Genomic DNA, 72089 nt, shown 5'->3' on the forward strand with positions numbered 1-72089 from the left:
CTAAATTAATCACTTGCACTTGGTCCTCAATTTGATTTTGAGTTACGCTGTGTCTGTGCCACTTTTCATATCTCTAAATAAGCTCCTCTCACAAAATTTCATTGGCAAATATGCAGTGTTACTATGTTGTGTTAAAATATAGTAAGTAGTAGGAGATTTATGTATAGGCCATTCCAGTACTTTAGTTTCTTTTTAACCTGAATTCTAGACCTGTAATCTAATCTAAAATATTTTGACTAATTAAAGAATTATTCAAATTAAAAAAATCTATTAGTAGCTTATTTGAAGACTGTAAATGTATAAGAATTATTCTAATTGATTTTTTTTTTATTAATTCTCGCTTTTGCAAATATAATAAGGGAAAGAGAAATAAAGTTAAAAGTAATATAATTGTGTGAGAATTGAATTGAATTCAATTCTTTTCTTGCAATGATTTGTTTCAAATAAAGTTTTTTAGATTTTTTTTGGTACCAAGCAAATTTTTAAAGGGGAATGAGACCATAAGATACGTATTTTTGAATACTAAATACGTACTTGATATTAATACTCTAATGGCTACTTTTGAGTATATATATAACCTTATAAAGAATCACAAATTAAGCCCCAATAATGTACTTCTAGCATCATGAATTCCTCAAATTGCTAAAATGCTAATTGAGATCTGCATTAACAAACACAATGACAATAGAAAAGAACAATTAATTAGCTTTGAACTTTAATTAATAGAAGAATAACAACTTGCAAAGTTGATCAAGTCATGAGCATGCAGGTTTTGAACTCTCATAAGGATAGTATAATGGTGATAATAGTAGTGTTGCATTAGACACATTTTTTTTTTTTTATATATATATGGCTCAAACCTTAACGACTCTATTACTATTGAATTAAAGTACAACAGTTTATTTCTTTCTTATTATTCTTGGCAGCCCAATATAGGTAAGCAATGCAAGAAAGGTAAAGCATAGAAAGTATTTCCTTCTTTTACGAATATCCAATGCTTTAAACCAGTCGACAGATTGTCTTTTCTGACACATGGTTTCTGTAAATTATACTGAGCTTGGGAAGCTTCCAGTAAACTTAACAATAAAGGAGCAGAAAATTTGAAAACGGGTGAGAGGGGTTGTGGGGGGGTGTTCCATATATAATTTCATAGTAAAATACTGGCCCTAGCATATTCTGCAAACCAACGAAGAGGAAGCTCCCATTTCTTGATGCAGCTTTAGTACCAATTTATGTTGGTCTTGAAACCTGTAAAAAAAAAAAAAGAAGTAATTAAGTCCAGTATTTTAATGACTTCTTTGAGATATGTTCCATGAACTAATAACCAAGAAAATAATTAATATATATATATATATATATATATCACAAAGGAGACAGAGGGTTGGGAACTGTCAATTCTTAATTAAAGTATTGTAGTCTAAACTGCTAAACTGTGCTTAGAAACCCTAATGACAGTCTCTTACTGATATCTTAGTGGAATTCCTAACTGTAAACAGCACTTTTAAGTCTCAACCTTTTGGAATCTTGAACTGAATAAAGTACAATAAATGATCCCACCATTGGATTTTTCGATTTATGTGAAATATTGAAGTGTGAAATGAAGAGAGAGCTTATAAGGAATTTAAAAATTCCTCATACCCGTATTACGCAAAAAAAAAAAAAAAAAGTTTAGTATTAACTAAATTTGACCATTACTTTTTCTTTTTAATAAGCAATTTGAGCATTACTTGAAAGCAATGATCCAGATAGAAGGAGAAGAAAGAAGAGAAAAAGAAGAAGAAGATAAAAATGAATGATCATTTGAACATGGACAGAATAGCCATTCTTTTGAGTTTCTAGACTTCAAGAGAGAGAGAGAGAGAGAGAGAGAGAGAGAGAGAGAGATTGAATCAGCTTCCAATAATGTTTACCATGAAGTAGCTTTCACCATGCTGCAAGCTTTGCATTAGAAACCCAGATTCATTACAAGGTACAGGAACTCCGGAGGAATGGACCAACACTGCATCTTGACCAAACATTGCTTTCATGTCCAGTGGCCCTCTTGGAACTTCTGTTGCCACCCCATTGATAAAAACTGTGATGAACCCTGCTAAATCAACATCATCTTAATTATTATAACCCACCCTCTTGATTTTTCTTGGTGTAAATTTAAATCCCATAGATTCCTAGTAGCTATGAAAATTTAACTATAATATCACAGCTTGCTGATGTTCTATAATGATAAAAAAAAAAGAGTACAGTGAATGAAATTGAACACGACACTGAATAATTTGGTGTAGTAGAGTTGATGATTTCATGTAGAATTTTTCTAGGTATTGTAACAGGGGGGGGGACCATTGTTTCTCACGGAAATTGAAGTAAAATTTTAATAAAACATTACTGCGGTTTACTTCATTGAAAAGCTTGTAGCTTGTTTATTCTGTAGCTCTCTCACTCTTATGCAAACCTAGACAGGAGCTATATATATATAAACCTAGTTTTCTCTGAAACAGGAGTCATGATCACTTGTGAAAATTTATGATAGACTACAGCTAGAGCTAAAATCCAATATTTATATAATATTTTAAACCAAGGAAATTTATACTAGCAATAAGGAAAAATGACTTGGAGAACCGAAGTTCAGAGCTATATATCTTTAGGGGAAGAAAAATTTTCCAAGAAGAAAGCAATCAGAGATTTAGCAACTTAGCCATGCACACTTGCTTACCAGTTTGGTATTGCAAATTTGAAGTCTCTGATGGGCATAAAATTGAAGATATACCAGAGCCCTGCTCGACTTCTTGAAAACCCATTTGATTAGGGATTGAAAACAGACTCTCAACTACACCAACCTCATGACCAACAACTCCAGAGGAAGAAGAAGAACCCACAAGATATGAAGGAGATACGGCAAAAGAAGGAGAATTTGCAAACCCCAGCAGGGAAGACGTGCTGCCACCACCACCAGAAACACCTTCATATTGAATTGCACCGCCACTAGCTTGAGCTTGTTGATTTCTTTGCTCTTCAGCAAGGGTAGCTTGCATTTGGCGTTGCCGGCGGCGAGATCTTGACCTTCGGTTTTGGAACCAGTAGAAAACATTGGCATCGCCAACAGAACCAAACTTCTCAAGAAGTTTCCTTATTCTCACAGTTTCATCTTTTGGAGGGTTTACCATTCCACTATTAAAGATGGACTCAAGTATCAAGATTTGCTCAGGTTTTGGAGTCCATCTTGACCTCACTGGTTCACTTCTCTCAGTGCCATGGTTGCCCGGACGATTGGGGTCTTGACCTTGATTATCTTCCATTACTGTGAAGAAAAAAAAGAAAAGAAATGTTTTTATGCCAAAACCTAAGTTTAATAAAAAATAAAAGAAAAGGCACATAAGCACAAGCAAGAATGCATCGAATATAAGGATGAAGGCATATGAAAGGGTGGAAAGAATGTTACTTTGACTGAAATTACGAAATTAACCTTTGGGTTGGCCGGAATCTTTGAAATATATATGTATTTGCTGATATTTCATGTCATGTATTAGCTTATCTTGATCTTACAAGTCAACCATCTTACTTACACCTGGACCTGTTTAGTTTATAGTTTGAAAGATTATGATCGGTCAAAGAAACTTCAATTAATCAAACTACTAAAATTACTGGTATTTAAATATCATTAACTAAGATCAAGCTTGTTTCAGCTTGGAATTGTGTGCTAAGAGTATTATATGCTATACACTATAATATATGCATTAGTGAAGATGTAAAAAAATGACAACTAGGGTAAACAGAGTTAATTTTTATTTTTATCTTTTATTTTATGAGAATAGTTATCATTGCTCTGTATGAATCGGATGAATGATTTCACCAGCTGAAAAGCCAATATTTCTTTTTTATTTTTCATGTTTTCCATTAAAAAAATAAGTTCACACAATTGAAAATGGCCAAATTTGAATATAATACATTATATTAGAGTTCTACGTTGGAATTATTATTCTATATCCATTTGGGATACCTTATAAAGTTTTGGAGACTATTTCTCCTTTGAGTTAGTTTTTAGAATTGTGTTAAATCTATTTTAAATTTTATGAGAAGTGTATGTTAATATCTTATATAAATTTGAGATAAAAATAATATATCTTGTGTAAAGCGTTGGACACTCCTATTTTTTTAAATTAATTTTTAGAGATGAGTTAAACTTGATATTTTTAAGATGAATTCTTTATTTTCATTGCAAATAGATAGTTTTCACAACCACTCCAAATTGGAGGCATATTGGAGTTTTATGTATGCCAAGTTTAGGGATGACAATGAATCGTGTATTTATAAATACTCAATTTGATTGAATAATAATAGGACAAGTTTAAGTAATATATTATTGGATTTAGAACGACTTTAGATTTAAGAAATGATATTCATAATAGATTTAAACCATATTCGAATTTTATATGTTGGGTATATCCATTACCTATACCTATTTATATAAATAATTAATTAAATATAATATATATTTTTATAATAATAATTATAAATTTTTATATATTATATTTTAAATAAACAAAATATACATATTTTATTAAACTATTAAATTTTTAAAATATAAATTATTATTAAAATTTTTTTTATGTAAATTATTAATTAAAATTCATAAAATTAAATGGATTCTATCCTTCGAGTAATAATAATTAGATTTGGAACAAATTCGATTAATTAAGAGCAAATTTTAATCAATTTAATATGATTCGAATATTAATAATACTAATTGGATATAAATTTAAACAAGTTGATTTTTATGAGTACCTATTCATTACCATCTTTAATTAAATTTTTACAAAATTCTGAATCTATAAAAATTGCCACGAACGTACATCAGGAAATTCTTGAAAATACTCAGAAGAGAGAAGTGGAAGGGGAGCACGTAAAAGCTGGAAAATTGAATAAATGGTTAGATAAAACTTAAAAGAAGAATAACTTTCGTGGGGAAAAGAAGAAAAGGAATGGTCAAAAATGGTAATGTGAAAATTAAAGAAGGGGGATGAGAATAGGGTTTTCGGCTAGGGAAGTGCATGTGAAGGAATGCATGGAAAGTAGAGTCAAGAAATAAAAAAAAAGGAGGGGGAGGGAACAATATAGAAAGAATCCAAATAGATGGTCAAGAAACCGTGCAATAATTTATTAAGAATGACGTAGGAGGAAACATGGCTTAGAGAGGCTACTCTGCTCTACCTGTTTTCTCCCTCTCCCACAACCTTTTTATATTAAACGAGAGGAGGGAAGCCCCTCCTAAAGGTTGGCTTAAACTTCGAACACTTCTTCTTCACCCATTTTTACTATTTTTTAAATACTGAAACCGACCCTGCTTTTCTTTCAGACACGGTTTTCACCCTCTGCTTCTTGCCTTTACTTTCGTTTTTGATGACTCCCTGTTAGTCTTCGATATATTGTTCTTTATTTTCTTGTGTTCTCTTTGATGAGGTTATAATTTAATATGTTACTATATATCAATATGAAATTAGCGAGCTAGAGTCTTTTCTTGTTAACAGACACACAAGACAATTTGAACTTCAGGGAATTCTTTTTGTGTTTGTTTCCTAGATCAAGAAGTTGTGATAGGCAAGTCATTGCACTATACTAATATCAATCTGCTTTTAAATATTGTTCAGCTGGATACCATTTTGGTATATATTAATTATCTGTGTAGTGGTCATAAGTTACAGTTTGATATGGTGATATTGCAGTTAGTTTTTCCTTTTTTCAATAATTTTTTATTAATAATATAAGTCAGGAAAAATTTAGCATGACCAAGTTTGATTATATCATCAACAGACCAACCCCATACACCCAAACCTAGAACTCAATATGTTAAGTGAAAAAAACCTAACAGAAGGGAATACATCCAAGACCAAAATATGACCAAAATCTACAAGTTCAGCAGCAGTAAAGAAAGTGGCTTTCAATAACAGCACATAAAAAGCTAGAAGCTATCCAAGCTAACACACCAGTGAATGGACACAAGACCAACAAATCCATGGCGTAGGCAAAATCCAATTAGTATCAAAACTGAACATCTTGGCAAGAGGCTATTAAAGCTAACATTAAACACATCAGCGCCCCTCATCAACAGCTCATATGAGGCACCTAAAAATCTGAAGAAAGACCTTTACCCGCAGCATTAACTTGACACCACACCAACAATGACCGCAAATTGTATAGCAAAGAAGCCTTAAAAAATAACGGCTAAAAATAATACAAAGCTCAATTACAGCCAAGCCACAAAATCATTAGATCTAAATAATCCTTGCTTAGCTAAAGAATCGGCCACATTATTGGCTTCTTGCAAAACATGAGTAAAAACAATCCTTGGAAGAGAGCTCAGGCTTTGATCAATTAAATTAAGAGTATCGTTTACCTTCCAGGGAGCATTCTTAGGATCAGAAACCCAAGATAAAGCAAACTTTGAATCTGATTCAATATAAATTATCTCCATAGAAGACCACATCTCATGGGCAGAGCCTTTAGAATCGCTTTAAGCTCTCTGCATTTGAATCAAGAATCCCCGTATTGCAAGAAAACATACCAACAAAAGAGCCCATTGAATTTCTTGAAATGCTTCCTATGGCACTGGGGCCGGGATTGCCAAGTGAAGAGCCGTCGACATTCCACTTCAGACAGCATGAAGGTGGAGGAGACAAGTGGCCTATGAGATGTCTGATTGGTCCAATTTTTAATAGATCTAGCCGAAGAAAGTAGATCCATACCAGTATAGGGGAAAATCTGCATCTAGCGTCCAGTTCATGTTGTTTTACTCTTTTTCTTTCAGGAAAATTCCTGTATAAACTTCTTTTATATATATATATATATATATAAAAGCACCATAAGTAAAATACAAATTTCTTATAAGTGAAAAAATATAAACATGAATAATTAAAACTTTTGTTTAGAGATGATTTCAGTAGAGATTAATAATCTTTTGAGATAATTTTTTTTTGTTTTTATGAGCAAATAAACCTTTGCAATACTGTCATTTTAAAACTTCCTACTTTTGTAGTCTGCAGAAAAGTTTAACCGCCAAATGTCAATGGAATAGGTAGCACAAGCTCCATTGATATAAGATTATCATTCATATTTAAAAATTCAAAATTTTCAATTAAAAAGAGTTGATGATTCATGTTATATTTTGAATTGTTAAAGAGTCCATAAGTAAGAAATTAAAACAAAACCCCACTAAGGAGGAGAAAACATAACTCATTTATTGGGAAGTAAGACCCCTATAATATTTGAGAGAGAATCTTATATATGTTTCCAATGAACACATATATGAGGCTCAAATTTATTCCAAATAAATATAAATATGAAAGTTTGTTAAAAAAATTACAAAAATAATAAAAATAAATTAAAAAAATTGATCTGGCAGTAGTCACCAATAACTGTCCAAAAAGGAAATTTAAAAGAAAAAAGTGAAAAAGAAAAAGAAAAAAAAGATGAAAAAGAAGAAGGAGAAGTAAGTCGCACAATTCTAATTTTGATAGAACTTGATCTATTATATTAAGTCAATATATGAGTGTCAAATGTAAATAAATGTGTAATATTGGACTGTACATTACAATCATTAATTGGCAACATATAAAGCATTCAAGATGTTTAGCATTGATTCTATTTTTGGTGTATGCAAGTCAAATTCTTATATAAGAAAGTAAATTGGAATTCAAATTTAAGAGATTAGACAAATAAGTTGACATGCTATGTTACGACACCTTTAATTTAGATATTTTTTCTGTCTTAACATGTAATGCCTAAATTGGGTGTTTTAGGGGCTGATGGCTAAGTTTAATTATGATGCTCCATGTTAAGTTTTTGCTGAAATTATGTTAATAAAAATTTCTCCTAACACTGCCGTATGACCAACAGAACAAAAAAATTCACAGAATCCCATCAACTTTATATGTTTTTTTCCATTACCCAACGGGTGATTCAGTTTGATAAAAAAAAAAAAAATTACAACTTTACAATATTTTCATTTGATAAATTATTCTATCAACTCAGGTTGTAGGTGTTAGGGATTGTAATTATCTTAATATAGGATCGAATTTATATGTTTTGTTTAGAATTAGATTAACTTTATCTTTAGTTATTATTCTTAATCTTATCTGTATTTACAATGTTTACTGTTTATTATGTAAATTAATATATATGCGTCAAGTATCTCATACATAATTAACAAGAACACTTTATGCAATATATAAAAAATATTTTATTCTCTAGTGTTCTCAACGGTGGAGGTTAATTAGCAAAATTTTGTTTTATAGTCCTCGCTAGAAGCTCAATGAGATTTTTTTTTTTAATTATAAAAATTTTTATGAGAAAGAAGGCTATCGGAATTAACAAGTGATTGGTATAGATATACTGCTGACTTCTATCATTCTATGGCTTTATTTGATTTTGTTGTTAAATTTATTAAGAAAAATATTTTTTAAATAAATTATTTAAAATATATTAAAAATTAAATTTGATATGTTTCACTAAAATAATAAAATATATATATTTTTAAACATGTCTCAATTGACTTTTGACTTACAACCACCTCTTCTTTCATTCATTTTATAATGCCAATTATGTATACCTACTTTTTTCTCTTAACATGTCCATGTCTAGGTTGGGTATATTGGGAGGTCTATTGGCTTGAGTTAGTCGATGGCAATCATGCTAAAATTTTATCAATTTCTCATTAATAAAAATTGCTTATTAAAAAAATCTACCTACACTAAAAAGCACTATAATATAGCTAGATCTTGGACTATAAATGAACAATAACCTCAATGAAACTTTAGTCACATGAAATTTATTTGTTGTGCTTGTCAATTTTTTTTTATATTAATCACATAATTTTCTTATAATTATATTCTATGAATTAAGGAAAAATTTTGTTAATTCTAACAATTTATCCAATTATTTTGCCTATGTCGAGTCCTCAAGATAACAATAAATCTTTATCTTTATATAAACTAAAATTTGTTAAGTGGATTGATCGGCTAAAGAAGTGCCATCAGTTGGAGATGAATTCATGATCAACAAGAAATAAATTAGTTGGTAAGTTCTGATATCACATAAAGAATTGAAATTGAAGAGAATTTTTCATTTTTATTTATTTCTATAAAGATACAAGAGTATGCTTAATATACATGAGTTATACAAGATAAATGTGAATAATACACTTAACAAATTTTAGTTTACAAAGAGAAAAGATAAAGATCATGGCTATTGTAACACTTAAGGCTACATTTAAAAGTTTATTATTGAACTAATAATTTAATAGTGGAATATGCCAATCTTATATTACAATAAGTGATTTAAGTTTCTATTTTCATTTTAACCCCTTATTCAATAATTATAAAGATCCTTAATTAAGGTAAACGGAAAAATATATATAAATCAATTTATATTTGCCATATAGATTTGGAGTGTTTTCTCAACTTAATTAATTAAAGTATAATTTCAGACTAATTGGGTAGATTATATAAATATTATTATAAAAGTCATTGGGGAGAGAACAACATGATTTTCATTAGAATAATGAAATTGTATTTAACTTGTATACAGACTTAGCTTATATACAGACAAGAAACAAGAAAAAAGAAGGTGAAAATAGTTACAATTAAAAATATTGACTTTCATCTAATTAGTAGGGCTGAAACTAATTAACTCATTCCAAAATTAGCTTTTAAAAATTAAACTTGATTCAACTACAGCTGCTTAGCTTTTCTATATATATATAAGTTCCCCAAATTGCAATTTAATTGTTCCAATGCAACCATGATAGGAATGAGAAATTTTTTATCAAATAATTTAACCAAAACCTCTCTGTAATAGTGATTTATACTATTTGCCACTAGAAAGACCAAAATTTAAACAGGTTTATTAATTATTAGCTGTTAATTATTAAGCATCTAGTTAATAGCATTGTATGCCTAAGTAAGATTGGTCAGATTGGTAACTTATTATTTTACTAGGATAAAAAATTAGGCTATCTAATATAATAATTTGACTTGATTTCACTTTACCAAACATTTCTACTTGTTATCCACTAATTCCTTGAAAAGATTGAAGCAATAAACAACAATAATAAAAACCAAAGGCCATGCTTGATGTTGGTTAAGGAAAAACAGTAATTATTCCCATTTTCCTCCAAAGAAATGTTCTTTTAAGTCAAAGTAGCTACCATATATTATGTCTACTGGTGGTAGAAAAATATCAGAAAGAAGTTGGTGAAACACACATGTTAAGAAGCAGGAGCAAATTAAACCGAAATTGCTCACTCCATGTGCCCTAAAGCAGAACCAGATGTTGGTCGGTGTCCCCAATCCATATTTTATATATATATATATATCTTCAAATTCTGCCCAAGAAAAACTCCAAACACGAAAATAATAATAATAATTACAATGAAAATGAAAAAATAATGTATCATGTTCATGGGTTTGGTAGGTTACCACTTCTGTCAACTTTACAAGGTTTTCTAGGCCTTTGGACTGTAGCTACAAATGGAAAACTGCCTACTTAGGGTTTACAGTGAAAGGAATCTCCACTGTGGTTACACTTTTTGCTAGCGTTGGTGACAGCTTTTGATTTTAATTTTTTTTTCTGGGTTTTTATTATTTTTACGTCTACTGCAATGCAACAGTGATTGTCACTTTCACTTCCTGTGGTGATTGATTTTGATTGATTTGATACGTAGCCCATGGACTTTAACTGTGCCTTTACCTTTTGTCCTCATTAAAAGTTATTGGAATTCTTCATCAGTTCTTCTCTCTCTTCTGCTTTTGCTGCCGTCCGATTTGCCAATCATCTAAACTACTATTCTCCGGAATCAAGGGCATCAATTCTTTTATATATGGCTTATCATAGCTCTAGCTAGGCAAAGTTTACACATAATTGTTAGCCATTGACCCATTGGACATATAATCACTAATCACTATTATATATAGTTACCGCCTAATGTTACAAAAGTTTGCCTATAAAACCTTTTTAAGCATTTGCTAATCATGTCTTTCTCAATAATTGTCATTGTTTAATGTGCTGCAAAGTGATCTACCCACATAGTATAGACTAGTGTTGATATGAATGAAATTCACATTCATAATAAATGGGCTATCATTTTTATAGGTGTTGTGCATGATTGGGATGATCATTTGTGGTTAATGTGAGAGGTTGGCAATAGGCAGAATATGTTTAGGAATCCCACTTGTCTATTTTTTTAATAAAATTAAGTTTAATTGAGTTTTGAATTCGAAATCTTATAGTCCTAAAACATTGGCTAAATTATTGTCTTATATTTTTTTCTCTGCCTCTAATACTCTCTTCTTGTATTATTTAAAATTGATTAGAGAGTACGCAAGCAGATGCATGGATATGCAAGGATATGCAATAATATATATATAGTTGAAGAAATTCTTCAGAGTGTGGAACTGAATTTGCTGGATGTCAAGTAAAAAAGATAGAGATGACATGAAAACTGGTGCCATTCACTTTAAATCATTGATATAGCAAAAGGCCAAAAAGCAAAAAATTGATTGGTAAATAGTAAACAATTGCACTTTGCATTGCAGGGGTGCAGGCACTCGTCCAGAGAGAAGCAGAGATCTCTTGCAATATAAATTAGAACTGATAATGTCCTGGGCCAGAATTTTTAAGGCCTTTTTGGTCCAAGTCCACCTCTCTAGTAGTCAGTTTGTTACTCTTGGAAGTTGCAACTCCCAACTCATGGAGTCTTGCACTTTCTTGATATTCCTTCTCTTCTTCTTCTTCTTCATTTTTTTTTTAAACTTATGTCAGAATATTTTTAATCAGGCTAGGAACAACAGGTTAAAATCTTATTTCTAAATAATTTTAAAAATATATGACTCTTTCACATTAATTTACTGTATACATTGAAAATTTTTAAAAATTCTCAACAAAATTAAATGCTAATAAATAAGATTTTTTTTTTCTTTTTAATATGGTTAGCTTTATCTGATACTCGAATTCGAAATCTAATAAAAGATCCCAAAATTATTAATTAAAGTTCATTAATAAATTTTATTTTATTTTTATGTTTCTTGTTTTCTTTTTGGTTCATGAAACTGGAAATGGTGTAGAGCCTTCTGTTTTCAATCTATTTTGCTTGTCTCGTCTTTTGTTTTCAACTCTTAAGCATGCACCTTTCGTCTACTTAATTTATATATTTAATTTAAAAAGTATATTATTATTTAAATATTTAATCTATTAATTATTGGATTATTCGATTACTAATTTTTAATAATTCTAATTAATTTATACGCCTCTTTTTGTCTTCGAGATATGGAGGCATACATCAAATCTTTATTGTGATAATATAAAATCCATTTCTTAATAAGTCTAGCATTTAATTTGATCTCCAAAAATTTTTAAGAATTAAAAGCTAAATTTGGGTATTAGTTATTATAGGCTAGTTATATTTATGCAATTTCAGTTATAGAATGCTAAATAAAAGTTTGAAGTTTATTAATTAAATTGATTATTAATAAATTCTAAAATTTCAGTTATTTAAAATTGTACATATATGAGAAGTTAGGGAATTGAAATCCAAACGATGATATTAATTATTAAGAACAAAAATAGGCGCACAAAGAAATAAAGTAATTTAATGTTATAATATACTTTCTTAATTTATGAACAAAACGAACAAATGAGAAACACCACCAATTTCCTCCAACAAGAAATTGAAAATTAATAATAAATGCAAAAAAAAAAAATATTGCACTAAAGAAATTAGAAATACGCTGATATGGACATAATTCAGTGGGCATGATATCCTTATAACCACATGAGAGTTTTGGTTGATTACTCCGCAAGTATACGGGTCGTTCAAGTAGTAAAGAAAAGATATCGTCCCACAGATATTTGTTATTTGAGTACCAAACTATAAAAATCACGATTATTTGGGCTATCGATAATTTGTGCCAAAAATAGAGTAAGAGATACAGCAAATTAAATTGAAAAAATAAGAAAATTATAATAAATTAAGCAATTAAAATTCTAAGCATTATACTAATTTACTAAAATTTTAGCAAGTGACAAAAGATTTAATTAATTAATGGTAAAAATTGATTCCAGAGTTGAGGTTCATGAAGTAAATTTCATTGGGATTTGGATAGGCAAAGCTAAGATTAAAGGAAATACAAGTTTGAAGGAAGTTGATTCTGATTTCCTTTAATTTCTCTTCTAAGCAAACTAAAGAGTATTTTAAAGGAAACTAAACCCCATTCTCATCCGATGTTTAATTACCCAAAACCCTTTAAGCATTTTAATCAACTTGAAATTCCTTTTAACCCACTAGTTTATTTCTAACACTATGTGATTAAGTTCATTATTTTAATTATCTATTATAGATTTTCACCTCTTGGTCCTTCAATCTAGAACAAAATCCAAAGGGTACCAACAATGGGTATGTAAATAAGTACAAAAGATAAGAATCAAAGCTTATATATATTAAAATTTGGTTAAAACCAGTCCAAATCCACAAATAAAACTTAAATCATTACACCCAATTTTGAAATCTTAAGTATCTACTAACTCATGCTTGTATTTACAAGTAGAAAATATGAAATAGAGAAAGAAAACATGAAAATAAAACTAAAAATAAAAAAACCCAGAAGAAGAAGATCCAAATCTCTGAAAATGGAAGCTGAAAAACGTCACTCTGCAGGTGTTCTTCTTCCAAAAATGGAGTGATTCTCTCTTTCTCTTCTCTTTTGATTTTTCTCTCTCTTTCTCTTTATGATAAAAATGAGAATATAATGCTTATATATCCCCTCAAGGTTTGCCCTAAAAATAGTCTCTAAAGGGATAAAGACAAAAGGTGTAAAAGGTGTGAAAAGAGAAAGTTTTTCTATGTCAGCAAATCTGTCAGCGCCATCCCACATGCCTCATGTTGATTCAAGTTATTTTCAATATGTCTCATGTTGATTCAGAGGAGGAGCCTTTAGATTCTGCACAACCAGCTACACGGGGCATGTGGGGGTCCCTAAAACTTTCAGCGTATTTTGCTCTAAAATCTCTGTTTACACGACTCACCACACGGGGCATGTTAAAGTCTATGAAACTTTCGACGTGTTTTTTTTTTCTGAAATCTCTATTTACACGACCCAGTGTGAATTTACATGCCTCATGTGGATTCCTGCTGATTAACTCTTATCTTCACATGACCCTCAACACGGGGCTTGTTGAGGCCCTTGAAAGTCTCTGCTGGTCTTCTCCTTTAAGAGAATTTTCTTCACTTTTCACACTACTTTAAGCTTCCAAATCACTTTGAATTTCTTCTATATGGACCTTTTTGCCTTTAAACCTTATTAAAACCTATCAAAAACATTAAAATTCCAAAAATCAAATATAATAAAACTAAAATTAACAAATTAACTAAAATAAGCATTAAAAGCATAAAATTATTAAACTAAAAAGGTAAAATGGATGCAAAACTACCCTAAAACATCTATATAAAATGGGTTTATCAAATTCCTTCAAACTCAAATCTTTGCTTTTCCTCAAGCAAATTAAAAATAATTATATGCAATTGCGGTACATTTTCTTAAATTCATGAGAATCACTCATTCAAGTTTTCAAACTTACCTCTAGCCACCAACAAACCATATACCCACCTTCAAGGTCTAAGGAATTCAATTCTCACCATAATTATCACCGCTTAGCCTTAAGTCAATTATTCATTCCATCAAACCCAAAACAATTAATTACATAGAGAAATCATGCTAAAATAGACTCTAAAACAATCCATAAACTAATGTGTCTCAAATGAAGATGGAAATAGTTTAAATGGATGAATAATGTGACAATCCCATAGGCAAACTAACTATTCCAATCTCCATTAATAGAGCAAAATACAATCAAGAGATCAAAAGAACTTTTAATGGTTGTAATGGGGCTAAGGGGTAATAATGTGGCTAACAAAGAAAAGGAAAAAGGGAAGCAAAACATGAGAATAATTAAATTGTTAAAAAGATCAAGATACACTTTTCTTTTATTATTATTATTATTATTATTATTATTATTATTATTATTATTTAAGAATCAAATGGGAGAAAGAACTTTACAATAAATCACCAATGCTAGCATACAATTTTTGCAACTCTTTTAGGGACTACATAAATAACATTGAATTTTATATTGCAATTGTCCCTTTTTAATCTATCCCCAAACTCATTTCTTTGTATACTTGGGTGGTAAATAATTTGTTTTTCGTAACATGATATGATTACTAGCCAATTTTACGTTAGTACTTCTCCCATTTAATTATTATACTTTTTTTTAACGTATCTATCACTTACAAAAATTATTCTCACGAAGAGTAGGTAAGTATTTAGGTTTATGGCTAGGTAAATTATAGTTGCCAAGGAAATAAGGGGTATAAATGAAGGCTCAAATTGGTTTCAAAGGGAAAATTTAAAGTGAGGTTGCTTAAGGTTAAAAATGTGGGTTTAAAATTCAAAGAATGCCTTAATCATCTCTCTTTTCAAGTGAATGCTAAGATTTCACCTCGAAAGGTTTAGAACGCTTGTTCTAGGATTGGTGAGACACAATTAGTTATTTCTTACTCTAGAGTTTTCTTTAAGCACTCAAAACTCAATGTAATTAATTGGGTGACCCTTGGCTAAGAAGATATAAAACTAGATAAGAATCTCATAACCTCATACCAATCTAGAACTTTCAATGCATCAAACCCATCTAGAGGTAAGCTCAATTGCTTTTCAAAATGATTCTCAATCTTCTAAGAATTAGGTAAAAATTTATTTATTTATTTTTTATGTATGCATGATTCCTAAAATGAATGCAAAAATTAAATAAAATAATAAAAAAAATTAACTATACATGATCTATATGATATCTATATGCAAGTGTATATATTTACATGGTGTAGGTGTATAGTGTATGTGGACTAAGTAACTAAATATAAATGAAATGCAATTTAAGTAATGTAAATAAAAAGGATTAAAAATTTTACAAAAATTTTGCCCTCCCCCAAACTCAAATTAGACAATGTCCTCATTGGCTTAATCGAAGTGGCAGAAATATCAATAAAATCAATAAATGATAACTTTGAGAGATATAAACTAAGAAAGAGTGGAACGGAGTTACATTGTAGAACGTATATGCCTAGTGGTGAATGATCAGAATATGTACATGAGGCATGTGAATTATAAGTATTGGGAGCAAGAGGCATATTAATAAAAAAGCACGAGGCATGTTGAAGTAAAGGTAAATTAGCATGCCATGTGCCAACTGCTAAGGAACTGATATGGGGTATCAACATGGGGCATGTCATGCTCTGTGAAAATTTTGGTGAGTTTTCAAAAATTTTGAAAATTTGAAGGAATGCAAATAGCTCATTGGAGAACATAACCCTTAGCATGAGGCATGTTAAAGGGAAGAAGTGTTAACATGTGGCAGATGAATGTCGAGAAGTTACCTTAGAGGCTGAATTGTTAAGGCTAAGAGAAGAGCAGCTGTTGTATTGTCAATAATTCAGTTATATGACTATTAAAAAGCAATATCATTAATGCTATTACAATAGCCAATACAAACTGAAATTAAGGAAAATGATCAATTCAATAGAAATCTGGGTAACAAAGATAGTGCAAGAATCACAACAAAAGAAACCAAGGCAACCAGCAACAATGAACAAGCCAACGTAAGATTCATGAAACAAATAGAATTAAAAGAAACAAAAATTAAATCATTTACAAATAGATAAAACATATAAAAGTTCTAATAACCAGGAAATTAACAGTTGAAAAATAAAGCAAACTGACCAATGTGCACAATTAAAAGCTAAAGTTTCAGAAACTAACTGAAATTAACAAAAACAAAATTCTAAAACTATACAGTTGGTTGGTCTTCTTCATTGGTGGATGGCACTGGCTCATTGCTGCTGCGGGTACTTGCTCATTGGATTTCTCAGAAGCAGTATCCAGGTTTTCTACCATAACCTTCATCTCTTTAAAAATGTCTTAGCCCCATTTGTACAGCTTGTTAAAAAGAGGCTGCCAGCTTGTTGTAAATGTCAATCATTTCTTTGTCATGAATTTTCTGCTTTTTCTTAAATGAAGAAAACTTCTTTTTAATCTTTTTCTCAAGCTTGGCTTGCTTCTGACCAAGAGTATCAACCTTTGCTTCTAAAGCTTTTAAAGTAACCACAATATCAAAATTAGCATTAGAAATAGGCTGCTGTGCTGCACTCATTATGTCAATTTTTGCCTCCAAATCTTTAAGAAAAATAAGTAAGTCTGATTGTCCAGCAGTAGGTATGTGTGAGCTAGAAGGACCAGCATCAGTATGCTGTCCTATACCCTGTGATTGCTGCTGCTCTGTACCCTCATGTCTCCCATTTACCAACACATAAACATCACCCCTCTTTGCACAAATTTTCATTTGAGTCATAATAATTCTATCTAAAAAAGACTGGCCAACCATAGACACCATAACATATTGGTCAGGGTTAAAATTAAATGATTTGGCAATTACAGTCACCATCCCTCTAATAACTATACTGCCAGCTGAATGCTTAGAGACTATATGTTCCATATGAGAGCAAAGAAAATAAGCATCATTTATTTTTTTTCTTCTCTTTCATGCACCATAAAAAGAATAAATCATTCTTTCCTACAACCCCATTACTGTGCCCTCTACCTAGTATAGTGTAAGACATGAATCTTTGCAAGTATCTCAGAACAGGATCTTGAATAGCTGAGGCCTTAGCAGAACTAGGGTTGTAGTATTTCCCATATGGTGCAATGGACTTCCAAAATGTAGGGGGGTTATAAATAGTCCTTTACCACTCTATCACTTTTGCTCCATCATTACAAAAACCAAATAAGGCATTCACTTGAACAGTGTCAAGTTCTCTGTCCTGACCCAAACACCTAAAGGAAATGGTGTCCCTATGGTTACTTTGCATAGGCTGGAAGTCCAATTGCAATGAGCTTAAAAACTCAATTGTCAATTCCCTAGAAGCAGGTTCTTGAATCCTAGCAATATAACTCCAACCTATATTTTCCAAATATTCACTAACAGATTCATAAAGCCCTATCTCCCTGAGACTGTGTTCATCAATGTACTTGGTAGCTAAAATTTTCTTTTTAGCAAGGGCCTCATAATTTTTCCTCATTTCAAAGTCCCTAAAAGTCCATGGGTAAGATGAGTTTACCTGATTTCCAGATTGAGGGATAACTAGAGCAATTTGAGACACTATTGGTGAATGATGCAGGGGTGATTGGACCCTAATTGGAGCAGAAGAAACCTGCGGTGAGATAGGATTTTGGGTAGCAAAGCGGGTTCTGGCACTAACGGGTCCTGGAGAAACAACTCTAGGCTGTTTCGGTGAAGGAGAGGAGTGGAGAACTGGTTTCTTTCTTTTTCGTATCTCATATGCAGCTGAAGGGGCGGATTTGGTGTGTTTTTGGGTGGGAGGTGCAGTGTCTTAGGTGGCATTGTCGGGATTAGGGGTGGAATGAGAGGATTGGTGAGGTGGAGAACTAGGATTCTTATCGGGAATTTAGGGATTTGGCGATGAAATGGGTGTTTCGGGTTGAGCATTGGGTGGTATAGGGTTTGGTGTTGGGGTTGAAGAATTACTATTAGTAGCCATTTTTATGGCCCGCAGCTTGGGTATGTGGGTTGAAAGCTGTTTAGTGCGCACCATGGAAGGAACAATGAAAGCTTAGGTCATGTGGCTGATGAGATGAGATAGGATAAAATGGCTAGGGTAAAGATTTAAGTGGTGATATACCTAGTGTATAACATGAGGCATTTTGAGAATAGTAAGGGGTGACATGCACTGTGTGATTTGGTGTAAGATGAATAACATGAGGCATATTGGAATAAAAGGGAAAAATGACATGCCTCGTGTTATTATACATGAAGTGCTACATGAGTCATGTGAGACCCCTTGAAACTCTCGGCAGGTTTTACATTTTTAGCAATTTAAAGTGCCAAGAACAAGTTTTGGTGGCAATATTACCCCCAGCATACATCATGTTGAACATAGTGTTAAATGACTTGATATAAATCCTAGAAATGTGATCCTAAACACACTAAAACCAAACCCAAAACACAATTTGCACAGAAATTTTACTCAAAATTCAATTGAAACCCAATTAATCGCTAAGAATAATTAAAATCTATCAATCCATCAAATACAAACTAAAACATTATTTAAGTAATATTCACATTAACAATCACACCACAAGGAATAACACCCAAATTCAACCCTAAACTCATCATTAAAAATTCATGAACAAGGAATAAAATTCTGCTGCAGACACTGTTCACATGATTAAATTTCTACAGAATTGTATTATAAAATTTCACAACATATACAATGGTAAATATGTCGATCTCAGTGCACTATATCAAAATTAATTACCCAAAAAGTAAAATCAAAAGCAAGTTGCTATTGATTACCATGAAAGTTCCTATATTTCTCACCAATTTCCTCAAAATGCTACTACAATGGCCTTTCACTCCACCATGTTGCTGCAATCAGACATAAAGCTTAAATTAGTTCAGATTTGACTTTGTTAAAAAACAATATGCATCATGGAAGACAAATATAAGGTTCAGCAACTTCCCAGGCATTAATTCTTTCAATTCAACATACACATTTGCTTGAAAATCTCCACCAATCTACAGAAAGAAATTTTAATGTCAAATTTGAGTTCAATGGGATATAAGATGAAACAAAATAAAAGAAAATTAAGTATAAGGAAAATTTTTTGGGGTGCCTCCCAAAGAGCGCTAATTTTAAGTCATTAGCTTGACCCTATTTAATTTAGTGAATTGGTGGATCATCAAGGAAACAACTTGTTCCCTTCTCAATGGGCTAGCCTATGATATAAATCTTGAGCCTTTGACCATTAACTTTAAAAAGACCAGAATTTTCACTCCAAATATCCACAGCTCCATGTGAATAAACTTTGACGACCTTGAAAGGACTAGACCATCTTGATTTCAGCTTTCCAGGAAAGAGTCTAAGTCTAGAATTATATAATAAAACCAGATCACCCTCTTTAAACTCCTTTCTTTTAATATACTTATCATGCCAAAATCTAGTCATTTCCTTAAAAATCCTGGCATTCTCATATGCATCCAACCTTATCTCTTCAAGTTCATTTAATTGAAGTAACCTTTTCTCTCCAGCACTATTTAAGTCAAAATTCAAAGTTCGTATTGCTCAATATGGTTTGTGCTCTAACTCAACTGGCAAATGACATAATTTCCTATAGACTAGCTTAAAAGGTGTAGTTCCAATGGGTGTCTTATAAGCTGTCCTGTACGCCCATAATGCATCATCTAGCCTCAATGACCAATCCTTTCTTGAATGATTAACAATTTTTTTCAGAATTCTCTTCAAACTGTTTATTGCAGAAATGAGATCCACCATCACTGATTATAGCTCTTGGAGCTCCAAAAATAGTGAAAATAAACTTTTTCAAAAATTTCACTACTATCCTTGCATCATTTGTAGGGGAAGTAATGGCCTTAACCCATTTAGACACATAATCCACACCCACCAAAATGTACTTATTCCCAAAAGATGATGGGAATGGTCCCATGAAATCTATGCCCCAAACATCAAATAACTCAACTCCAAAATTCATTGTTGTGGCATTTCATTTTTCCTTGAAATATTCCCCACTCTTTGACATCTACCACATCTCAAAATAAATTCTCTCACAATTTTAAACATGTGTGGCTAATAAAATCGAGCTTTAAGTATTTTACCCACTGTTTTATCCACACTAAAATGACCTCCATAATCAGAAGAATGACAGTGCTCTAGAATGTTTCCTATTTCCTCTTCAGGCACGCACCTTCTAACTAGGCGATCATTACATCTCTTGAATAACAATGAATCCTACCATGTATAAAATTTCACATCATGAAAAAATTTCTTTTTCTGTTGATAGCTCAAATCTGGTGGGAGAACTCCACATGACAGGTAATTAACAAAATCTGCAAACCATGGCAATGCAGCAACGACAACTAGCAATTGCTCATTTGAGAAAAACTCATTAATTTTGCAATTCCTCTTCTTTTCCATCCTTACTCTCATACTTAATCCTTGATAGATGGTCCGCCACAATATTTTCAGCTCCCTTTTTATCTTTAATTTGTAAGTCAAACTCCTGTAGCAATAGAACCCAAATTAACCAAAAAATCAATTGTCTAATGCCAAACAAAACAAATCCCTGGCAATGGCATCAAAAACTTGGTTGAGTACTCCGCAAGTATACGGGTCGTTCAAGTAGTAAAAAAAAGATATCGTCCCACAGAGATTTGTTGTTTGAGTACCAAACTATAAGAGTCACGATTATTTGGGCTGTCGATAATTTGTGCCAAAAATAGAGTAAGAGATGCAGCAAATTAAATTGGAAAAATAAGAAAATTATAATGAATTAAGTAATTAAAATTCTAAGCATTATACTAATTTACTAAAATTTCAGCAAGTGACAAAAGATTTAATTAATCAATGGTAAAAATTGATTCTAGAGTTGAGGTTCATGAAGTAAATTTCATTGGGATTTGGATAGGCAAAGCCAAGATTAAGGAAAATATAAGTTTGAAGGAAGTTGATTCTGATTTCCTTTAATTTCTCTTTCAAATAAACTAAAGAGTGTTTTAAAGGAAATTAAACCCCATTCACATGTGATGTTTAATTACCCAAAACCCTTTAAGCATTTTAATCAACTTGAAATTCCTCTTAACCCACTAGTTTATTTCTAACACTATGTGATTAAGTTTATTATCCTGATTATCTATCATAGATTTTTACCTCTCGGTCCTTCAATCTAAGATTAAGAACAAAACCCAAAGGGTACCAACAATAGGTATGTAAATAAGCACACAAGATAAGAATCAACTTATATATACTAAAATCTGGTTAAAACCAGTCTAAATCCACAAATAAAACTTAAATCATTACACCAAACTCTAAAATCTTAAGTATCTACTCACTCATGCTTGTATTTACAAGTAGAAAATATGAAATAGAGCAAGAAAACATGAAAATAAAACTAAAAATAAAAGAACCCAGAAGAAGAAGATCCAAATCTCTGAAAATGGAAGCTGGAAAACGTCACTCTGCAGGTGTTCTTCCTCTAAAAATGGCGTGATTCCCTCTTTCCTTTCTCTTTTGATTTTTCTCTCTCTTTCTCCTTATGGTAAAAATGAGAATATGATGCTTATATATCCTCTCAGGGTTTGTCCTAAAAATGGTCTCTAAAGGGATAAAGGCAAAAGGTGTAAAAGGTGTGAAAAGAGAAAGTTTTCCCATATCAGCAAATCTGCTAACGCCATCCCACATGCGTCATGTTGATTCAAGTTATTTTCAACAAGCCTCATGTTGATTCAGAAGAGGAGCCTTTAGATTTTGCACGACCAGCTACACGAGGCATGTGGGAGTCCCTGAAACTTTCTGCGTGTTTTGTTTCAAAATCTTTGTTTACACGACCCGCCACACGAGGCATATTAAAGTCCATGAAACTTTCGACGTGTTTTGTTTCGAAATCTCTGTTTACACGACCCAGTGTGAATTTACATGCCTCATGTGGATTCCTGTTGGTTAACTCTTATCTTCACATGACCCTCAACATGGGGCATGTTGAGGCCCTTGAAAGTATCGGCTGGTCTTCTCTTTTAAGCAAATTTTCTTCACTTTTCACACTATTTTAAGCTTCCAAATCACTTTGAATTTCTTTTATATGGACCTTTTTGCCTTTAAACCTTATTAAAACCTATCAAAAACATTAAAATTTCAAAAATCAAATATAATGAAACTAAAATTAACAAATTAATTAAAATAAGCATTAAAAGTATAAAATTACTAAACTAAAAAGGCAAAATGGATGCAAAACTATCCTAAAATACCTATGTAAAATGTATTTATCAATAGTTTAAGTTTCTGAATGTTCTTATTATGTGAAAGAAAAATAGCAAATAACTAAAATCACTTAATTACAATGCCCTTGGTTGAATTTTCTTGGCTCCTGGATTTGCTTTGCTTGTTGGCATTGAAAACTCTACAGTTGGTCCTAACTTCTCCACTAATTCCAACAAGGACCTGAGTACTTGCCAACTTCACCGTTGCTTTTGCAAAACTCTGCTTAAATCCAATCCCATTCCTCGCAAAACTCGAAACAATCCCAACACTTGATCTATCACTCGCAAGTTCCTGATCAATTTGCATTATCCCTCTCTTCAAAAGGAGCTGCTTGTAGTACTCATTGTCAAACACAAACCCTGTGGTTTGATCCAAAAACACAGTTGGATCAGTATTAGGATTAGAAGCACAAATCTTGCTGTGATTGGCAGCTAAATTACGATCAATTGTAGGATCAGGACGCCCAGTGCCATGAAAATTTGAAACCCTGTCCTCAAAGAAACTACAATGAGCAACACCCACCGTGTGGGCTCCTAAAATGGTTACCATATCACCAAGGGTTAGCCCTTTGGACCTGAAAACCTGGAATCCTTCGGATACTGTAAATGTTGGTCCTGGTAAGGTCACATCTTTCATGTTCGATACTAGCCCGTCGCGTCTTCCTGTAGGCACTGTGTAGTTGGGGCCTCCTCCTAGAGCCACTGCATCTCTGGTTGCTAGTGTTATGGTGTCTGCACATGAGACCATTGAAGGGCAGGCAGCCTCTAGGGCTTTCTTGATCTCATGAATTAGCTCGTACCCTCAAACCGTCAGGTTCTGTCCTGCATCTTTCTCTGATTGTTTCTGCTTGTTTGAGTCTATAAGAATCGACGCATCACAACACTATAACAAAGTTATTTCAGACCACAACATCACTACGTGCAATGTAATTAGTGAGTTCAATGTTTAGAAATGAAAATGTTACTCTAACAAAGCAATCATGAAAATGCATGCAAAGCAAGGCTGCAGTTATGGATCGATTAGTTCAGCAAATACAAGTGGAAGAATCATGAGAAAGAATAGAAACGAAATTTTCATTCCCATTTCTGCCTCTTTAGTTTGAACTATATTAATTTTGGGTTTGAGGATTATCTATGCGAAGGTGAGGGAGCTTGGAGATATATGTATAGAGAGAGAGAGAGAGAGAGAGAGAGAGAGAGAGAGGGAGGGGTAAAGATTACATAGAAGATAGCTTTTGAAGCAAAGATTTTTCCATATGGCAAGATACTTGCATACAACAAAATTATCAGTGTTTTATTATATAAGAAAAAGATTACAAATTTAGATTAGTATTCGAAGTGGGTTTCTGATTAGAAATTTAATGGTGAGACTAGACCAATATAATAATTGGTGAAGCAATTGGTAAATCAAACCTTTTCATTTTTATAACATGCAAGAAATTGCAAGATGACCAATGAATTTCAGAATGGTAATAAATTTTAAAATTGATAACCGGATAGAGAACTTCTTACTTTTTATTATATTTGAAATTAATAATAAAATTTAATTTTTATTTTTATTTACTAGAGGGGAAAACCGTTGAGTGACAATTTGCCATGCCAAAACAAAAAAAAAAATAATGAATGCTTTTGATATAAATAGCTTGGATAAAGAGTGAAGGTTGGTGATTATAAAAAATCATTTTAACCATACTCCTTTTCACCCAAAATTTCAAGAGCCCATTTCGCCGGTGGCACATTCTGTTGAGATATGCCACAGTGATGAAGCCATACAGTGATTTTAAAATTCTCGTGCAAGTTTCATATTTGATGGTGATACAAATTAATATGTTATTATTTTAAAAACAAAATCCATTGATTTGTTTTTATTTAATAATTATTCTTCTTTATTTTCATAAACTATACTCTTAGAATAATTGATTGATTTTAATGCACTTTTCTCTTTAATAAAAACTTGGTAGGTTTCCAGTTATCTTCAACTGATTCTCTTGTCTGTAATGGCCAAAAAAAACTAATGGTTCACAAGGGAAGAGTTCAAAACCACTGTAAAATGCCTAATGGTCAAACAAAGAAATAAAATTGTTAAAAATTTAACCTCTCCACTAAACTATTAATCATCACGAGACAAACATATATGTGATTTTGTATTTATATATAGTGATGGAACAAATAATAGTCCATTCAATTAAACAATCAAATATCCTTAATTTCTTTAATAATTTGCAGTAAAATAAAATAAAATAAAATCATTTCAAGATTTCACCCAAGTCGGAACGTGAAGGTGTTAACCATACCTCATTCCTTGAAGACCATGAGTGTGGTTTTATGATGTTTAAATTTATAAATTTTAAAAAAAATTAAAATTCTTAAAAGTATATTAAAAATAATTTTAGATTTTAATAATTAAAATAAGATTTTAATAATTTAAATTTAAAAATATTTAAATAAAAATTAATATTTAATATGATAAGTTAATTTTTATAGATGAACTTAAAAATAAAAATAAAAAGAGATGCCAATGACAATTTTTTTTTTATGCATGTTTATTAATTTGTGTTACACCCTCATGAAGTTTTTTTTTTAAGATTTAGTTTTAATATATATATAATCATCGTGGACAAAGTCGAATATTTGGAGATATCCTGCTACTGCCATCTCTAATTACAAAGGGCAAATCAATTAGTAAAAAATAAAATAAAATAATTACCTGAAAGAAGGCAAACGAATACATTCAAGCAACACATACAAAAGCTGAGAATCACATTCCAATTCCATGGCTTTTATGATCATCGGTATCCCTTATAACAAAAATATCCCTATTCACAAAATGGAGTTTCCCTTCGGGTATGTGCAATATTTCAAGGTTTTGTTTTCTGGTAGAAGCATTATATGCCAATTTTCTACTAGAGCCCGCCACCGTAGGGCACTCCTGTGTGATCCAACTACAAATCACCTTGAATAAAGTCATATGGAGTATATTGAAGTGCCTCTAATTTGCTCTTAAGGACCTTAAACCCTTCCCATTTGACCCTTTTGGCAGTGTTAGCTCCAGGTCCATTATTTTCATACTCAGCATACTGAACGTTTTTTTCATTGGTCCTGCTAAAACCCATTGTCCAGCCCTCAGGACTAATTATATTTCCGATATAAGACTGCAGGATGATGATTCTTGAATATTTTCCCAGTGGACGGCCCAAGAACGTTGGGACCTTGAAATTGTTCTTGATTTTTTCTTCTTTAATTATAGTGCAGTCCTGTAACACAAAGCCTGTGGTCTCTCTTCTCTCTGTCCTGCCTTGTGCAGTTATTGCTGTAAAATTTTCAGGTGTGTGGGGTTGCCTTACCATAATCAGGGATTTTTGGATGATAATTGATGAGTCACCGAATATGATATCTTGGAAGCCCACGATGATGCATTCCCGGTAGAATTGCCGGTGGGCCACTGCATATAATGTGCGTTCAGCTCCTTCTATCTTGCAGTTGAAAATGGCTGCTTTATCACCTTGAATTCTGAGAGCTACAGCTTCTCTCCCTGTTGTCGCCCTGTTTTGTATAGTCATCAACTTGCATACAAATCCATTTCCAAGCACGGCTGCAATTAGAAAGATGGGTATTTTAATTTAATTGGATAATGATGGGTATTTTAATTTAATTGGATAATGATAATTACAAGATGGGTATTAATAGATTTGCTGATAAACCTACCAACCACAGCAGTTCGATAGGCTGGAAACTCATCAGTGCTATGTTTTGATCCGTAAACAATAGTTTTGTCAATCCCATCACCATAAATATACACATTGATTTGATCCTTGGAGATGAATATATTCTCTTTATAGACCCCAGCTTTCACGTAGATAACATACCATCCTTTGCTATTTAATTTATACGCTTTGAGAGCTTCTGCAATGTTTCTGAATTCCCCTGTTCCATCAGCAGCCACTAATGCATCAGGCCGCAACTCACCATTATCATAATCACCAAGAAGCTTGTGCTTCGCAGCTGAAAACCACGAGGGATAGTGCTCCTGGTCCTGGCTAAGCAGTCTCCGAGATATATTCTTGGATGGGGATTGGGTATTGAAATTTGAATCAACTATAGCCAAGGCATTGCTGGTTGTTTGCTTAGGATTCTGAATGGCATTGTAAATGGCCTCTCTGCTCTTGAAGTTCTTAAGCCCCTCAAGGCAAGCTTCTTGGTATGCAAGAACAGCGCTCAGCCAGTTCTTGACATCCCAGGATTGTTTAGAAGACAAGTTGGAGCTATTTGACACTAGTGACAGAGCAGCCTGAAGATCATAAAGTCCCAATGAGACCAATTCAATGCAGTCATTGAGAGCCTGATAATCTTTTCTGATTCTGCCATTTTTAACAAGACGGTTTGCTAATTCCTTAACTCCAACCATTTGTCGAATTGTCACCTGCATTGTAGTTTTGGCAAAATCCTGCACTGTTCCATTCTTTTGGTTGAAAGCAGAAGCCATAGAACTCCTGCAAGTAGAGACATAATCTGTCTGCAAACAAATGGAGTCAAGGGATGTCAAGTTTAGTGTGTGACTTGGTACTAATGATTTTTGCATTGATTTTGGTGGTGATGGTGGTAATTCACGTGTTGAGATCGCCGAATCGCCTGGAGGAGTTTTGATAGAGGAAGCAAAGCCAACAATTACAACTGCAATGACCACGAAAGAGAATGCCATAACAATAAGATTAGTAACCTTGCCGTCTCCATAATCAACATCCATGCTTGTTTATTTTCCTGAAGGGTCTGAATCTGAAATGAGCAACTTGATGTCCTAGATCAAGTTCTGATTTCTCCGAAGAGACCAGCAGCTAAAATGGATTAGCCTCCTCCTTATAGAGGGTAATGTGCAGTTACAAATGCATATTTTTGCTGTGGAGCCTGTTTGTTTAGTCCTTGGAAACAAATAAATTTCAGTTAGATATTAAATTTCATCTGGAACTCATTGCAGTACCATTAATTGTTTACCATTTTTTGGTGAAACATAACCTTAGTTGGTTGCTTAAAACTTAATTTGCTGGTTCGGTTGTCAAGTCAAAAACAATATTTAGTTACTTTATAGGTTTGTGCTTAAGATAATTGCTTCTGTTTTTATGAAAAAAAACAGTATTTTGTTATTTCTTATTATTACATTTTTGGAGTCTATTCTCTGTAGGGAAGTCATTTCAACAACTAGACCTATTTTTGAGCAAGCCAACTATTAAATTTTATAGACAATTGAACTGTTGAAGGAGGAAAAAAAAATAAAAGGAAAAAAAAACTCTTTCTTCCACTAGGTACTAATGATCGCAATAACAATAATAATAATAATAATTGGCTAATTATATAGAGGGTTCAACCAAGCCAACCTCTTAGTTCTTATCAATTTGTTTCTGATTGCAATCTGAACAGTTATCGGAAGAATACAAAGTTCCTTTCAAGGGGACCCCATAAAATACACAGCAGCTGCTCGCCTCCACAACTATTCCGACTTAAGGCTTTCGTATTCTGAAGAATATATTTGATGAGATATTCTGGAAAGGTCATAAACACTGTGTCCTTTACAATAATTTTCTTTAGGCTTCAAAGCAAGAATTTGAGCCTTGCTTTTCAGTGATAATGAGAATGATTTCACTTTCTTGGAGACTCTTGAAGCCTTTCTTTTAAAGGAGATCACCCAAAAGAGACATATTCCTTTGGAGTGGTGAATCATTCCTGCAAACCTTCTCCAGGAAAAAAAGAAAAGGAACATAAGCAATGTTTTAAAGATAGGCTTTATTTGGTTGGACAAAACTTGTACTTGGCGGTTGGATTAGCTTAAAAAGAGAATACCATAAAGAAGATAAGAGGGGGAGGGGGAGCAAAAAGTGTACTTACCACGCTTTAAAAGGTTCCATATTGGAAATTCTGCCCCCCACCCACAAGAAAATCAACTTCTGTAGACCCAAAAGCGCGCTATTACTGATATTAAAGAACCCAATACTATCACCAGGTGGCACAATATGATTGACGATACATGTAACATATCTTAACTGAAACTGCAAGTGCCAATTTTGCTGCCTGATAGGTGGCATCTCCAGGGCAGAAACCTTAAGTACAAAGATTTCGCTAGAGATGAGCTCTGAAATTGCCACCTGGAAATCAGTTTCACGCAGAACTCAAAATTAATTAAAGCCAAAATACTCTCGAAATGGACAATCAAAAAATTTATGTAAAAAGCCCTGTTAACTTCTGCATGGAGAGCAGAAGTTCTGAGGGTTGGATAACTTTTCGTGTCTCGTCTCCTAATTGAATCAAGGCTGACCAAGAAGGCATTTCTTACTTGTGAAACAGCTGAACAGTATTCCAATATTTACAGCAAGCAATTTTCTGGTCGTACTTCACTTAACATCTCATCAGAAGCGCTAAATCATTGATTCATGGTAAATTCACCCACCAAGGAATTGAGGAAACAAATATGAAAGGCAAGAAATTCAGAAGAAAAAAAAATCCAAACTTTTTTATTGAAGTATAGCAATCAAGTACTGAAAATTCAGAACAGTGCAAAACATGGGTTAGCCTTGTAAGTTGTAATTGAACATGGTTTTAAATTGTACATACAACGTTCAGCAGAATTCTCTTATTTTTCTGCCAACTCAAAGCAGAAGAGATGCATGTGTATGAACTGAAACCTACAACAGGCCGCGGACCACAAAAACTCACTAAAGATACTCATATATTTACAATGTGAACTCCTTTGAAGAAAGAAGTCGACAACACTGTTGGTTATAAGGCAACTTGTGATTTCCCAAGAACTTGTTTTTCTGAGACTTCAAAGAATCAGAATTTAGCGTAGAAGCTGCTACTACATTCTTTGCACAGAAAACAAGTTCTGCAATATCAATCGGAAAAGATTGCTTGACAGAAGTTCATCAAAAAAATTTTCAGCAGGGCCCCCTTTAGCTGCTCCCCTGGAATGTATGAGAGCGAGAAAGAGCTGCTGGGTTTGCTTCTAGTATACAAGTGGCATCTACATGGCCCCCTTTTCCTTCTGCTTTGGTTTCAAAAGTTTTGACGATGGTACCTTTCTCTTCTGGTCAATTTTAAGACCTAATGTGGCCCATAAAGGACTTTTTGAAGCTTCATTTGGATCATCAATTCTCAGTGTTTTTGGAACCAATATACAATTCTCTGCTTTTTCTTCATCCATAAGATTTGAATCTCTAGAATGCTTGCCTAGGTTTGTTGAGCCATTTCCAGAGCAGCAACTGGTGCTAGTAGAGGATGATGGGGAAGAACAACCATTAGATCCACTCACTGACTTGTTTCCCGTTCCAGCAGCCCACACAGGCATGCAACCCCAATATGAAGCTGGTACAAATTGTAAAGGAACATTTGGTGGACAAAAGCCTGGAACTGCCAATGTTGGTGTAGGGAACCATTGAACTTGATTGCAATCATTGCTATTTGGCATGCAAGGATGCCCAACAGAATGATGAGCTGCAACTGTGGAAGTAGCATTATTCCAACCTGCGTTCCAGGGGTATACCCATGGAGAAACAGGGTAACAGTGCAGAGGCTGTGGCAAACTGAGCTCATTAGGAGATCCTGGCAAGCCAACTAGCTCCTTTTGCTTGACAGTTTCTGGTAATTCATTTACCCGACAACCGGATGCTGTCATGGAGGATCCACAGGAGGATGGCTCCTCTATATTATCTTGACAATTGACTGAATTCATCTCGGCACATTTCGTTTGGTCTCCAAGATTAAGCACTGTCTCCATGGATTCACAAAGTGGTGCTTCAGGGCCAAATTTTAGAACCATCCCATTTCTTGTTGTTGAAGGCCTCACAGTGGTTGCAGATTCAACAGATGATACAAGTTGGTGATTGGCTGAGTCTGAGTTTTCAATTCTGGTAATAGGCACCCCTTCTACTAATATTTGACGGTACTGAGAAGCTAAGTGCTTATTCTTCCGCCGTCCAGCACCAATAGGGACATTTCTCATTGTTCCACCAGCTGTCCAATATCTCTGGCAATTCTTGCAGAAATGTCTCGGTTGGTTGACATTGTAGTTGTTGAAGTAACAAAATTTTGTATCTAAACTGTTACATCTCGGGCATGGTACGATCTTATCTGGCTTCTTGAAAACTTTTTCTTGGTCTACACTATTAGACTCTACCTGGTCTTCCTTTGGGTTCGAAGTTTTTTCTGCTTCATCCACTAGCATTGGGGTTTGGTTTTCTTCCTTACATTGTCCTGAAGAAGTGCACTTATCAGGCTCCCCGGCGTTGTCTTCATTGAGACCATCAGTCTCTCCTTTTATAATTTCACTGCAGCTGTTCTGCAATTCAAAACAAAATGGTTATGGTCCATTTAGAATGGGAAACTTTAAATGAAATAATAGGACCACATACCTTCAAAATATTATGAATTAAACTGGCCTTATTTTAGAAGAATTTTATAAGAAATTACTTCCACAATATTTCTATCATAAATTACATGGTGATCATGTTCAGGTATCAGACATGAATCAACCGCAATGAAACATGATTCACAAAAACATACTTTAAATATGAGAAAGCAACTTTTTGATAGGGTGAAATCTGACCAGCTTTTAACTTTGCAAGAAATTAAAAAAAAAAAAAAAAAAAAAGCCTAAGCACTTGGGAATATGATCACCATGACAAAATTGCAAAGCTACTAGTAAAAAATAAGTTACAATCTAACAGAAAATTAAATTGACAGATTTCATTTTTGCCATGAATAAATAAAATGCTAAAATTGCATGACTCAATCTGGTCATAAAATCAAGTATTTGATTGTCTTCATTCAAAATTCTAAATTTTCCAATGAAAATGGCAACAAAAAGATCATTAGAAAAAATAAAAAAGGAAAGACATACACGCATTTTGCAAAGACTTTCTTTGAAAAAAAAGAAAAGTGGGAATTTTTTTTTTCCAAAATAACGACAGAAATCAAAGAGTACCAATTTGAAATGGGATGTTCACCATATAGCAAATATAACACAAACAAACCAATTTTCAAATAAATAAAATCATTTAAACACGATTTTTAAGCATGCTTTCTCCCAGAATATTCAAAATTAAAGTTACCACAAACACCATTGTCCAAAAACCTCAAGGTATTTGAAAAATAAACAAAGAAGGATAAAACGAACTGATAAAAAGAAAAAACAAAGAAAGAGAACTCACGTTTCTGCTGCACAGGGAAACAGAACAGAGCACCCTTTGAACGACAAAGTAACCTTCTTTTTTCTCTTTTTTTCCAAATAGTATATATGCCCTATTTTTAACCAAGATTTTTCAGGTTTTCAGGTCTGTTTAAAGAATCAAAAGAAACCAGGAAACAAGAAACAGCATATTCTCATTGCATTAGTTTTCAAGATTAAAGTTAAGTTGAATGGACACTTATTGTTGTTCATTGCAAGCAAACCAAAATATAATCGCAAAATCAAATAGGAAACCTATAACCCAGAAATTTCAAGATCGATAATCTTCAAGATTCAGCTAAAACACTGCTTCAAAACATAAAAATGTTGTGTTTAAGATGACCCAGAGAAATTTTAACAACCCCATGAAACTTGATACTTGAAATATGGGCATTCCATTTGGGAAAAAACAAGCATATAGATAAATTTGCAAGATAGCGTTTACATACAATATATAAATATATATAGATATGTACCTGGGGTGGTGGTTTGGCCGGAATCTGGGTATCGGGTACCGGAATCTTTCGACCAAACAGCTTGAAAGCTGGATCTTTGGACAGAGGCATATCTGAACCGTTCATTTTTTATCAAAATAATTGCAGCAAAGTGTGAAGAATAAAAGGTATGGGAAGAGCCATAGAAATAGCAAAAAGAACGTAAAAAAGATTGAAAGAAAAGAGAGAGACAGAGAGAGGAAAGACTACAGAGAGGCCTTTTGGTGACTTAGAGAAGCTTTATAAAGCAACCGTTTTTCTCTCTTTCCTTGTCTCTCCCTCTATCTCTCTCCTCTTCTCTTCTTCTTCGCTAAAAACCCATAAAAGCCTCTCAAGTAAAGCTCCCCCAGGAAAAAGTCCCGAGTGATGAAGTATACAAAGAACGTGAAGGATCAGAGTCTTTTTGTCCTTTTATTTTTTTAATTATTCAATTTAACTCTTTTTTAATTACTTTATAACTCTTGAATTTTGAACATAATTATTAATATGTTTATAAACGTAATTCAAATTATATTATTTATTTATTTATAAAATATATGAATTAATTATAATTAAAATTCAATTATAAAAGTAAATAATTTAAAAAAAAATTAGCTTATAAATAGAAAGCTATCATAATGTGGATGTGTAATCCTAAATTTCATCATATGTCAATCTCTTTTTTATTATTTGGTTTTTTTTTGGGTTAAAAAAACTTAGGGGTATGTCCTTTTTTGGGTGTCTTTAATAAAATCTAAACAATAAAATAATGCAAGTTGACCCACATGATATTTGCTACCAGCTCTCCAATTTTATGACACCTAGGCATCTGTTTTTGTATTTATTTTATATATTTAAGTTAGCATAATCCTTGTTTACAAAATTAATTTACATGATAGAAAGGTAGATAATATAATTTAATTATTAATCTAAAATTATTATTTTCTTAAGTTTCTCTATAAATTTGAGAATTCTTAAAAAAAAATATTAAATAAAAAATATATTTATGGTATATGGCGGGAAAAAGAAAAGAGAGATTTAGGTGGCAGGTGGTAACCAAGTCAGCAAAAGTTGTAAAATTGAAGACCAAGACCAAGAGAATTGTAGTGGCTAAGGATGAAGGTGACATAAGAAAGAGAAACAAAAAGTAAAAGCAAAGTGAAAAGGCGGACAGAGAACATGTCTAAAGTGGGGTCTATCTCAAAAAGGAAAATTTTGATAAATTCAATATAATTAATTCATTTAATAATTATTAAATTAAATATTTATATTTAAATTTATATAAAATTATTAAAAGTATATACAATAAATATTCAAATTTGGATGTAAATATTTAATTTAATACATTTTATTCATTGTGTGGATTATATAAAAAAAAATTATGGTATTTCAATAAATTATGGTATTTTTACTTAATTATTATTATTATTTTATTTGCTTTTAATGAGGGTTTTATCTTTTTTCTATAATTTTTTTTAATTCAAGAATTTTGTTTATCTTTATTGTGGAAGATTTTGATCATTGAAAAATGAATCAATGTTGGTATTTCTTTAAATAAAGCACTTGGATACAATTTTTTAAGATAAATTCTCAAAATATTATAACACCAATAATAATGGAGATTTTTAATAAAAAAAAAACATGCAATGTCATTCAAATATTCTTGTAGTTGTAATTTTAAAGTTAAATTAAAATATATTTATCAATAAAAACTATAATCATGTAATACATGTGGAAAGTCTGTGACTGAATTCTCACACATTGTTTGGTTAATTTATTAAAACTGCTTTTGTTGTTACAAGATACATAACAAAAGTGAAAATAAAAAAAGCGCTTTTGAATCAGAGACTAGCTGTAGCCAAACAATGTGTAAGCGCTTAGCTTATATTAGGTGGCCAGCAAAAGCATGATATCGGTGTAAGGTAAGTCGAATTTTGTGTACGAAAACAATGTGTTGACCTCATACTTAACTAAATTATGTATTTTAATTAATTGGTGATTAATTTAATTTAATTTAATTTTTTATTCATATTTGAAAAAGTAATTATTAATAAAAGTAAATTATATTTTGATTTTAATAAAATAATAGAATTCTGTAATTAAAAAAATACCATCTTTAGTTTAATATTTTTTTTATATTTTATGATGATATCCATAAGATGATTTTTATATATATTATTATTTAAAAAAAACAAATTAATTAAGAGATATATAAATGTATTTAATATATCAAAAAGTTATTTTACTAACGCTAACCAATCAAAGGCTTAGAGAAGATTTGTCCACATAATAAGTGGGGCCACAGTATTTGGGAAGGGGGGCTTGGGTTGGCAAGCAACAATGAAAAGAGATGCATGAGTGGGGAATGTATGAGCAAATCTCATCCTCACTCTTGAACCCAATTTGGAAAATAATAGGTGCCCTCCCAATAAACACTCATCTTGGCCCCACCATTTGCCTTTCTAAGCAAATTTTTATTTTTTCATAAACTTAATATATTTAAAATAAATAATTTTAAAGTATTCATACAATAATCAAATTTTAACTTTAAGATTAACTCTATTAGATTATGTTTTGTAATCTTAACTCATTGAATTTAGATTTAATAGTATTAAAATTATTTTTAAAATTAAAATTTTAAAATTATATTTTAATAAAATTAAATTAATTTAGTCTTAGGACTAGTTGTATAGGGTTAGATTTTTTAGTCTTAAGCTCACTCTCTTGTTGATTTTTATCCTCACTTGTCTTTCTATTTAATAATATTAATCTCCCTATTTACAAAAATAAAATTTTATTTTATGATAGAAATTTTGATAATTCCCTTTTAAAGAATTTTAAAAATATGAAATTATTTTCATTTTCACTTTTATTAATTCATTTAACTTCAAATTACATAATAATTAATTTGTTGAAAGTTTAATTGGAGAGAGATTTAAGATCCGTTTAGGATTATTATTTTAATTATTATTAAAAGAATGTTATTTCAATTATATTAATTAAATATCATTAAAATTTTATTTTAAATTAAATTAAAATTATTTTAATTGTAAAAAACTTTAAAATAATTAAATTTTTTAATAGTATCTAAAATACATTTTTTAAGTAAATTGAAATTTTAATTCTAAATAAGTATTGCATTGGAGAAATTATTATTTAAATTCAGTTTATCGTGTATCGAAAACACAATATATATAATAAAACTCACATGTAAAATAGATAAAATCTATACATTTATATTTTGAGTTTATAAAAACTCAAATTTAAATAAAATTTTCCCTTTGAATCGAGCAAAAAAGACTTCAAAATTTTTGTATTTAACCGTTTTTCCTTTCATCAAATTCGATTTTCACTCATTTTATTTTTTAAATTAAAAAATTTAATATGAATATACACAAAAAATGAAAATTTATGAAATTTTTACAAATAAAATCATAAAATATACATACAAATTAAGGTAAATAAATAAATGAGCTTTAATTTAATGATATTAAAATCATTTTTAAATTATGAAATCATGAGTTTAAATCATCTGAAGTTAATTCTACCAAAAAAAAATTCTAAATAAAGATGTTTTTATGTGTGAAAGCTTATGCTAGCATGAAAATAAATTAAGATTGCAAATTATAAAGGGAAATGAAAAGAAAAGAAAAAGAAAATGTTGAGGAGGGCAAAGGCCTCACATGCAATTAGCAATTTGAATCAAAAGACCAATTGGGCCAAAGTTTCAGTCACATTCTCGGCCTTAGACCACAGCACAATGCCTCTATTGGGTTTGGGTCTTAGAACTCAGCCAGTGGTATGTGCACATATATGTATACTGCAACAGAATTTACTATAAAAGAATTTTAAAATAAAATTTTTATAATAATAAATTTATTCATATCAATAAAAAAAAACTGTTAGTATATTAAAATTTATATAATAATAAATAGATATAAAAAATAAAAAAAGTTGGTGCTTCTTAATTGAAATTGACCCATCTCAAACAAATCCCAAAACAAAAATTAAAGAAGAAAATTTTGCTGCACAAATTCATGCTAGGAACTGTAGATTCACAGCAACACTTGAACAATTCACATGAATTTAATCAAAAGCAAATCTCATGGCTTATAATATATTACAATTTTTTTTTTGCTTATAATAATTGTAGAATATATATAAAACGAAATGGATAAATTTTGATAATATATAATATAAAATATGTATTTAATTTGGACCGACTTTCACAATTGGATATTACTATTATTCTAATTAAGTCCGATCTATCACTTAAATTTTAATCAACCTATACATGATATTCCAAATATAATCCAGGTAATCTAAAAACTTATAATTTAAAAAATTTATATCAAATTAAAAGAATAAATTTGAAAAACACATGTAAAATTCAGGATTATATTATTACTATTATAATAATTTTATATTTTAATTTTTCTAAATAAATTATTTTATCTGACTTAATTTAATAGTTAAAGACATATCACTCACAAGACAGCAGTATCTCCACTACTCTAATAAAGAACTATTGAGGTTTACTTTTTAAGCAACATTATTTTTGGCAGACTAGCATTCAACTAGGGCAGCAAATTTAAGTGGCCATGGTATGATCCATTAATATAAGTTTTTAGATTGATTGGAAAAACGGAGTAGGCACTCCAATTAATCATTCTTGATTTGGTGGTGTGTTATATATTATATATACACGTGGAGATCGTGTGTGTATATATATATATATATATATAGTTATTTTGATTCTCATAGTTCATGGGAAAAAATTATTATTATTATTATTATGTTGTCAAAACTCAAAAGCACTTTTTGGAGCATATCTGCTTTTAATTCTAATGTTTGGAGTTCAAATCCAATAGGTTTTTTAGGCCACAAATAAATTCCCACTTTCATAAGGAAACAGAAATCATCATCATCATTAACTTCATATTTTATTTTATCAAAAAAAAAAAAAAAACTTCATATTTTATAGGTACATGCAAATTACAATTTTGCACCCCACCCCACCACTTTTTTATAACATTAATTCCTTCATTCCTTGTACCAATGGAACCCCTTCTTCTAATCTCAATTAAAATTAGATAATTAATTAATTAATACACTTCAAACAGACAGATAGATAAACAAACATCCCCCTCTTAATTAATTAAGATAATGGATAAACAGTGGCAAGCAAATATCCTTCACAAAAGCAAACCCAAACTCACAACTTCTTCTTCCTCCTTTTTTGAAGCCTGATCTGCACATAGATAAATTCTTGGGATTTTTCCTTTTATGATTTAAGCTTTTCCTGGGGTTTTTGGATCATGGTGATTGTTTGCTCCAGTTCCTGGATAGTCTGTGCTTTCCAAATCCACCCTTCCATTAATATAACCTTCTCCCAAATCAAGAGCTTGTTCTTCTCCAATATTCAAGTCCACAGCATCCTGCAATTAGTTAATTAATACTAAAATAACTCAGTAAATTTGTGTTTGCAGAGAAAGAAAACGTGTGAAGAAATACATGAATTTGAAAAGAAAATACAAAGAAGAAAGAAATTATATATTATAGGGCCAGGCATGCATGCTATGATAGTGATTAAATGCCAGCCTAATCTCCTCTAGTGGGTAGGTGAAAGTGATCACAAGAACAAGATAAAGAAAGATATATAAACAAAACAGGGCCTTGATCTTGTTAATTTAGACCAGGAATTCAAATTATTAACATTCGTGCACAAGCATGTAGGTTTGAGTGTAATTTGTGTCAATTAATCACTTGATAACTAAAATAAAACTACGCACAAAGAAAAGAGAGAAAGAAGGAAAGAGAGATGACCTGAGTCAGAAAATCTTGAACTGATGATGGGTTTCCTTCACTTGACTTGAGGCTTCCTGTAAACAATAATAATAAAGATCAATAATTTGACGACAATAATAATCTGATAAATCAAAGAAAGGTTGACATTGAAACCATATTAATTTAAGACTCACTAGTTGAAGGAACTGCAAGAGAAGAGAGCACAAAAGAGAAACCCAGAAAGAGCAGCAGAAGTGTGACTGTAAGAGAAGGAAAACCCTTGTGCACCATGCTTGGATTGATCAAAGAAGACAAGAATAATAGATAAAATTAGATTAATGGATATGAAAGCAAATCTGTGATGGCTAGAGAAAGCATGTAGTTATGGTGTTTATATAGAGCACACACTCACCTACATGACTTTTAGACAGCTTTTGAATATGCAAAAGAATGAAAGCTATTACTCCACATAAAGTCAACTTACCACATTTTTTTTTTTTTTAACTGAATGAAAAGGTTGGTGTATTCCCACTTGCTTAACTTTATTTCTCTTGTTGTCATGTTTATATCATCAACTTATTGAAAATTCTTACTTAAAATTAGTTTATCATTAACTCAAAATATAAATATATAACACTTACATATACTATATAATAAGTGAATTGAATACATCATTTCACATTTGAACTTAAAAAAAAAAAAATCTAATGGTACCTTGGGTTTTTTAAATGTCCCATAACACAACTCAATTCCTGTAAAGTGAAATTAAAATATTATTAAAACTGAGTATGAACTCTATTTGTACTGACATGGCGATTTATTAACTAGGATACGAAGAGTATCTTAATTCTACTTTTATAGGAGTTGAGATGTGTCACGAGACTTTTTCAAACTTCTGGTTACCATAAGAATTATTTGATAAATTTCAGGGGTGAACTTATATATTCAAGCTTAATAAATGAGTCTTACCATACACATCATGTATTTTGAAACCATGGCGAACCGGGTTTATACAAGAAAACTCCGAATTTATTTATGTCAAAAAAATTAATTAACTTTATCTTTTGTCGAAAAAAAAAATTCAATGTATATATGTTGATTGTTAGCATAATTACAGCAATTAGCTTGATTATAGGAGATTTGTGTAGCATAATTACAGCAATTAGCATGATTATAGGAGATTTGTGTAGCATAATTAGAACAATTATTATTCTTGTCTAAATTAGCTCATATTCTCATGTATAAATAGATGTAATATCTCTGTAAATCAAACACAGACAAATACACAATCTTTTCCTTCATTACTTGTATTCTTTCTTCTAACATGGTATCAGAGCCGTAAAGCTTTTATTTCTAGTTTCTAGGGTCTCTCTTCTCTCTTTATAACCTGTTCTGGTTCATTCTTTCATTCCTGTTATTATACCTTTTTTTTTTTCTCCTCATCTTGTTATCAATGGAGAAATCTAATATTTCAAAACCTATTGCAACAATTCTGACTGGTTCCAACTATAATCTTTGGGTTCAAGGAATGAAAAGTTTTTTTATAGGTCGCAAGCTTTGGCGTATTGTTACCGAAGATATCACTACGCCGACAAGAGAGAACGATGAAACTGATATAAAATTTGCTGATCATCTTGAGGATTAGGATAGTAAAAATCATCAGATCATCACCTGGTTTCGCAATACCTCTGTCTCGTCCATCCACATCCAATTTGCTAATTATGACTCTGCAAAAGAAATCTGGGATTTTTTGGCTAATCGATATCAGACCACTGGACTTGCCCACTATTATCAGTTGTGGACTACTCTTCATAATCTGAAATAAGAAGCAGGTCAATCTATGAATGATTTTCTTGCCCAGGTCCAACCCATTTGGAATCAAATATCTCAGGCCAAAATCAGTGAAGATCATGTTCATCTCATTCAAGTTCTAGTGGCTCTTCGATCAGAATACGAGGCCGTTCGAGCGTCCCTGCTACATCGAAATCCACTCCCATCATTGGATACTGCTATTCAAGAGATTATTTTTTAAGAGACTCGTCTCAATTTGGATAAAACTCCTCAATTTGAAACTGCTCTTGCAACTACTCGATCCTCACATCAGAAATTTGGCAATCAACTCTGTAAGAATTGTAATCAAATTAGTCATGCTTTTGCATATTGTCCTACTATAGAATGCAGATATTGTCATGGTTACGGTCATATTCTTGAATATTGTCCCACACGTCCTCCAAGACCAAAAGGAGGGCATTCTAAATTCAGAATGTCTCAAAGCTTGGATCTTCCTCTGTCACTGCTGTTGCTGCTACTGAGGGTTCTACTGCCATCACCATGAGTGATCTTGAGGCACTATTCAAATAGGTTATCTCTTCTAATTCTTTTGCTGCCATATCTGCCACTCTGGGTAATTCTTATTGACTTTTTGACTCTACATGTTGTAATCATATGACCACTAATATTAAATTCTTGTCTTCTGCAAAATCTGTATATTCCTTATCACCAATCCATACTGCAAATGGTACTAAAATGAACATCACACACACTGGTCCTGTGTCTACCTCAAATCTTCATCTCCTTGACACCTATTATATCCCTAATTTGGCACTTAATCTTATTTTTGTTGGTCAGTTGTGTGAAAAAGGACTAAATGTTATTTTTTCTCCCCATGGTGTCTAGGTACAGGATCCATAAACAGGACAGATTCTTGGGGAGGGTCGCAGAGTGGGTCGATTATTTGAGCTTGCATCTTTACATCTTCCTCAGAGATTTGTGTCTGCAGCTACAATCCCTAATTCCTCCATTCACCAATGGCATCTTCATCTTGGTCATGCTTCTGCCAGTAAAATTCAACATTTAATTTCTCGTGGATTATTAGGATCTACTAAGTTTGAGTCATTTAATTATTTAAATTATCAGCTTGTAAAACAACCTGCATTATCTTTTTCTCATAATAATACTACTTCAGACACTCCTTTTGGTTTAATTCATTCTGACATTTGGGGCCCTTCTTCTATTTCTTCAATAAATAGTTTTCGTTATTTTGTGATATTTATTGATGATTATTCTCGGTTTACTTGGATATATTTTTTGAAACATCGATCTGAGTTATCACAAATTTACATCACATTTGCAAAAATGATTAAAAGTCAGTTCTCTTGTGACATTAAAATTCTCTGAACAGACAATGCCATGGAATATTGGGATTCTTCTTTACTTCAGTTTCTTAGTCAACAAGGCACCGTTGTTCAACGTTCTTGTCCTCACACCTCTCAACAGAAGGGTGAGCTGAATGTAAGCATCGCCATATTCTTAATTCTGTCTGTACTCTTCTTCTTTCTACCTCATGTCCAGAAAAATGTTGGAGAGAAGTAGCTCTTCATGCTGTTTATATTATTAACCGTCTTCCTACCTTGGTTCTTCATAATTTATCTCCTTTTAAAAAGTTGTTTGGACAGCCTCCTGACTATTCCATCCTTAAACCTTTTGGATGTGTTTCTTTTGTTCTTTTACAACCTCATGAACATACCAAATTATAACCTCGTGCTCGTCTATGTTGTTTTCTTGGTTATGGCATTGAACACAAAGGGTATCGTTGTTGGGATCCTGTTTCTAATAAGTTACGCGTCTCTCATCATGTTACCTTTTGGGACAATACTATATTCTCTTCTCTTTTCAAATTTCATCACTCTGTCAATACTGACTCTCTATTTTTCACTGACTTCTCCAAAGAGTTATTTCTAAGTCCTGATCCAAGTGAATGTGATGTGCTCAATATTAGCCCAACTTGTAACAACCCTGAAAAAAAAAAATAAAAAAGGGGTGATTTGAGTTTGGCGTGTGACAGTGGGTTTCCACTGTCATTTCCAAACATAAAAAAAAAAAAAAAAAAGAAGAGAAAGCAAAAAACGTAGCAGACCCCCCCCCCCCCATTTTCACCTCCCTCACTCTATTTCTCTCACCTCTCCCTACCTCTTCCCTTCTTTTTCCGGCGAACCACCATTGCCGGCGACACCCACCAACACGGCACAACTCCGGCGACCCTCCAGTGGTGGCCAGAACTACCAGAAACGGCGGCAAGAGAGGGAGAAGAGAGAGAAAACGCGCGCACAGTGGGCAGCGGCTTTCCGGGCTGATTCCGGTTTCGTCCGACGTCCGATCGAGGCGATTCAGGTGGCGTTGGAAAGCTTGTTCCGAGAGCTTTCTTTTGATACCAATTTTGCAACAAATGGAGGTCGGATGAGTGAGATATGGAGGAGAGAAGTTTTGGGTTTTTCAAGCTTTTTCGTCAGATCTACGACGATCCGACCGTTGGATCGACGATCCGAGACCACTTATGGACTGAGGAAGAGGAGAGGAACATGGTGGTATGATCAAATCCGGCAAATGTCGCCGGCGACCGGCAGCCGGCCACCGTGCGCGGTGGTTCCAGCGGTGGCTCCGGTGGACTATGGAGATGATTCAACTTCCAGAGGCTTCCTCATAAATTTTTGGAATTTTTGAGACACAGATAAACTTCAGGTAAGACAATTTCTATTATTTCTCTGTCTGTGGAGCATAAATACAGTGTTTCTTAAACAGGAAAAATTGGAGAAAAATTCTAAGAAAAATATATGATGAAAGTAAAATTATTTGGAGATATTCTATGGTGTTTGTTGAATTTTTGAGTGATTGTAGAATATTTTTGAAAAATATAGATGGATTTTAGTTAGATTTTTAGCATATGGGCATATAAGATTATTTGAAATTTAGATAATTAAATTTTATATAATTGGTTGAAGCTTGAGGATGGAGGTTTAAATATGTGAATATTTAATTGGGTTGAATTAAGAATATATGATGAAAGTAAAATTATTTGGAGATATTCTATGGTGTTTGTTGAATTTTTGAGTGATTGTAGAATATTTTTGAAAAATATAGATGGATTTTAGTTAGATTTTTAGCATATGGGCATATAAGATTATTTGAAATTTAGATAATTAAATTTTATATAATTGGTTGAAGCTTGAGGATGGAGGTTTAAATATGTGAATATTTAATTGGGTTGAATTAAGAATATGTTAGATGTTGGAAACTTATGGAATCGAGTAAAATTCTTGAATAAAATATTCATGGGTGATTAGAAAATTACAATTCATTTTGCAATAGCCTTATAATATTATTAAGGATCCCGGGGCAAAATTTTAGAATTTTTAGAGCTTATTTGAGTGGATTTTTGAAAAATGTCAATTATAGGGACTAAAATGTAATTTTTAAGATTTTGAGTATTGTCTGATTTGGAGGGCCCAGGAGCGGCCATGTGATATTGATGAGATGTGATTGTGGAAATTAAGAATTTAGAAGTGTTATTTGAGCCTTTTTGCAGGTTGAGTAAGTCCTAGGTATAGGGGAAACTCTGCCGGATTTCCGGCATGAATTAGGCTGTCTATTGCCTCTTTAGAGTTTTATCTTAACTTAGTACTAATAAATTTATAATTTAATTATTAGGTGATCGAGGTCAGCTATTTTTCTACATCCAGCAGCCACAATAGTCATCGGTGTACTGTGAGTAAAATATTAATTTTAATTGTAATTTCACTATTATTATATGTTCAAGCATGCCCATGCATCACTTATATGCATATATCTATGTAAATAAACTTTAGGCACGCTTTATGTTGCATTCATAACTGTGAAAGTGCCATGTATGTTGTTGTGGTAATTTGGAGCAGTGTGTGTGCATTGGCATACATGTGATGTGGTATGGACTATGGATAAGACGGGTAGACACGGCTTGAGATCTTCGCTGGGACCCGGTCCTTCGGGGTAGACACGGCTTGAGTTCTTCGCTGGGACCCCAATTTGGTTTATTAAGCGAAAGTCCGGCTTGAGTTCTTCGCTGGCACAGGTTGGATTTAAGAGAGCTGTATAGGGGATCAGCTCCCATATATTATGATTGATATTACTGGGTGTGTGAGTGCTCCAAATTACCTTTTTGATATTATGATGTGAAATTATTGATGGTGTTGCATTTCACTCCACAAGATGCATTAGTTTTAGATAGTTATAGAGATTATGGTTAAAATTGATATTTTACTCTCTGAGTCGAACGCTCACTCCTGTTTAATATTTTTTCAGGCCACAGGAGGAGTTATTTTACAGAGCAACCTGTTTTCTTCCTCACAGGTTTAACGTCGATTATTTAATTGTTTTACTATCTTTTCTAAATTTAAAATCTAGAACTCCGCATGTGTTAGTAATAGTGTGGGCCTTGTTAGAAATTGTGTTAATTTAAAATTTTGAGACTAATAAATGAAGATTTATATGGTATTTAAACGGTTTGTAAATGAGGTAACAGGGTTGAGCGAGGCTCCCCTTATTTCAGTTTTTGATGGCTATCGGGTTGGGTTGACCCGAATAAAAATATTTTATTTTATTTAATTTTATTTACATGTTGGGCCTAAGTTTTGGGCCTTGGTTATGGATTTGAGAACAGTAAGGCTTACTACGGGCCTCGGGGGCTTTATGCGCCAGTCCTAGTGTTGGTCCTACCATAGGTTGGGTCGTGACAAAGTTGGTATCAGAGCTTAGGCTCTAGATTCATGGGAAATAATATAATTGGGAGTGTAAAAGGAGTCTTGTTAGGATGTTACATGCGGAGTATAGGATTCTGTTTCGTCTTTTTCTGTAATTCCTTGTTTCTAGATTCTGCGTTATACCTCAGGAACTATAAAAGTGCCTCAGTTAGTGTCTTGATTTTCGTGGAGTACATAGAAAGGTGAAATAGAGTTAGCAGACATGTTGAGGTCTATCATGAGGATATGTACTCCAATAAATACTATATTTTTATCAGTATGAGTTTAAATGGTGTGCCCATTTCGTGCAAGGCACGAGTACATAAAAGTGAGTCTTGAAAGTACAGTTGGCCTAGATAAGGATGAGGATACCACTGCTGGCAATCATCAGTAGATGACCCAGTCAGAATAAGTTTTTGATAATAGAAGATTCAAGAGAGATAAGAAATTGGGAGACCTAGTCTGTCGGGACGTATCGTAGTAACTATACAATGTTCTCGATGTCTGCTCTGTAAGCTGCAGATTACAGTACCGACATGAGATTATTGTGTAGAGCTACGTGCATCCCCGTGGTGCTCCCTAATGAGGGTGTTTGCGGATGGCTTCTGTTTTGGTACAGTTATGCCAGAACAGAGTTCTATATCTGCAGAGGAGTTGGGAACTCCTAGTTAGGGTCCTAGAGTTAGAATATTGAAAGGTCACAGTTGGGTGATAACTAGAGTCAATGACTCAGTTACCCTAGCATGAGCTAGAGTTACATCAAGAGTTGCCATCAGACCAGAGGTTTCGGATTAGTTGCAAAGTAAACGTGACACTTATAGAGTGAGATCATCTAGTCTTCAGTGTGGAATTTTGGATCATTTTTGTAGTACGACAGATGTTTTTGCTTAGAGTTTAGTGAGAATAGTATACCTTGTGTGTGTCAGTAAGGTGTAAAGTACAACTCTACTACCTAGAGAAGGTCGAAACTATGAATTGATGATTTACAGAGCTATGATATGATAAGAGAGACATTAATTTGACATGGTTTTGGGCAAGGTGGTAAATGTAGTACCTTTGTTGCAGCAAGTTAGGGTATAGTCCTATCTTTTCAGAAGGGATCGAAAGTTATTATTAACAATGGGGACCAACAAAATAGTGCCCCAGATGGGACTGTAGAGTGTGGTAGAGAGTAGTTGGCCCGGGTATCCTGCAGAGGATATAAGTTCATTATAGGAATCATATATAATCAGATCATGATGGATGTAAATCCTTTGAATTGGATGACAGGTTTGGGTGCCCGGAATCTTAAGTTTTGGCGAATTGAGTAAACATAGAAAAATAATAATAATAATAATAATATAAATAAAATTAAAAACAATTCCTTTAGGGGTAGTAAAGGGTATTATAAGCTAAAGGATAAAGAAAGAAAATCATCAAATAAAGGTATGACTGCAATTTCCGAGTTCCTTTCTAACTTCATATTGTTCAAAACAATAGTATAATCTAATTATAATAGTATTAAGAGAAATAAATTAGGGAAGATAAATTACAGAAGGCCAATGGATAGAGAAAGTGCAGAATGAAGGTTTGGACAATTGATTGCAGATGCAATATAATCTAAATACCAGTGGAAGTACTAACTAGAGTGGTCAAAGGACCAAATCTGAGTAGCAAAGATATATGATAACGTGGTAGAGACTCTGAAAGATATAGTTAGCAGGTACAGCTGTCATGTTAGGAAGAAGAATGGAACCAGGGATAGAATAGTCAATTTCTATTTTGGGTAAGACAAAGGAAATAAACGGAAGGACAACTTGAAGAGCGCATAATAAAAGGAACAAAGTTAAGATATAGGGTAGGCTAAGTGTTATTCTTGGCAAGGTGAATGACAAGGACGGAGAACCCAAAATGGGACCACATTCGTGAGAACAATGATGGAGGTATGGAATACAATAATAATGAGTAAATGCTAGAAGGTGTGCGATGGTATTGCGGACTACCTAATTAGGTAGAGAAAGAGAAGTTAGTAAGCAGTAAGTTGAATAAAAATTAATCTAAGGGATCGAATAGGTATGATGAGTGGAAAGAATGATAGATAATGACACATAGGCTTTAGGTTAGACCTTTGAGATAGTGAGAAGGTAGTTAGGGGTTCGTTATGAATGATAAGCAAACATTTTTAATGTGACCAACAGAATCACTTTGCAGTGAAGCAATAACGACAGAATAACAGTAGCAGTAGAACGAGAAATGACAAGTCTGGGTGGTTATATATCACTAGAAAGTTCAAGCATCAAATTAATGACCATAGATAAGGGTGGAATTAGTGTTGGAAGAATCTATTAGTAAGAGAAATCTTTCAGGAATCAACAAAAGTTAAGGGAACAATATAAATGATAATAGATATGAATCATAGGTCGAGTATAAGTAAAGTTAATAAATTATAAAATATTATGTCAGGAAGGACAATGGTACGGTAAAGGGTTCATGCAGATGATACCTTATAGGTAGAGCACAATTGTGCTAGGAGATAATGAAATTTGGAGAGAAAAACCAAGAAACATAGGTTAAACATTATTATATGGACAATCGAGCGTAGTTGAATATAAGAGAATATTTTTCTTTCTTTTCAAGTTTAGCTCGTGTTTTTTATTCTAGAGCGTTATATAAGGAGCAGAGACTGAGGCAAGGAGACCTAGTTATTTGAGATTTTGATAGGCACCAATTCATATACAATTTCCTGATATGAGAATGACAGTAAGTGCATACCTAGTGTTAAGTATGAAAGGACGATCAGAGTAATGACAGGAGTTAAATTGAGTTAGCTACTAAGGCTTGCGACTGTTTTAAACTATGAGCTAGATGAAGTACTATTTATGGATGAGTTTCAATAGATGAAATTGTTGCTGATGGGTAATTTGAGGTTGAAGTTTAGAAAGCTATGGGCAGTATATGTGATTATATTAAGGAGAATGAACACGTGAAGTATCTTGTTTGGAATTAAGGCATGACACATATTTCCCACAGCCGTGTTAGTTCAGATGGAACTTATAGTTTATGGGGCTCCTATTCATCCAGGATAAGCAATTTCCTACTAAGGCTGGTAGGGAATGATAATGTTTTGATAGTTAAGTTGGAAAAATGGGATACAAGAAAAATTTTCTATGGTTAATTATAAGTGTTACAAAAGGTGAAGAATGTGCTGGTAGGAGAAAATTGTAAGGTTAGAATTCCTGAAGTAATAGAACTAATAATCAAGATAAGACTAAGAAATAAAATGAAAGTTAAAGTTGATGATGGGATGGACATTCTTGAAGGAAAAGGTGTAAGGATGAGATAGGATTAAAATTAAGGAATAAGTACAGCAGGTCGAAAAAGATATCAATTATAGCAGAAATAGGAAAAGGGAGTGGATAAGATCCAAATGACAGGAAGAAAGCTCGGTGAAGCTAGTTATAATAATGAGGATAAGGAGTGTCTAACCACTGCCCCTGTGTTAACACTACCTATGAGCGGTGAAGGATACACCGTGTACTGTGACGTGTCCAGAGTTGGCCTAGGGTGTGTTTTGATGCGGAATGGAAAAGTAGTGGCTTATGCTTCAAGGCAGCTGAAGAGGCATGAGCAGAACTATCCCACCCATGATTTGGAAATGGCGGCTGTAGTCTTTGCACTAAAAATCTGGAGACACTACCTGTATGGTGAAGTGTGCGAGATATACACCGACCATAAGAGTTTGAAGTACATCTTCCAACAGAGGGATTTAAACTTGAGACAGAGGAGATGGATGGAGCTTACGAAGACTATGATTGCACCATCCAAGTACCACCACAGGAAGGCCAATGTAGTAGCAGATGCTTTAAGCAGAAAATCTTCTGGCAGTTTGGCGCACATTTCAGCAGAGAAGAGACCGTTGATTCAGGAAGTACATGAGTTGATGGATCAAGGTTTAATCCTAGATCTTTCAGATGAGGGGGTCTTGTTGGCTCATTTTTCAGTGAGGCCAGACTTGCGAGATAGAGTTAGAGTTTCCCAACACAGAGACTAACAATTAATGAAGATCATAGAAAGAGTACAGCAAGGTGAAGTTTGAACACCAGAGACCGTCAGGGAAGTTGCAAGAGCTCCCTATCCCAGAATGGAGGTGGGAAATGATTTCTATGGATTTTGTGACTGGGTTGCCTCGTACCACGCGAGGATATGATTCGATATGGGTAATTGTAGACCGCCTAACCAATCAGCTCATTTCTTGCCTGTGAAGACTACATATTCTGTTGCACAGTACGCCCGACTCTATATTCAAGAAATCGTCAGGTTGCATGGAGTTCCGGCTTCCATAATATCTGACAGAGGGCCCCAGTTCACTTCTCGGTTTTGGAGAAAGTTGCAGGAGGCACTTGGCACACAGTTAAACTTTAGTACGGCTTTCCACCCTCAGACAGACGGACATTCTGAAAGGACAATCCAAACACTGGAAGACATGCTTCGCATGAGTGTTTTGGATTTTGGAGGTCAATGGGATGATCAGCTAGCTTTGGTGGAATTTGCCTACAATAACAGTTACCATTCCAGCATAGGAGTAGCACCCTATGAGGCACTATATGGAAGAAAATGTAGGTCTCCTCTGTGTTGGACAGAAATGGGGGAAGCGAAGGTGCATGATGTAGACCTAGTGCAGTACACTTCAGACATAGTTCCTTTAATCAGGGAACGATTGAAAACAGCTTTCAGTAGGCAGAAGAGTTATGCAGACCCCAGACGGAGGGATGTGGAGTTTGCAGTGGGTGACTATGTATTCCTGAAGGTTTCTCCAATGAAGGGAGTCACGAGATTTGAAAAGAAAGGCAAGTTGGCACCTCGGTATTGTAATAGCCCAATCCTTCTCCAGTTAGTATTGTCCGCTTTGGCCCATGGGCCTCACGGATTTGTCCCTTGGGAGGTTTCATTCCCAAAAGCGCGCTGACCAGGTGAGGAAGGCTCCCACATATATGGCCCAAAACTTTTCTTCCCGTTTCCGATGTGGGACATGAAGTTTCCACCCGGTCGTAGTTGGTTGAACAAGCATGTCCCAACCCCATCCCCGGGTCATGACAAGCCCACCACCCGCAGTGCGTCCTCGCACCACACACCGTACTAGAGGAGTCCACTCGATACCAAATTGTAATGACCAATCCTTCTCCGATTAGTATTGTCCGCATAGGCCCATGGTCCTCACTGATTTGTCCCTTGGGAGGTTTCATTCCCAAAAGCGCCACCGACTGTGTGAAGAAGGCTCCCACATATATGGCCCAAATCTTTTCTTCCCGTTTCCGATGTGGGACACGAAGTTTCCACCCCAGTGCGTAGCTGGTTGAACAAGCATGTCCCAACCCCATCCCTGGGTCATGACAGGTATATCGGACCTTTTGAGGTTACGGATAAAGTTGGAGCAGTTGCCTACCGGTTGGAGCTACCACCCAATCTTTCTCATGTTCATCCCGTGTTTCACATCTCCATGCTCAGGAAATACATTCCAGATCCTTCTCATGTACTACAGCCGGATGTAATAGAGCTAAAAGAGAACTTGACGTTTGAGGAGCAACTTGTAGCCATAGTGGACTACCAAGTGAGACAGTTGAGATCAAAACAGATCCCTATGGTTAAGGTTTTGTGGAGGAGTCAGTCAGTGGAAGAGTGCACCTGGGAGTCAGAACGGGACATGCGTAGCAAGTACCCTTATCTGTTCAATGTGTGATCATGTACTTTATTCTGCCTTGTGTAAAATTCGAGGATGAATTTTCTGTAAGGGGGAAAGAATGTAACACCCCTGATTTTTTTATATATTATTATTGGGCTTCGTGTAGGTATCCTCAATTCGCGGAAATTCGATAGTTGTCCGGATCTATGAATTTTCGGCCAGACAGACCAGCTACCGGAAAAGTCTCCGAATTGGATCGAGGTTTTGGCTACCCCACCATTATCAGGCATCCCGAGCTCGTTCCCGAAGTCGAAATCGGCAAAGGTAAACCCGAACCTTGCTTTTTCGTAATTTTCTAGTGCTTAAATAGGATTAAAAATCCATAAAATATTCGTGGTAGCTCAGAAAATTATGATTCTTTTTGCAATAGCCTAGTAATATTGCTAAGGACCGCGGGGCAAAGTTTTATAATTTTTAGAGTTTATTTGGGTAGTTTTTGCAAAAATGATCAATTATAAGGACCAAATTGAAATTTTACATATTGTGATGGATGATTGATTTGATGGGCCCAGGAGGGGCTGTGTGATGTGATTGAGTTGTGGATATATGGATTGTGAATATAGAAGTATGTTTTGAGCCTTTTTTTCAGGTTGGGTAGGTCCTAGGTATAGGGGAGACTCTGCCAGATTTTCGGCACGACTTAGGACGTAATTGGTCTTTTCTTGATATGTATTGAGTCATTTGTATTAAATAAATGTAATGTAATTGTCAGGTGAGCCGGGACAGCCTTCTTCCTCCGCCCAGCCGCCACAGTGACCATTGTCAAGTCTGTGAGTAAAATATTAATTTTAATTGTAATTTCACTATTATTATATGTTCAAGCATGCCCATGCATCACTTATATACATATATCTATGTAGATAAACTCTAGGCACGATTTATGTTGCATTCATAACTGTGAAAGTGCCATGTATGTTGTTGTGGTAATCTGGAGCAGCATGCGTTTGTTGGCGTGCGTGTGATGTGGTGTGGACTATGGATAGGACGGGTAGACACGGCTTGAGATCTTCGCTGGGACCCTATCCTTTGGGGTAGACACGGCTTGAGTTCTTCGCTGGGACCCCGATTTGGTTATTAAGTGGAAGTCCGAGCTGAGTTCTTCGCTGGCACAGTTGGAATTAAGAGAGCTGTATAGGGGATCAGCTCCCATATATATATGATTGATATTGCTGGGTGCGTGAGTGCTCCAAATTACCTTTTTGATGTTATGATGTGAAAATGTTGTTGATGTTGCATTTCACTCTACAGGGTGCATTAGTTTTAGATAGTTATAGAGATTATGGTTAAAATTGATATTTTACTCTCTGAGTCGAACGCTCACTCCTGTTCAATATTTTTTCAGGCTACAGGAGGATTTTATTGTGGTTAACCTACTTTTCTCCTTCGCAGGTTGTTTATCAATAGTTTTGTAATTTTATTTACTCCTAGAATTTCCGCATGTGTTAGAAATATTTAAATGATTCGGGTCTGTAATATAAATTGTCATGTGGACCTGTAAAATTATTATATGCATGTTTTGATGGATTGGATGAGGGAGCTGAGCTCCCATTTATTTTTATGTTGATATGAGTATGTGGAGGGTGAGCTGAGCTCCCCAATTGATGATATATTTTGTTTACAGGTCGGGTGAGTCAAAAACTCCCCGTTGAAAGGTCCACTTTATGGCCGGACTCTGTCCGGTTGGTTTCTTGAAATTGGGCCCAAATGGGCCTTAGAGTTGGGTTAAGGAATAGTTAGGCTTACTACGGGTCTCGAGGGCTTTAGGCTGGCCCAAGTCCTAGTGCCGGTCCGGCCCATAGGTTGGGTCGTGACACCCAGGGCCTGGTTTGCCAAATTTAGTTCCACTCTTGCTCAACTTGGTTTTCTTTCTAGTCCACATGATTCTGCATTATTCACTCACCGAACTGATAGTGGTATTATTCTTCTGTTGCTTTATGTTGATGATATGATAATAACAGGAGATGATTCATCTGGTATTTCAGAGTTACAACATTATCTCAATCAGCATTTTGAAATAAAAGACCTGGGTTCTCTCAGCTATTTTTTGGGACTTGAAGTTTCTCAAAATTCTGATGGCTATTATCTATCTCAAGCCAAGTATGCATCTGACTTACTTTCTCGAGCAGGCATCACTGATAGCAAAACAGTATCAACCCCATTGGAGCTCAATTGCAAACTTACACCTCTTGATGACACTCCTCTTGATGATCCTACTTTATATCGACAGCTTGTCGGGAGTCTTGTTTATCTCACAGTTATTCGACCTGATATTTTATATGTTGTTAATCTGGTCAACCAGTTTATGCCTGCTCCTCGCTCAACTCATTTCTCTGCAGTACTTCGAATCCTTTGTTATATCAAAGGCACTCTTTTTTATGATTTACACTTTTTCGCTACCTCTTCCCTAGTATTATCTGGTTACTCTGATGCTGATTGGGCTGGTGATCTGACAGATCGTCGCTTTACAATTGGTTATTGTTTCTTCTTGGGTAATTCTCTTATCTCTTGGCGTAGCAAAAAGCAAACTGTTGTTGCACATTCTAGCACAGAATCTGAATATCGTGCTCTTGCTGATGCTACATCTGAATTACTTTGGTTACGGTGGTTATTAACTGATTTGGGTATCACTCATTCTTCTGCCACAATGCTTCATTGCGATAATAGAAGTGCCATACAGATTTCTCATAATGATGTATTTCATGAGCGTACCAAACACATCGAAATTGATTGTCATTTTGTACGTCATCATGTTGCTCATGGCACCATATGTTTGATCCCTGTCTTCTCTGTCAGCCAAACCGCTGATATATTCACCAAAGCGTATCCTCCCGCTCGCTTTCAGGATCTCTTAAGCAAACTCAAGTTGGCACCTGTGCTACCACCTTGAGTTTGAGGAGGGGTGTTAGCATAATTACAGCAATTAGCTTGATTATAGGAGATTTGTGTAGCATAATTACAGCAATTAACATGATTATAGGAGATTTGTGTAGCATAATTAGAGCAATTATTATTCTTGTCTAAATTAGCTCATATTCTCATGTATAAATAGATGTAATATCTCTGTAAATCAAACACAGACAAATATACAATCCTTTCCTTCATTACTTATATTCTTTCTTCTAACATTGATGAAAAATCTACGTTGATAAAATTTAAAATTTTCTTTAAAAATTAAATGCATCATATTATTAATAATGTGATATTCTAATTTAATTATGAAGATTTTAGATTGTTAGAATTCAAATTTGATTTATTATCATTTTTATATTTGATATTAGAAAATAAATACCAAAATAATAATTTGATTACCTGAGAAAATTTTAAAGGAAGAATAGTATTAGATGCTAAACAAATTATATCAAATAAAAAAATTATTAAAACAACAAAATATTTAGCAATAATTTTAATTTAATAATATTAGAATTATTTTCAAAACTCTAAAATCTTGAATTGAATAAAACATTCATCATGATGAAGTTGTCAATATCACCTTCAGCTAGTTTTGAATCTTACTTTATGCTTGGATGAAAAATTTAAAATGTAATTTTTAAATTTGATAAATTTTAATTTAAAAATGTGAGATAATTTATTTATTATTTATTTTATATATAAATTTAAAAATTAATTATATATGATTGTTTAATTAGAAATGGTATTCACAGTTGCCAGCTGTAGCTCATACTAAAGTCCACTATAGAGGTGCAAATCAAATCGAATTCTTGATTTTGTTTGTTTATTAATATCATGATTAAGATTCGTTCACACTAATCACTTGTATTAATTTTAATTACATTATATAAAACTTGAGATTTGCCAATGTACCTTTCAACAAACCCGACTTAATTTTGTATTAATTTTAAAAAGTATTTGATTTAATTTATAAGTCGATTAAATATACTTGTAAATAAAAAATTATAAGTAAATTATTGTTTAATTTAATTTATAAATTAAAAAAATTACTTAAAATAAGTTATAAATTATAAGTAATGTATTTTTTACTTATAACTTATTTTCAAATTATTTTTTATTATATTTTTTTAATAATTTAAAAAAAAATTAGTAAAAGATTATATATAACCTAAAGATATTTTGTTTGTCATTAAAAAATGATAATGATCATTTTTATTTTTATTTATATAATACTTCAAAATCAATTAATAATATTATTTTTTAAAAAATAGAAATTAGTATATGCCCAAATATTCATTATTCCTTTTAATGTTAATTAATAAAAAATATAACTTTCATTTTTATAAATTATATAATTTTATTAGATATATTGATTTAGTGGATTCCATGTTTAATGGAGAAAAAACATAAAATAATAAAAAAAAGGAAAATTAAGAAGGAATCTAGGGAAGAGCTGGCTACAATTGAAGGAGGACCTTCCAAAGATGGTGGCACACAAAAGAGTTTGGGCAGTGGACAAACAATTGACATTGTAATTTGTCATGTAATGTGATTTTTTGTCTCTTTGGTTACATCCCACCCATTGGGTGGCTAATGGCTTTCGCCAATGGCCCATTTCTTCACATATATCTACACACATTCATTGGCTACCACTTCTAGAGGAAATTAAGACACCCATATATCTTATCATTTCTATTTGATTTTGATTACACCTTCCCAAAAAAACAACAATTTTGCAAACTTTAATAATTATCTTTTCTAACCTTATCCATTCAGTTTGAAATTCATACTCGATATCTCATAATTTAAAATTAATTTTAATATCAATAAAATAAATCTCATTTTTTTTTATATTTCACATATATCCTCAATTCAATTGATTATGATTAATTTTGTTTGCATCAGATCGATTCACAAAAGTGTAAAATTATTTTTAATGGGTATCTTTTCCACTTGCAATAATCAAACACTTAACCTTATTTAAGAGATAAATCCCATTTTCAATCTTATTATGTTACATCAAATTTATTAATTAGCTTCATATATTAATCCTTATTATTACCCTTCAATTATTTCATTAAAAGTATATGAATAAACTTTAATTTAGGGACACTAAGTTTTCATAATTATTTAATTGAAATTAAAAAATAAATAAAAAGCTCACTATATATATATATAGATAAAATTTCATATTTAAATATAAGCTCTCTATATTATTATACTAATTATATATTAAACTAAAATGAAAATTTAAAATCAAATATAGTAAAAATGTCACATCATGTTATCTATAGTTTAAGTTAATAATATCATGTTATATTATAATATAATCATGAATAAATTTATCATTTATTTATAATTATTCTAGAATTTTAAATGATATATATAAAAAAATATTATTGACTTAATCTACAACTCGATTGGTAGATTAAATATATAGAAATATTTATCGAAAGATTACATATATAATATTATGCAGTGATAAGATTAGAAGGGGAACACACCTTCCTCCACCATTTGGTATTTGCTTGTGCGTTATAATCTTTATCCAGAGCTCAAGGGCTTCAGGACAAAGGTATCATTAGCATACCCTATCTATAATAACGATTGAAGATAATAATAATAATAATAATAATATATATTTTTATTTTTAATTTTATTGTATGAGTTTCGAGTTGTTCCATGGTTGACTGTTAGCTAGGTTTTGAGCAGGTTTTGTGTTAGCCTCGTATCAAAGCAAGCTAGCTATTATCATATATCATTTCTTTTTTTTTTTTTTTACTTTAAAAAATATATATAATATTAATTATTAACCACTTGAATCGGTTTGTAAGCAAGTTGGGTAACATTTTCAGAACAATACGTCGAAAAGGGAAAAGTTTCAAAAAACAAGACCTTAATTATAATTGATTAAAAGTCTATTTAGTATTACGGTTGAAATCAAATTGTAATTGAAAAAATTAATTTTTTAAATATATTAATTAAAAAATATTAAAAATAATTTAAAATTAAATTTAATAAATTTTAATTATAAAAATACTAAAATAATAAAATTATTTTTTTCAAATAATTTTTTTAAAAAAATAATTAAATATTTTTATTCAGAAAAAAAGTTTGAGTCTTACAAACTCAAAACTGTCACGACCCAACCTATGGGCCGGACCGGCACTAGGATCTGGGCCAGCCTAAAGCCCCCGAGGCCCGTAGTAAGCCTAACTGTTCATTAACCCAACTCTAAGGCCCATTTGGGCCCAATATCAAGAAAACAAATGGACAGAGTCCGGCCATAAAATGGACTTACCAACGGGGAGTTTTCGACTCACCCGACCTGTAAACACAATATATAGTCAATTGGGGAGCTCAGCTCACCCTCCACATACTCATCAACATAATAATAAATGGGAGCTCAGCTCCCTCATCCAATCCATCAAACATGCATATCATTATACGTTTACAGGTCCAACTTGATAATAATATTACAGACCATAATCAAATAAATACTTCTAACACATGCGAAAATTCTACGAGTTAATAAAATTACACAAACATTGATAAACAACCTGCGAGGAAAGGGAGTAGGTTAACCTCAAAAATATCCTCATGTGGCCTGGAAAAATATTGAACAGGAGTGAGCGTTCGACTCAGAGAGTAAAATATCAATTTTAACCATAATCTCTATAACTATCTAAATCTAATGCACCCTGTAGAGTGAAATGCAACATCCACATCATTTTCACATCATAACATCAAAAAAGTAATTTGGAGCACTCACACACCCTGTAGTATCAATCATAACATATGGGAGCTGATCCCCTATACAGCTCTCTTAAATCCAACCCGTGCCGAATTACTCAAGCTCGGACTTCCACTTAATAACCAAATCGAGGGTCCCAGCGAATTACTCAAGCCGTGACTACCCCTCGAAGGATCGGGTCCCAGCGAATTACTCAAGCCATGACTGCCCCGTCCTATCCATAGTCCACACCACCTCACACGCACGCCAACGCACGCACACTGCTCGAAATTACCACAACAACATCCATGGCACATCAACAGTTATGAATGCAACATAAATCGTGCCTAGAGTTTAACTACATAAATATATGCATATAAGTGATGCATGGGCATGCTGAACATATAATAATATCGAAATTACAATTAAAATTAATATTTTACTCACGACTTGACGATGGTCACCGAGGCGGCGGAGGAAAAAGGCATCGCTCACCTGACAATTTTTATTACAATCATTTAATAAATTTGACTCAATACAAACAAAGAAAAAGACCAATACGTCCTAAGTCGTGCCGAAAATCCGGCAGAGTCTCCCCTATATCTAGGACCTACCCAACCTGCAAAAGGGTTCAAAATACACTTCTATACTCACAATCCCTATATCCACAGTTCAATCATATCACACAGCCCCTCCTGGGCCCATCAAATCAATCATCCATCACAATACGCAAAATTTCAATTTAGTCCTTATTATTGATCATTTTTGCAAAAACTACCCAAACAAGCTCTAAAAATTATAAAACTTTGCCCCGCTGTCCTTAGTAATATTACTAAGCTATTGCAAAAAGAATCGTAATTTTCTAAGCTACCACGAATATTTTATGGATTTTTAATCCTATTTAAGCACTAGAAAATTACGAAAAAGCAAGGTTCGGGTTTACCTTTGCCGATTCCGACTTCGGGAACACGCTGGGCGTCGACAATGGGGGCTAGCCAAAACTCGGTCAATTCGGAGACTTTTCCAATCAGTGCATGCGGCCCGAAATTTGCGAACGGTCAGCCGAATTTCCGCGAATCGAGGATACCTACACGAAGCCCATAACACGGGGGTTAGTACATAAATTTTTCAGAATTTTTTAAGCTCATTAAATGCTCGGAAAAACATTGCGAAGTTCCGTGGGACCCAATGAAAAACGGTGTCGGAAAAATTCGAAATTTATGTCGTTGCGAAGCTCTCGACGAATGGAGCGTGCTGGTGGCCTCGGTTTTCTCGTGGGATTCACGGTTTTCGAGAAATCTAGCCCAACAGTCGAAATGGGCTAAAATCTTCCCGAGCAAAAATCGGACAATCCGCTCGATGGATTTGGCGTTCTTGGTGTTTATGGAAAGCTCGCCGAGTAGATAATTTTGGACACAAGACCGGTCAATTGGTGGCGGGATCGGCTGATTGGCCGGGGAAGTCAAGCGGCGCAAGGGGGCGTTGCGGTTTTCCATTGGTTTGGGCGTGCGGCATTACTGGGAGGGCTGGCGTCGGCTGGCTGGGCGGGTGGTCGGCGGTGGGGTGGGAGAGAGAGAAACGAGAGAAAAGGGAGAGGGACGACGCGCGCGGGGAAGAAAAAGGGAAGAAGGAAAAAGGCCGGTCCGATCCGGTCCGGTTCGATTCGGTCGGTTCGATTCAAAATACAAAATTTTAAATTTTTACTCTGTCTCGGGACCGAAAACGAGGTCCAAAAATTCCGAAAAAATTCCGAAAAAATTCCAGAAAAATACGTAGACTCCAAATATATTTTTAGTTTTGCCACGTGGTCTTTAAATTAATTTTTAAAAATCATCAAAGTTTATATTTTCGGAAAATCGAACCCGATTTTTAAAATCCGAAAAATCTCAAAAAAATTTCTAAAATTTAAATAAAATTAAAATACCAAAAATGCTCATAAAATTTAAAATTTTGGGGTGTTACAAAAACTAAACAGGCACTAACTACTTAGTCTTTCTCTTGTTTCTTCTTTTTCTTTTTCACATCTAAATCTCTTTGGATGAGTTTCTTATTGATAGTTATATCAAATCAATTTTCTTTATACTTATTTTGTTTTTTTATTAATTTTTTCTAATAAAGTCTTGGATCTTCATTCATTTAGAACAAATTTAATTTTCTCTTCTTAAATTAATTTGTGTCAATTAGAAATGAATTTGAGGTTTTCTCTCAATATTAAGGTTTTATTCTCCCAATTACTAGGGTTATATTTTCTCTTCCTTAGCAAATTTTTTTTACAATATTTAAATGAACTCTTTGATAATTTAAAATATGATGTAGATTATTGATTTTTTTGTTAAAGATTGTAGATTGTCACAACCCAACCTATGGGCCGGACCGGCATTAGGACCTGGGCCAGCCTAAAGCCCCCAAGGCCCGTAGTAAGCCTAACTATTCATTAATCCAACTCTAATGCCCATTTGGGCCCAATATCAAGAAATCAACCGGACGGAGTCCGACTATAAAGTGGACATTTCAACGGGGAGTTTTCGACTCACCCGACCTGTAAACACAATATATATTCAATTGGGGAGTTCAGCTCACCCTCCACATACTCATCAACATAAAAATAAATGGGAGCTCAGCTCCCTCATCCAATCCATCAAACATGCATAGCATATTAAGTTTACAGGTCCCAAAATAATAATTTAGTTTACAGACCCAAATCAAATAAATATTTCTAACACATGCGGAAATTCTAGGAGTAAATAAAATTACACAAATATTGATAAACAACCTGCGAAGTAGAAAAGTAGGTTAACCCAGAATAAAATATCCTCCTGTGGCCTGTAAAAATTTTTGAACAGGAGTGAGCGTTCGACTCAGAGAGTAAAATATCAATTTTAACCATAATCTCTATAACTATCTAAAACTAATGCACCCTGTAGAGTGAAATGCAACATCAACAACATTTTCACATCATAACATCAAAAAGGTAATTTGGAGCACTCATACACCCTGTAGTATCAATCATAACATATGGGAGCTGATCCCCTATACAGCTCTCTTAAATCCAACACAGTGCCAATAATTACTCAAGCTCGGACTTCCACTTAATAACCAAATCGAGGGTCCCAGCTAATTACTCAAGCTGTGACTACCCCTCGAAGGATCGGGTCCCAGCGAATTACTCAAGCCGTGACTACCCCATCCTATCCATAGTCCACACCACATCACACGCACGCCAACGCACGCACACTGCTCCAAATTACCACAACAACATCCATGGCACATCAACAGTTATGAATGCAACATAAATCGTGCCTAGAGTTTAACTACATAAATATATGCATATAAGTGATGCATGGGCATGCTTGAACATATAATAATATCGAAATTACAATTAAAATTAATATTCTACTCACAGACTTGACGGTGGTCACTAAGGCGGCTGGGCGGAGGAAGAAGGCTGTCCCGGCTCACCTGACAATTTTATTACAATCATTTAATAAATTTGACTCAATACAAACAAAGAAAAAGACCAATGCGTCCTAAGTCGTGCCGAAAATCCGGCAGAGTCTCCCCTATACCTAGGACCTACCCAACCTGCAAAATGGCTCAAAATACACTTCTATACTCACAATCCATATATCCACAACTCAATCACATCACACAGCCCCTCCTGGGCCCATCAAATCAATCATCCATCACAATATGTAAAATTTCAATTTAGTCCCTATAATTGACCATTTTTGTGAAAACTGCCCAAATAAGCTCTAAAAATTCTAAAACTTTGCCCCGCGGTCCTTAGCAATATTACTAGGCTATTGCAAAAAGAATCATAATTTTCTAAGCTACCACGAATATTTTATGGATTTTTAATCCTATTTAAGCACTAGAAAATTACGAAAAAGCAAGGTTTGGGTTTACCTTTGCCAATTCCGACTTCGGGAACGCGCTCGGGACGTCTGACAATGGGGGGCTAGCCAAAACCTCGGTCCAATTCAGAGACTTTTCCGGTAACGGGTCTGTCTGGCCGGTATTTCGCAGATCCGGACAACTGTCGAATTTCCGCGAATTGAAGATACCTACACGAAGCCCAATAATAATATATATAAAATCAGGGGTGTTACATTCTTCCCCCCTTACAGAAAATTCGTCCTCGAATTTTACACAAGGCAGAATAAAGTACATGATCACACATTGAACAGATAAGGGTACTTGCTACGCATGTCCCGTTCTGACTCCCAGGTGCACTCTTCCACTGACTGACTCCTCCACAAAACCTTAACCATAGGGATCTGTTTTAATCTTAGCTGTCTCACTCGGTAGTCCACTATGGCTACAGGTTGCTCCTCAAAGGTCAAGTTCTCTTTTAGCTCTATTACATCCTGCCGTAGTACATGGGGAGGATCTAGGATGTACTTCCTGAGCTGGGAGATGTGAAATACGGGATGAACGTGAGAAAGGTTGGGTGGTAGCTCCAACCGGTAGGCAACTGCTCCAACTCTATCAGTAACCTCAAAAGGTCCAATATACCGAGGTGCCAACTTGCCCTTCTTTCCAAATCTCATGACTCCCTTCATTGGAGAAATCTTTAGGAATACATAGTCGCCCATCGCAAACTCCACATCCCTCCGTGGGTCCGCATAACTCTTACGCTTCTTGAAATTGTTTTGATCGTTCCCTAATTAAAGGAACTATCTCTGAAGTGTACTGCACTAGGTCTACATCATGCACATTCGCTTCCCCCATTTCCGTCCAACACAGAGGAGACCTATACTTTCTTCCATATAGTGCCTCATAGGGTGGCATCCCTATACTGGAGTGATAACTGTTGTTGTAGGCAAACTCCACCAAAGCTAGCTGCTCATCCCATTGACCTCCAAAATCCAAAACATCATGCGAAGCATGTCTTCCAGTGTTTGGATTGTCCTTTCGGATTTGTCCGTGCATGCGAGGGTGGAAAGCCGTCTTCAAGTTCAGCTGTGCCAAGTGCCTCTGAACTTTCTCCAAAACCGAAGTGAATGGGGCCCTCTCGCCGATATTATGGAAGCTGGAACTCCATGCAATCGACTATTTCTCGAATGTAGAGCGGGCATACCGTGCTACGCAGTATGTAGTCTTCTGAGGTAAGAAGTGAGCTGATTTGGTCAAGCGGTCTACAATTACCCATATCGAATCATATCCTCGCGTGGTGCGAGGCAACCAGATTACAAAATCCATAGTGATCATTTCCACTTCCATTCCGGGATAGGGAGCTCTTGCAGCTTCCCCGACGGTCTCTCGTGTTCAAACTTCACCTTCGACAAGTCAAGTACTTGGACACAAAGTCTGCTATGTCTCTCTTCATACCATTCCACCAAGAGCTATCTTTCACATCATGGTACATCTTGGTGGAACTCAGGTGGACACTGCATGCAGTGTGTAGTGTGCCTCTCGCATGATTTCATTCCTGAGGTTGTCCACATCGGGCACACATATCCTAGAACCTTGCACTAGGGCGCCATCATTGGCAAATCCAAACTCACCATCTTCACCTTGCTGTACTCTTTCTATAATCTTCATCAGTTGTTGGTCTCTGTGCTGGGAAACTCTAACTCTGTCCCTCAAGTCTGGCCTCACTGAAAAGTGAGCCAACAATACCCCCTCATCTGAAAGATCTAGGATTAAACCTTGATCCATCAACTCATGTACCTCTTGAATCAATGGTCTCTTCTCTACTGAAATGTGCGCCAAACTGCCAGAAGATTTTCTGCTCAAGGCATCTGCCACAACATTGGCCTTTCCAGGGTGGTACTGGATGGTGCAATCATAGTCTTTCAGAAGCTCCATCCATCTCCTCTGTCTCAAGTTCAAGTCCCTCTGTTGGAAGATGTACTTCAAACTCTTATGGTTAGTGTATATCTCGCACACTTCACCATATAGGTAGTGTCTCCAGATTTTTAGTGCAAAGACTACAGCCGCCATTTCCAAATCATGGGTGGTATAGTTCTGCTCATGCCTCTTCAGCTGCTTTGAAGCATAAGCCACTACTTTTCCATTCCGCATCAAAACACACCCTAGGCCAACTCTGGAGGCGTCACAGTACACGGTGTATCCTTCACCGCTCATAGGTAGTGTTAACACAGGGGCAGTGGTTAGACACTCCTTATCCTCATCATTATAACTGACTCTATCGAGCTCTCTTCCTGTCCTTTGCATCTTATCCACTTCCCTTTTCCTATTTTTGGTATTATTGGTATCTTTTCAACCTGCTGTACTTATTCCTTAATTTTAGTCCTATCTCATCCTTACACCTTTTCCTTCAAAGATGTCTATCCCATCATCAACTTTAACTTTCTTTTTATTTCTTAGTCTTATCTTGAATACTAGTTTCATTACTTCAAGAATTCTAACCCTATGATTTACTCCTACCAGCACATTCTTCACCTTATGTAACACTTATAATTACCCATAGAATTTTTTTTTTTCTTGTATCCCCTTTTTTCCAACTTAACTATCAGAACATTATCATTCCCTATCAGCCTTAGTAGGAAATTGCTTATCCTAGATGAATATGAGCCCCATAAACTATAAGTTCCATCTGAACTAACACGGCTGTAGGAAATATGTGTCATGCCTTAATTCCAAACAAGATACTTCACGTGTTCATTCTCCTTAATATAATCATATATACTGCCCATAGCTTTCTAAACTTCAACCTCAAATTACCCATCAGCAACAATTTCATCTATTGAAACTCATCCATAAATAGTACTTCATCTAGCTCATAGTTTAAAACAGTTGCAAGCCTTAGTAGCTAACTCAATTTAACTCCTGTCATTACTCTGTTCGTCCTTTCATACTTAATACTAGGTATGCACTTACTATCATTCTCATATCAGGAAATTATGTATGAATTTGTGCCTACTAAACTCTCAATAACTAGGTCTCCTTGACTCATTTCCTTATATAACCTTCTAGAACCAAAAGCACAAGCTAAACTTGAAAAGAAAGAAAATATCCTCTTATATTCAACTACACCCGATTGTCATATTATAACGTTTCACCTAAGTTTCTTGGTCTTTCTCTCCAAATTTCATCATCTCCTAGCACAATTATGCTCTACCTATAAGGTATCATCTGCATGAACCCTTTACCGTACCATTTTCCTTCTTGACATAATATTTTATAATTTATTAACTTTACTTATACTCGACCTATGATTCATATCTATCATCGTTTATATTGTGCCCTTAACCCTTGTTGAATCCTGAAAGATTTCTCTCGCTAATAGATTCTTCAAACACTAATTCCACCCTTATCTATGGTCATTAATTTGATCCTTAAACTTACTATTACCATCCATACTTGTCACTTTTTATTCTACCCCTCATCGTTGCTCACATCGTTATTGCGTCATCGCAAAGTGATTACATTGATCACACTAAAAATGTTTGCACGACATTCATAACGAACCTCTAACTACCTTCTCACTATCTCAAAAGTCTAACCTAAAACCTATGTGTCATTATCTATCATTCTTTTCCTCTCATCATACCTATTTGATCCCTTAGACTTTTATTCAACTTATCGCTTACTAACTTCTCTTTCTCTACCTATTTAGGTAGTCCGCAATACCATCGCACACCTTCTAACATTTACTCATTATTATTGTATTCCATACCTCCATCACTTTTCTCACTAATGTGGTCCCATTTTGGGTTTTCCATCCTTGTCATTCTCCTTGCCAAGAATAACACTTAGCCTATCCTATGTCTTAACTTTGTTCCTTTTATTATGCGCTCTTTAGGTTGTCCTTTCATTTATTTCCTTTGTCTTACCCAAAATAGAACTTGACTATTCTATCCTCGGTTCCATTCTTCTTCCTAACATAATAGCTGTACTTGCTAACTATATCTTTGAGTCTCTATCGCATTATCATATGTCCTGTATACTCAGATTTGGTACTTAGACCACTCTAGCTAGTACTTCCACTAGCATTTAGATTATATTGCATCTGCAATCAATTGTCCAAACTTTCATTCTGCACTTTCTTTATCCATTGGCCTTCTGTGATTTATCTTCGCTAATTTATTACTCTTAACACTATTACAATTAGATTATACTATTATTTTGAATAATTTGAAATTAGAAAGGAACTCAAAGAAATTACACCATACTTTTATTGTATGATCTCTATTCTTATCCTTTAGCTTACATAATACCCTTACCACCTCGAGAACTGATTCTACAGTAATTTTATTTATTTGTTATTATTATTATTATCCATGTTTACTCAATTAGCCAAAACTTAAGGTTCCGGGCACCCAAACCCATCATCCAATTCAAAGGATTTACATCCATCGTGATCTGATTATATATGATTCCTATAATAGAACTTGCATCCTCCGCAGGATACCTGAGCCAACTTCTCTCTACCACACTCTACAGTCCCATCTGGGACACTATTCCATAAGTCATCATTATTAGTAATAACCTTCGATCCATTCTGAAAAGATAGGACTATATCCTAACTTGCTGCAACAAAGGTACTACATCTACCACCTTGCCAGAACCATGTCAAGTTAATGACTCTTTTATCATATCATAGCTCTATAAATCATCAATTCATAGTTTCGACCTTCTCTAGGTAGTAGAGTTGTACTTTATTCCATACTGATACACACAAGGTATACTATTCTCACTCTATAAGTGTCACCTTTACTTTGCAACTAGTCCGAAACCTCTGGTCTGATGGCAACTCTTGATGTAACTCTAGCTCATGTCAGTAATCGAGTCACGACTCTAGTTATCACCCAACCGTGACCTTTCAATATTCTAACTCTAGACTCTTAGCCGGAGTTCCCAACTCCTCTGCAAATATAGAACTCGCTCGCATAAGCTGTCAAAATGAAGCCATCTCAAACACCCTCATTATGGAGCACCACGGGGATGCACGCAGCTCTACACAATAATCTCATGTCGATCAGAATCTGCGACTTACAGAGCGGACATCGAGAACATTGTATAGTTACTACGATACGTCCCGATGGACTAGGTCTCCTAATTTCTTATCTCTCTGAATCTTCTATTATCACAAACTTATTACGACTGGGTCATCTACGATGACCGCCAAGAGTGGTATCCTCATCCTTATCTAGGCAACTGCATTTTTTAAGACTCACTTTTATGTACTCGTGCCTTACACGAAATGGGCACACCATTTAAACCCATCGATAAAAATATAACATTTCTTGGAGTACGTATCCTCATGATAGACCTCACATGTCTACTAACTCTATTTCACATTTCTGTGTACTCCACGAAAATCAAGACACTAACTGAGGTAATCTTATATTTCCCGAGGTATAACGTAGAATCTAGAAACAAAGAATTATAGGAAAAGACGAAACAGAATCCTATACTCCGCATGTGACTCCTAGTAGACTCTTCCCAACACTTAGATAATTTTTCCCTATGAATCTAGAGCCTAAGCTCTGATACCACATTTGTCACAACCCAACCTATGGGCCGGACCGGCACTAGGACCTGGGTCAGCCTAAAGCCCCCGAGGCCCGTAGTAAGCCTAACTATTCATTAATCCAACTCTAAGGCCCATTTGGGCCCAATATCAAGAAATCAACCGAACGGAGTCCGGCTATAAAGTGGACATTTCAACGGGGAGTTTTCGACTCACCCGATCTGTAAACACAATATATATTCAATTGGGGAGCTCAGCTCACCCTCCACATACTCATCAACATAAAAATAAATGGGAGCTCAGCTCCCTCATCCAATCCATCAAACATGCATAGCATATTAAGTTTACAGGTCCCAAAATAATAATTTAGTTTACAGACCCAAATCAAATAAACATTTCTAACACATGCGGAAATTCTAGGAGTAAATAAAATTACACAAATATTGATAAACAATCTGCGAAGTAGAAAAGCAGGTTAACCCAGAATAAAATATCCTCCTGTGGCCTGTAAAAATTTTTGAACAGGAGTGAGCGTCAATCGAGAGAGTAAAATATCAATTTTAACCATAATCTCTATAACTATCTAAAACTAATGCACCTGTAGAGTGAAATGCAACATCAACAACATTTTCACATCATAACATCAAAAGGTAATTTGGAGCACTCACACACCTGTAGTATCAATCATAACATATGGGAGCCGATTCCTATCTGACTCTCTTAAATCCAACCCGGTGCGGTGAATTACTCAAGCTCGGACTTCCACTTAATAACCAAATCGAGGGTCCCAGCGAATTACTCAAGCCGTGACTACCCCTCGAAGGATCGGGTCCCAGCGAATTACTCAAGCCGTGACTACCCCATCCTATCCATAGTCCACACCACATCACACGCACGCCAACGCACGCACACTGCTCCAAATTACCACAACAACATCCATGGCACATCAACAGTTATGAATGCAACATAAATCGTGCCTAGAGTTTAACTACATAAATATATGCATATAAGTGATGCATGGGCATGCTTGAACATATAATAATATCGAAATTACAATTAAAATTAATATTCTACTCACAGACTTGACAGTGGTCACTGAGGCGGCTGGGCGGAGGAAGAAGGCTGTCCCGGCTCACTTGACAATTTTATTACAATCATTTAATAAATTTGACTCAATACAAACAAAGAAAAAGACCAATGCGTCCTAAGTCGTGCCGAAAATCCGGCAGAGTCTCCCCTATACCTAGGACCTACCCAACCTGCAAAATGGCTCAAAATACACTTCTATACTCACAATCCATATATCCACAACTCAATCACATCACACAGCCCCTCCTGGGCCCATCAAATCAATCATCTATCACAATATGTAAAATTTCAATTTAGTCCCTATAATTGACCATTTTTGCAAAAACTGCCCAAATAAGCTCTAGAAATTCTAAAACTTTGCCCCGCGGTCCTTAGCAATATTACTAGGCTATTGCAAAAAGAATCATAATTTTCTAAGCTACCATGAATATTTTATGGATTTTTAATCCTATTTAAGCACTAGAAAATTACGAAAAAGCAAGGTTTGGGTTTACCTTTGCCAATTCCGACTTTGGGAACGCGCTCGGGACGTCTGACAATGGGGGGCTAGCCAAAACCTCGGTCCAATTCGGAGACTTTTCCGGTAACGAGTCTGTCTGGCCGGAATTTCACAGATCCAGATAACTGTCGAATTTCCGCGAATTGAAGATACCTACACGAAGCCCAATAATAATATATAAAAAATCATGGGTGTTACATAGATCTTCAAGTATATAATTCTATCAATGAAATCTTTTAGTGTAATCTGTTTTTATATTGACATTTGATAATTTAGGCCACATAATTTCCAAAAAGGATAATGTTATAAAAAATTTATTTATTTGTCCAAAATGAAAAAAGAACCAATCATTACACTTGAAAGATAATTTTCTTCTGCTTAAATCATATTAAAATAGAAGAACATTTTAATTGTTTATATTTTTATTTTTTTTCTCGTATAAAAAATTATATTGTATTTATGATTTTTATTAATAATTTTCAATTTTTTTAAAAAAATAATAAATTATACATAAAGAAAAAGAATAAAATAAAACTGAAACTAAATAAAATATTGAAAATAATTTAATTAATGCCAGCTTCCTTTATATAATTTAATATGCCTTATATATATATATATATCTTTCTCTTTTAAAAGAAAAATTATAAAACTGTAAGAATTACAGAATGGGAAAACTTTTTTACAAAAAAAAAAAGAAATTATTAAGGTTTAAACTGTGAATTTTTACATTGTAAAATAAATATTTAATTATCGAGTATATTTTCTTTGACTCTATAATTTCCTTTCGAATTTTTTCTTTTGACTATATATATATATATATATAGACAAAAAACATAATGTTAATGGTTGAAAAATATTGCGTGTGTTGTCTGAGATCAATTTACAGTATTTTCCCAACTTTTGGTGTGAAGTAAATGTAGTCTTTGACACGACTAATATATATATATATACATGTGTGTGTGTGGGGGTGTGTGCGTGTGTGATTGGCATTTGTCAACTTTGTCTCTCTACCAAACAAAGTCCACTATAACAAATTTCATGAGAAACAAACTATTAATCATTACAATATGGAAAATTTACAGGTACAACCTCTGCTTATCTTTATTTTTCTCCTTTATTATCCTCTCCCTATCTAACTCAAATATAACCAACCACACACACATATACATCAATAAACTGAATAAAATAATTAAGTATATTTCATAATACATAAGGTGATACCCATCTTAATTTCTTAATCCTAGCCTAATCCCAACTATCTTAATTTAATTTTTTCCTTTTCTCCCCACATGATTCATCGATTAAAGTATAAGGACAACATATAACTTTATTTATTCTATAATAATCCACCATATGTATTAGTCAAAAGATGGTATATACACATATATATAGTTAGTGCTTGTTTATTGCATGATAAACAGGAAAATTATTAACTTAATATAAACACAAAAGTCATGATGTGGCTTCAGGAGAGCTTATGTTATGCTTTAGATTAGTTAGATGCTCTAAGCACCTTATAGACATGTGAAGGTGATGACATGTGGAGGTAATAGAGAATTAATTTCTAAAACAATGAAAGGAGTATGGTAATCAATGGGGAATTAATTATTAGTTTGAGCCCACCAAAGGAAAATAAAATAATTAAAGATACAGTAGTAGTAGTTGTGTGTTTGTGTGTGTATATATATATACACGCACAGAATTTTTCTAATTAAGAGCACTAAAATGATGGTGATTGATTGATTGATTGAATTCCCCAAAAGCCAAGAGAGGTGAGGTGATGTAGAAAGTCATCTTACAGGATCCCATATATATATATATATATATATATGACGAATGAAGAATTGACATTTTTGAATTAGAAAATGGAGTGTATGTGATAATATTGACCAAACATCCTAAAGTGCTTCATATAATGCATTGTTTCTGATAATGATTCTTTTATTCGGATTCTTGTTATGTAAAATTGCACTTAGCTAGGGTTGAGAAGCTGAAACAAGTAATTGTTTTTGTTGGCAAATTTTCTTTTTCTAGTGTACAAGAGCTTTCTCTACTCCCTTTTAAATAATTTCTAATATATATTTTACATCTTAATGGACACTATCCCTTTTATTTTTTATTTCGATTACGAGTAGTCTATCATTTCTCTGTGTAAAAAGAACAGTAAAAAATCAATCAAATTTAATATAATTTGATTAGTCTTTCCATACCCTTTAAAGAGTATATATGGAGATGAGTTTTTTTTTCTTATTATTTTTCATTTTCAGCTATTTCATGCACATATTAAAGTTTATGGAATGGTAAATCCAGGGCTGTGACCAAGAATTTGTCAATATATTAAATCATTATATTGTATTTCTATTCCTGCATAACCTTTCCCTGCTTGCCAATTGCTCATGACAATTGCACATGTCATGATTTTTGGTTCAGAGACACAAATCACACATCCACTAATTTGAAATCTTTGAAATCTTATCCTTGAGGGATTGAGAAAATATTAAATGCCAAGAGAACTTCTTTTCTCTCTCTCTTTCTTTATTTCTTGGGCTATTAATTCTTGTCTCTTCTCATTAATTGTTTCCTTAAAGAAAAGTTTCTCGGTTACATTTTTTTTTGAATAGTGAGTCTGTACTAGATTGATACTGTTGGGTACTTTGACATTTTATAAGATTTATAGTGCCCATTATTGGTGCTGGCTGAGGCTACATGGTGCGTGCATTTTACAATTAGAGAAATGCAATAATCACAAATTGTACTTGTTTGAGCTCTCTCTGAAGAAGCTGGGCAACCCCTTCAGGCCCCCCCCAAAGGGTAGGTAGGTGGCCAATTGTTTTGGTTGGGTGGGTGCATGATTTTTGTAAATCAAAGGCAGAGAGCTCCCAAGCTGTCACTTGTACAAAATATGAGTCTAATCCAAAGACCCCATTATAGCATTGACATACTCCCTATTCTCATTGCGGCATTGACAATTGGATACCTCTCTTAGTGGCTGCTTCTATCACATTTCATATACTTCTTTTCTGGTCTTATTATCCTGTCCACCTTTGAATCTTGTTTATTTTATAGTTCTTATTTTTTCCCCTACTTTTCGTTGAAATGAAATTTCATATCTGGATGGCACAATTTTCTTTCCTCTGATAAACAATTTTTATTTTTTCTTCCCTTAGTGAAGTTTCTGAAACAGTGAATTATATATAAGAATGTCCATGATGTTATGACGTGTTTTCTGAAACTTTAATGGTGTGCTGATAGTTGCAACTAAGAATTGTGGATGCTTAGTCATCACAAGGTACTTGTCTGTCAAGACCTTCACTTGCTTTGCCTTTTCTTTTGTTGGCATCTAAACTTATATTACCCTAATATGCTTCCTTCTTTGTGTTTCTTTTGATTGCCATATGTTCTCACTACTTTATATATATATATATACCTACGTTTTTTAATGTTTACTACCCACTTGAGTTGCCACAATTAAGCACACTTGGAGGTGGAGCATCTTTGTTGCAAAATTACTAGACACCTTTGCTGCTACTATACCACAAATTTTGCAAATAAACAATGTCTTGATTAATCTATGCCATTGAATGGGAATTAGTTTAACTTAATATTTAGTGAAGTTAAAATATAGGATGCTGAATTCCAGCAACCTACATTGCAGAAGCCAATCACTTTGGCTTTGAAAAGCTGTGTCTGCCTGGCAAATTAAAATGAGCAATCAGCATCCAAGTTATCACAAATAC

At 33.8% G+C, this 72089-nt stretch overlaps 2 protein-coding genes, 1 long non-coding RNA gene and 2 pseudogenes across 4 annotated transcripts; 1 reads left to right on the top strand and 4 right to left on the bottom strand.

Moving 5' to 3' along the window:
- Positions 1-1113: 1113 nt before the first annotated feature.
- Positions 1114-3369, bottom strand: LOC110641254 (WUSCHEL-related homeobox 11-like). Of its 2 annotated transcripts, XM_058143506.1 has the most exons (3): positions 2708-3369; positions 1911-2086; positions 1114-1248 (listed from the first exon to the last, which is right to left on the bottom strand). In XM_058143506.1, the coding sequence occupies exons 1-3, from the start codon at positions 3366-3368 to the stop codon at positions 1231-1233; spliced, it is 855 nt and encodes a 284-aa protein (XP_057999489.1). In that variant the 5' UTR covers position 3369; the 3' UTR covers positions 1114-1230. The 2 variants fall into 2 exon arrangements, with proteins under 2 accessions (XP_057999489.1, XP_021648606.2); XM_021792914.2 differs by lacking the exon at positions 1114-1248 and having other exon boundaries at positions 1875-2086.
- A 19636-nt stretch (positions 3370-23005) lies between these two features.
- On the bottom strand, positions 23006-23960 carry LOC131178439 (peroxidase 57-like; annotated as a pseudogene).
- A 1920-nt stretch (positions 23961-25880) lies between these two features.
- On the bottom strand, positions 25881-27682 carry LOC110663196 (pectinesterase-like). Its single transcript, XM_021822444.2, has 2 exons — positions 26644-27682; positions 25881-26530 (listed from the first exon to the last, which is right to left on the bottom strand). Exons 1-2 carry the CDS (start codon positions 27680-27682, stop codon positions 25881-25883), a joined length of 1689 nt encoding a protein of 562 aa, XP_021678136.2.
- A 1734-nt stretch (positions 27683-29416) lies between these two features.
- LOC110663230 (cyclic dof factor 3-like) lies at positions 29417-33038 on the bottom strand (annotated as a pseudogene).
- A 9421-nt stretch (positions 33039-42459) lies between these two features.
- On the top strand, positions 42460-44820 carry LOC131178552 (uncharacterized). Its single transcript, XR_009147460.1, has 3 exons — positions 42460-42927; positions 43894-43950; positions 44524-44820. It is a non-coding gene; the product is annotated as an uncharacterized LOC131178552 (long non-coding RNA).
- Positions 44821-72089: the final 27269 nt, after the last annotated feature.

Source organism: Hevea brasiliensis, chromosome 3 (genome assembly GCF_030052815.1).
Source record: "Hevea brasiliensis isolate MT/VB/25A 57/8 chromosome 3, ASM3005281v1, whole genome shotgun sequence".
Taxonomy (NCBI): Eukaryota; Viridiplantae; Streptophyta; class Magnoliopsida; order Malpighiales; family Euphorbiaceae; genus Hevea; species Hevea brasiliensis.

What these genes read in the sequence shown, in the direction of transcription:
- LOC110663196 (XM_021822444.2), bottom strand. Translation starts at nt 27,682, where the DNA reads ATGGATGTTGATTATGGAGACGGCAAGGTTACTAATCTTATTGTTATG. An exon ending in CTATCGAACTGCTGTGGTTG is followed by an intron (nt 26,531 to 26,643) that starts GTAGGTTTATCA and finishes TTCTAATTGCAG; the next exon opens with CCGTGCTTGGAAATGGATTT.
- LOC110641254 (XM_021792914.2), bottom strand. Translation starts at nt 3,368, where the DNA reads ATGTGCCTTTTCTTTTATTTTTTATTAAACTTAGGTTTTGGCATAAAA. An exon ending in AAATTTGCAATACCAAACTG is followed by an intron (nt 2,087 to 2,707) that starts GTAAGCAAGTGT and finishes TTGATTTAGCAG; the next exon opens with GGTTCATCACAGTTTTTATC.